This window comes from Lampris incognitus, chromosome 19, assembly GCF_029633865.1.
Source record: "Lampris incognitus isolate fLamInc1 chromosome 19, fLamInc1.hap2, whole genome shotgun sequence".
NCBI lineage: Eukaryota > Metazoa > Chordata > Actinopteri > Lampriformes > Lampridae > Lampris > Lampris incognitus.
This window is the reverse complement of record NC_079229.1, coordinates 31,352,395-31,424,483: the sequence shown is the minus strand read 5'-3', so window position 1 is coordinate 31,424,483 and position 72,089 is coordinate 31,352,395.

Below are 72,089 nucleotides of genomic sequence, written 5' to 3'. Positions count from 1 at the left end.
TTTTTAATTACGAGCAGACGGTAAAAGAGGCATGGCGGGTATGGCTGCAGAGTCTTGGACCCATGAGGAGACGAGCGATACTGACTGAAATTTGGGGGGAGGAAAATATTCAGAAACAACTGAAAGGGTGTGTGAAAAAGAAGTATATTTACAAGAAGATAGCCCGAAGTCTTGTTGCAGCTCATAGAATTAAAACACCAGTTATTGTTCCGGCATTTTAATTTCAATATCAGCCCAGACTGACGACTATAACTTCATTTTCTCACCTTGGAAATCCTGTCTTTCCTTCTAATCTTTGGTCCCAATGTGTTACAAGACATTTAAAAGTTATCTGGGGGCGTTTGGGTAGTGTGGTAGTCTATTCCCTTGTCTACCAACACGGGGATTACCGGATCGAATTCCCGTGTTACCCCCGGCTTGGTTGGGCATCCCTACAGACACAATTGGCCATCTGTGGGTGGGAAACTGGATATGTGTATGTGTCCTGGTCGCTGCAGTAGGGCCTCCTCTGGTCGGTCGGGGTGCCTGTTTGGGGGGTGGGGGGGTGGGGGAATAGTGTGCTCCGTCTACACGGACACCAAAGACGACTGGAAAAAAAATGTGAACCGGAAAAATAATCTCCTCCTCAACCTTGCCTTTTTGGAAAAGGGCCTGGTATTGGTGCCACAATGTGTACAAAGTTAACACGATGAAGTAACGTTGTGAAAGCCCTGTTAAAGACCTTTGCTTGCTTGCAGAGTGCTGATGCTGTTGGGGAATCAGAATGGTCTGTGATTGGCCAATAAATTCCAGGTTAAATTTTTTTATTTTTATTCAGACTAGCTGGATATACATCTTTGGAATGACATTTTTTTTAATTGTACCCCATACTACCTGTCACTTATATTGCTCAGTATTTTCTGTGTTTACTTACTGGGAAACAAAGGAATATATATATGTATACACGTATTTCTCAATGCTGAGCCAGACATGCACCTCTGATCAGTCATCTGAATGCACACAGATGCTGCAAGAGTGCAGCATGTTGTGGATTCCATGCAGAGTACAGACACGTCCAGTGGTGTGCTCAGAAAGTATTCTCAACTCATATAGACGAGGTTTTGTTGGGAAAACCTAGGGAAAGCAAGGCTTCATCGGGAATGGAAGGGGGGAACGTTCAATTTAAAACTGGATAAGCCTGCAGGCGGGAACGAAAATACTATTTAATGAGTATATATGCCGTGATTACACTTTTGTATGTCATCTAATTTATTTCAGCTTTTAACTTAATATTACCGTCACCCATGACAATTATTGGTAATGAACAAATACTGGGACTGAACAATTAAATCGGGCCCCTCTCATGTAGCCGGTGTTAATCCAGGCACAGTTAGAACTCCTCCAAACATGTAAATCCTTCTGAAAGCCTGTGAAAAAGTTTGGTTAAGAAGCCTTGAAGAAACCTATGCTTGTTTCGTACATGCTTCCCAAAGGCATCTTTTTGATCTTCGAGGCACCCCGGGGCTCTTTGAAGGACCCCTAAGGAACCCCCAATTTTCTCTCAGTGTTTGGGATGTTCTATGGTTAGCTGCATGATGAGTTTTGAGGTTTTATGTTACTGGCCCATTGGGAGAGGGGTGTGTGTGTGTGTGTGTGTGTGTGTGTGTGTGTGTGTGTGTGTTGGGAGGGGGGATTAAAAGTGTCTCTGCTCCTCCGGGATTAAAGCAGAGGAGCAGGGAGCAAGTGTGAGGCCATTAAGATGGCGGGGAAGGCAGGCTAGGTTATCCATCTTGGCCCTGTAATAAAGGCTCAATTGATTGGTGCCAATTAGAATGAGAGCCAGAGAACACGAGGTGCTCAGGTTTGTTTTGGTTGCCACTCCCGTAGCCATCTCAGTCCTACGCCCGGCGAGGGGAAATGGAATTTCTCACCGGTGGATGAGAATCGTTTTCAAAACCCGGACACCCCCCCCCCACGCCCTTTGTTTTTTTGTTTTGGAGAATTGCACCAATGTGGTTGGCCAACCTGTAGCATCCTTTTTACTTCTTCCCATTTATGGACGATTCTAAAACTGGTGTTGTTTGAAGTACAAGTTATTTTCTCAGTAATTTCACAAACTTGTTAAAGCTATGTTTTCCTGTGAACTGTGCACGAAGACGTGACGCCTCTTTTGAGCATAAGCACACAAACACAAAAAAAAAAAAGCATTTTGTGAGTGGAATGAACAGCCCGCGTCAGAGGAATTCATGTCAATATCAATTTCTACAAAAGGGGAGGCAAATAATTACTCATGTGATTAGATGGAGCGGTGCCAAAAGTACCGCAGTTTCCGTACATGCACTGCAGTGATCAGCGTGGCTTCACAGGCATCTATCCAAGCTATTTTCTTGAAAGCCGTGGAGAACAGAAATGTACACACGTGTCAAATGGCAGCTGGATTATGACATTATCTGGCATGAAGAACATCTCTCAGCTGAATGGTGGCGCTGTCGCAGTTTCTCTAATCTCTGGTAAGTCTTTAGAGAAAACTTGGCTGCAAGCCTTGCCTTAGAAAGAACAACAGTTGTTAAATGTAGATATTTTTTTTCATGAAACAAACTGTAGTCGATAGCAATATTCCGTCTCACTTCGATTTCCATTTGTCTGTGTATATCTGTCCTTATTTACCCTGAGTAAGAATGCCTGCAGTGGGTAATCCATAATATATTGACATAAGATCACATTTGATATGATAATGGCAGTCTCCTTTTTGGTCCACAATTTATTTTCTCTCATAACACACGCCACACTTCTAATTGAAGCCTTTTGCGGTATGAGATGTCCTGACATATTTAGAGAGGCTTACCACAGCAGGAGCTGAAGCTGTTACCCACAACCCCGGTGGAGTCACCATTTTGCTCAGCCCAAATTGCACATGAGTAGCCTCCTTGGTGTGCGGCTACTTAGAATTCATCCCTAAATATTTAAACTGAACACAATCCCTGGCAGGATGTCGCACTGTGTTAGTGATTAGTGCTGTTTTCTCACAGCAAGATGGTCAAAACTTCTGTGTGGCGTTCGTATGTCTTCCCCCATCGCCTCGTGGTTTTCCTCTTGGCACCTCTGTTCCCCCTACGGTCAAGAAGATGTACAGGCAGTCTCCGGGTTACAAACGAGTTCCGTTTTTTTTTGGGGGGGGGGGGTTTTCTCTTCCCCTCTTTTCTCCCCAATTGTATCCAGCCAATTACTCCGGCTTGGTCGGGCGTCCCTACAGACACAATTTGCCATGTCTGCGGGTAGAAAGCCGGATGTGGGTATGTGTCCTGATCGCTGCACTAGCACCTCCTCTGGTTTGTTGGGGCGCCTGTTCAGGGGGGAGGGGGAACTGGGGGGAATAGCGTGATCCTCCCATGTGCTACGCCCCCCTGGTGAAACTCCTCACTGTCAGGTGAAAAGAAGCGGCTGGCGACTCCACATGTATGGGAGGAGGCATGTGGTCGTCTGCAGCCCTCCCCGGATGGGCAGAGGGGGTGGAGCAGCGACCGGGATGGTCAGAAGCGTAGGGTAATTGGCCAGTTACAATTGGGGAGAAAAAGGGGGGGGCGGCGACAGTGTGGTGTTCCCCCTTGGGCTGACGAACCGCCTGAAACGCGCAGTGTTTTGAGCGTTGTGCAAAGTAGTCCGTCCGTTCATTAGTACGAACCATTGTGTGTAACTCGGTTTTTTTAAAATAAAAAGCTTTACGGAGGTTGGTTTGTAAGTACAGGCGTTCATAACCCTGGGACTTCCTGTACATGGGAGGTGAACTCAAGACTCTAAATGGCCTATCTGGCGTTAATGGTGTGTGAGTGATGGTGCTTGTGGGCTCTGTGATCGACTCATGATGGCCCGTTGATTGTGTCTTCCAGCCTGCTACCCGCTGGGATAGTATAGACTCCCGATCCCCTGAGAACATCAGCCGGATTAAACCGGTATACACAAACAGAAATAAAAAAGAAAACGTCGACGCCTTCTGAAGTGACGTTGTTTGACTTCTATTCCAGACATTGGCTCGGCTTTATGCAAACATTTGGTAATCATCAGCATACCAAACCCAAATATCTGAATCACAACAGTAATGCATCTTTGAAGTGCTGCGCTTCTGAGGCTGCCAAATTCCCTGCATGTGTCAAATTCTAAAGATGAGTAATGAAGCAGAAGGGAGCAGCTCTCAGTGTTGACTGTATTAAAAATAAAACCTCCGTCAGAGGGAACAATAAACTATTCTGTCTTCTCTTCTGCATTGGATCCAAGTGTCAGGGTTTGACGTAAAGCCTTGCAGCCTGTACAGCAGCGCACCCACCTGAGACTTCGGGTAGCAGTCTGCGGTTTCTAATTCTGCAGCGTCCGCCTGGGGTCAAAGCTTCCCCCGAGGAGACCTTAACTGTGGAAGGGGAGCTCTGTGAGTTGTCTTATGCTTTGGTTAGACTCAACATGCCCTCGGTGGTAAGGACACGTCTGGGAAAACTTTACCAGGTTTTCTAATCTGTTGACTGGTATGCTGTAATGTGGACCAAGCATGCCTCATCCAACAGCTTTCCTTCTACACAAGTATGTTCTTAAAGAGTGCTGCAGAGCTATTCAGGGAATCTCGTGGCATTCACCTTGTCACTCATTTTGGATTTGTCCATTGGTGACAGTAAAATTTTGCAGAGCGGCTCACAAAAGCAACAAATTCACATGTGCAAATACCCACAAAAGTCTCATCACACAACAGTTTTATAGTAGAGTGAAAATCCCCAAATCATTTGTTTTAATTGTGGAACACGTTAAAAGCTCAATTCAATTCAAATCAATGTGATTGTAGATTTTCCTTACTTAGGTAGGAGAATTTCATTATAGCATTTTGATCAATATCATTTTGATGGGCTGTAAGCTGTATTTATGGTTTTAAACTGAAGGTCAAAGAGACAAAAATGTGTGGAGGGGAGGAAATACAAACTGGATTTGTAGTTTCAGCTGCCCATTACAAGGAGGTTCCATGTCAGCATTATGACAGAGAGCAGAACATTTGGACCCAACTCATTAGCGCAGGAGAGGCATGAGGTCATTTTGCAAAGTGAACCTTTTGAAAGCGATTTCAGTGGAGAGTCCACCGGCCTCGGGTGGAGGCTGATGCTCTGGCAGGTTCTGGTTGTCCTTATGGCCAAGACCCGGTCACCTTTAGTTTTAATTGTTCATTTTACACTCAAGCAGTTGGGAATACTTGGCTCGAGGACCTAACCTGTGAACCTTCTTATATATACATGAAAGTCCGGTGATGTAGGCTAGGGCTAATTTTTGAAGCGCTTTGAATGGAAAGCAAAATGTTAAGAAAAAAAGGAAAAAGAAATCTGTATTTAACAGGAAGTCTATTTACTGCGGGGAGGTCAGGACAGGAGAGCTGTGTGAATATCTGTCTCGGTTTAAAAGCTTTGGTTTAAATGTTTTAGATGTGGATAGTTGGGTCGGACATCTTTATGAAAATTGCATTGCAATAATCCCACCCACAAGGGTTACTGTGTGTTGAGTTCCAAAGTAAATGAAAACAACTGTATCTAACAGAAAATTAACAGAAATTTAATTGGATGACTTTTTTTTAACATGTTAACATCTTAATGAATAAACATTTATTTACTCGGGCGACCGTTCTATTCCACTGCCTACCAACACAGGGATCGCCGGTTTGAATCCCCGTGTTACCTCCAGCTTGGTCGGGCGTCCCTACAGACTCAATTGGCCGTGTCTGCGGGTGGGAAGCCGGATGTGGGTATGTGTCCTGGTCGCTGCACTAGCGCCTCCTCTGGTCGGTCGGGGTGCCTGTTCAGGGGCAGAGGGGGAACAGGGGGGAATAGCATGATCCTCCCATGAGCTACGTCCCCCTGGTGAAACGCCTCACTGTCAGGTGTAAAGAAGCGGCTGGCGACTCCACATGTATGGGAGGAAGCATGTGGTAGTCTGCAACCCTCCCCGGATCAGCAGAGGGGGTGGAGCAGCAACCCGGATGGCTCAGAAGAGTCGGGTAATTGGCCGAGTACAATTGGGGTGAAAAAAATTCATTTACTCAAAATCAAAAGTATCCATTAAAGTTGTTGCAGTGGCTGTGATGATTAATTATATAAATAAATCTCCCTCTCACCCTTTTTCGGGTGGTGTGTGTCTTCCTGAAGTTCGGATCCTCTACCAGAGGCCTGGGAGTTTGAGGGTTCTGTGCAGTATCTTAGCTGCTCCTAGGACCTCACTCTTCTGGATAGAGTCCTCAGATGTTCCTGGAATCTACTTGAGCTACTCTCCCAGTTCGGGGGGGTCACAGCCCCTAGTGCTCCTATTACAACTGGGACTACTGTGGATTTCACCTTCCACATCAGATCTAGTTCTTCCTTCAGCCCTTGGTATTTCTCTAGCTTCCTGATGTTGCCGTCGCTCAGGATTGCCACCTCTATCACTACTGCTATCTTCTGTTCCTTGTCGACCACCACAATTTCTGGTTGGTTTACCAGTACCTGCTTGTCAGTTTGGAAGTTGAAGTCCCACAGGATCTTAGCGCTGCCATTCTCAACCACCTTTGACAGTGTCTGCCAATTGGACTTGGGGACTTCCTGTCTGTATTCAGTACAGATGTTCCTGTACACTATCCCATCCACTTGGTTTTATATATATATATATATATAGCCAAGTTGGGGGAAAAAGCTTACATCATTAGAACGGCGGCTTTTATTTTGCACATTTACAAGTTATGAGACTGAATGAAATCATGTTGGTGAGAAAAACAGATCTCTGAAGATAAAACCTTTTTGAAGGTGCAACGTGGACAACACTTTCAGAAGACTGCTGACTAGAGAAGCAAGCAGTTGATAGGATCATTTATTCCTGCAGTCTTCTTTAACGTGTGCAGGAACATCCATGAATAGTTGCATCTTACATTGTCATTTTACTCTATTTAGTACATATTTTTCTATAACGTAACGTGATCCTCTTGGATGCTACTGTGATTTAGAACTGCACAAATAAATTTAACTTGACATGTATTGATTGCCACAGTTGGGTTCACAGAGACGAAAACTGAACAGCACTGAGTCAGAAGTTGCTCATCAGAGACTAGATGGTGCAGGCTCTGTGCTGTTATTACATTTTCAAAAGTCTGCAATATTAAAGGTGACTAAACAAACAAACAAACATTTCATGTATTGGGCCTCCGAAGGGCTCAGCCTTGGCACAGGCATAGGTTCAGAGAGATCTTTGGAGGCTATGTCCATGAAATGTTAAATATAAAAATTTCTCCAAGGACTAAACCAAAGACATTGTTCAAAAGGTCTCGGCCTGTAGAGTAACGTTATGTCAGTGTGAAGATTGTAAATGGCTCCGGCTTCAAAATATTTACCTCTGAACCTTGACTTCAGTGCATGTTGGAACGCTTGTCATTCAGCAACAGAAGGGGCCACAGACATGGGACCAACTGTTAATAGAGACCTCTTGACTTCAACTATGTGACCAAGTGGGGGTGCTGTCAAATATGGTCAAAATTAATTTTCACCCATTTAACAGCTAAGATATTTCAAATCTGTTCACACAAATGTATTTCCTATTCTGATAAACTCATCGGTGTACTCTCAATTCAGTATTAACAGCTTACAGTTCTAGGAAATACACTACTATTTTTCAAAACTACAATTCCCTTGAGCCATGCTATGCAGCTTGATACAAATCAGTTGTAGTTCTTCAGGTTTGCAAAATGGCATTGTAAATAGGGTCATAAAAATATATCTACAGAATATATTAAATATTTACTTCAGCTGAAACATAAATTACACTGTCTCTAGGTGCTTTATTTGAAAAAAGCATACAAATTTTGATTTATTTAGGATATTTTTTCTCACTTAAGTTTTTATTAAGTTTTCAAAAAAATATAAACAGAACAGTACAACAATATCAACACAACAAAGAATACAGTAACATATACAAACAGATAGAAATAATAATAATAATAAAATAATAAATAGTTGTCTGGAAATATTTCAATATTCAAACAAATATTTTAATTAGGCTTTCATTTAGTCAGTGTCATTTCTCATATAAATGCTCAATTTTTTCCAGTTCTTTTTAAATACTATATTCTCTTGAACTCTCAAAATGCATGTCCACTTTTCCATAACAAAAATGTCTTGGACAATTTCCATCCACTGTTCCTGTTTTGGAGTGTTAACATTAAGCCAATTTTTGGTAACAGCTTTCTTACTTGCTGCAAGTGAAACTTTAATCAAGTAGAGATCTCTCATCACAACATCATCAGTGTTACCAAGATACATCACAGGGCAGGTATTTGGGATTTCATATCCCAAAATATTGTTGATACCTACATTTACGTTCTGCCAGTATAACCTTATCTTTGTGCATTTCCAGAAAATATGTGAGTGGTCAGCCTCCATGCTCTGTTGTTGTGCAGCAAGTTGCCTGCTTTTTATTTTGGGTGTTATGAAAAAGCGAGTTAAATTCTTCCAGCAGAATTCCCTCCATATTTGTGAGTTTGTGGATGTACATTGTGTCTCACACATTTGGTACCATTCTTCCTCTGTTATCTGAGTCGTTATCTCTGCTTCCCATTTTGCTTTTATGTAGAGGGTTGAGTACCCCCTGCTTCTCCCCAAAGCTTTAGCAAGTATTGTAAAAATCCATTTTGGGGTTGTGTTCAGTGTTGGAAGTGTTGCATTTTCTACAATTTTCTAGCGAGACCTGAAAAATCTTTGTAATAACTAACAAGCTAAGGTTCATATACATTCAGTGAATGAAGATTATGAAAAGAAAATCCAAATTTCTCTCTAGAAATGTTATCAAACTGGATTTTAATGGTGAAACTATCTTAAAATATTTTTGCTTCCAACATGGGGATCGCCGATTCGAATCCCCGTGTTACCTCCGGCTTGGTCGGGCGTCCCTACAGACGATTTTGTACATATTGAGGTGTTTTCTGTATGACATCTTTCTAAAATTTTGACAAATGCTTGATGGGAATCATTTTGACAAATCCCTGCCAGTTTTCATCCCTATGAGTATTTTATGGAACCCAGCATGTCTGCTACATACAGCAGAACACTCGGTAACACTTGAATTAGATATTCGGGACAATCATAGAACAGCTTGTCGTCTTGTGGGATTGACCGTCACTCGTGATGTCCCTGCACTTAAATCAGTGGAATTTGATAAACTTTTCCAAGGTGAAGCAGAAATAATGGGAGTGCCAGCATAGAATAATAAGTTTTTTTGAAATGGAAACAAAACGTGAGTTTGTTTGCCATTTGCAAGCAATTGGAGTTGATGTGTTCCTCGTCATTACACACACACACACACACACACACACATATATATATATATATATATATATATATATATATATATATATATTCATTTGTTCATCTTCAGCCATTTCTCCGGAGTCGGGTTGCGGTGGCAGCAAGCTAAGTAGGGCACTCCAGACATCCCTCTCCCCAGCAATGCCCTCCAGCTCGGGGATCCCAAGGTGTTCCCAGGCCAGATTGGACATGTAGTCCCTCCAGCGAGTTCTGGATCTACCCCGGGGTCTCCTCCCAGTTGTCCGTGCCCGGTAAACATCCAAAGGATGGCGCCCAGGAGGCATCCTATTTAGATGCCCGAACCACCTCAACTGGCTCCTTTCGACGTAAAGGAGCAGCAGCTCTACTCCGAGCTTCCTCCAGATGTCTGAGCTCCTCACCCTATCTCTAAGGCTGAGCCCAGACACCCTACAGAGGAAACTCGTTTCAGTCACTTGTATCCACGATCTCACCCTTTCGGTCACTACCCAAAGCTCAGGACCATAGGTGAGGGTTAGAATGAAGATTGACTGGTAAATTGAGAGCTTTGCCTTCCGGCTCTGCTCCCTCTTCACCACAATGGTCTGGTACAATGTCCACATTACTGCTGATGCTGCACCAATCCGCCTGTCAATCTCCTGCTCCATCCTACCCTCCCTCATGAGCTATAGCAAGACCCAGAGGTACACTGTATGTACAAAAGTTTTGGGACACCTGGCCATTACACATACAGGAGCGTTTATGACATTCCATTCTGTATCCATAGGCATACCCCCCATCTATAACAGCTTCCACTCTTCTGGGAAGGCTTTCCACAAGATTTTGGAGACAGAGAAGTGTGATTCATCACTCCACAGAACGCGTTTCCACTGCTCCAGAGTCCAGTGGCAGCGGGCTTTACACCACTCCATCCGACGCTTGACATTGCGCTTGGTGATGTAAGGTTTGCATGCAGCTGCTCGGCCATGGAAACCCATTCCATGAAGCTCCCGGCGCACAGTTTTTGTGCTGATGTTAATGCCAGAGGAAGTTTGGAACTCTACAGTTACTGAGTCAACAGAGCGTTGGCGACTTTTACGCACTATGCGCCTCAGCACTCTTTGACCCTGCTGTGTGACTTTACATGGTCTGCCACATCGTGGCTGAGTTGCTGTTATTCCTAAACGCTTCCACTTTTCAATAATACCACATACAGTTGACCGTGGAATATCTAGCAGGCAAGACATTTCATGAACTGACTTATTGCAAAGGTGGCATCCTATGACAGTACCACGCTTGAATTCACTGAGCTCTTCAGAACGACCCATTCTTTCACAAATGTGTGTAAATACAGACTGCATGGCTAGCTGCGTGATTTAATAAGCAATCATTTATTGACAGCTGATGATTGCTTATGGCATGAAACAGGCTTGTACCTTCTCGTAAAGAATTTACTTGACTCACTGGATTATTTTGCTCCATATTTGTTGAGCACTTTCCCTACTGTTGAGTATGTCTTTAAACAAAGTTTATATATATATATATATATATATATATATATATATATGTGTGTGTGTGTGTGTGTGTGTGTGTGTGTGTGTGTGTGTGTGTGTATGTATGTATGTATGTATGTATGTATGTATGTATGTATGTATGTATGTATGTATGTATGTATGTATATGTATATAGGTATTTCAAAAAGTAGCCCATTTCAAATTTGTATCTAAATTTCGTGCAGCTGGGTCTCTGTGTATGCGAAGAAGTTCTACACAATGTCACTAAGGGCTACAAATGAAATGAAATGACCGCATTTGTACTGAGCAATTCAAGTCTCCAAGGGCACAAAGTACTTTAGAGGTGTCGTGAGCCAGGTTTGCAGTCTCAAACAGGTTTTATCTGTTACTTTAATCTCTTTTTTTTCAACAGATTTCGGCCTACACTTACATACTAAGCAGCTATTATGACAAGTTTACAAGGTCATGAAACTAAAGCAAGTACTATATATAACAGGATTATGACAAATTTACAAGAGCAAGGAGCAATGGGAAAGCATCTCCACTATGCACAATACAGTATTCACACTGAGAATATTGCACCGCAGAACAATAATAAATGCAAATAGGTGTATCTAAAGGGTGTACAGTACGCAGCAATGGCAAATCCCCAGAGTTTTATTGTCAAATCTGGATGTCTGTTACAGGGTTGTGACATCATTTCCCCGCGGGGCGTTCCTACATCCTGTGTATTGCTGATGGAAATGGAAAAGTGCCCTCTCAGATGCCTTTTGAAGACTGCCCATTTGTGCCGTGTTTCCACTACAGGTGCCCTTGTTGTAGAATACATCTCTCTCTCTCTCTCTCTCTCTCTCTCTCTCTCTCTCTCTCTCTCTCTCTCTCTCTCTCTCTCTCTCTCTCTCTCTCTCTCTCTAATTACAACATTTATAAGTTAATCACTCTTATGGGATGGAGCATGGTCATCCTGGAAGAGATTAGCCTCATGAGGGTAGGAATACACCCCCATAGCATTGTGTTGATATGTATTTAAAAAAACAAAAGACATGTATTTATATATAAATATATATAAACATCCATTATCCGAACCGCTTATCCTGCCCCCAGGGTCGCAGGGATGCTGGAGCCTATCCCAGCAGTCATTGGGCGGCAGGCAGGGAGACACCCTGGACAGGCAGCCAGACCATCACACAGGGCCCACACACACACACTCATTCATACCTAGGGACAAGTTAGTGTGGCCCACCAGGTGATGTTTCGTCTTCTGCTGTGTGTGTTGATTTGCTTGCAGTCAGTATTTAATGGTGAAGACAAAACATCACCTGGTACAACCCCCCCCTACAGTGATACCGTGGCCACAAACATCGGTAAGAACTTTTTTGAACTTTTGGACAAGTTCTTTACCCCCGACCACCAACTGAGGAAGATATTCAATAAGAACACCATCAAAATTAGTTGCAGCTGCATGCCTAACATCCAACAAATAACATCGTCCCACAACCCAAGAATCATGAAAAAAATCAATGACACCTTCATCACAAACGGACACCCCCAACTGCAACTGCCGTGTGAACGACTCACGCCCCCTCGAAAGAAAATGCCAGACGAAAGGAGTTATCTACCAAGCTACGGTGACGAGAAATGACAACGGCAAAATAGAGAAATACGTTGGTGTAACAGAGGGAACATTGAAAAAGAGGTTTAATGCACACGTGTAGCTTTAGAAACAACCGTTTAAAGAATGCAACATCTTTAAGCTGTTATATTTGGTCATTGGCAGACAGAAACATTATTCAACTACCTGGAAAATCCCGTCAAAGAACAAAGCATATTCAACCAATAGTAAAATGTGCAAACTATGTCTAACTGAAAAATATTTTATCATTTGCAAACCAGAAATGTCCGCATTGAATAACAGGAATGAATTGGCCAGCAGTTGCAGACATAGATATAAGCACCTATTTTGTAATTACAAATAAATCATGCCAATAGACAAATACCATTAACCCCCCTACTGGACCATTAGTGATCACGTGTTTTTGAATGTCGCACCTCTCCCTTCCCCATTGGACGTTGTGCATATGATGTGCATGACGAGGCAGTAAATGGTATGTTCTTTCCCGAGTAGCTTTATTGACAACTGATGATTGATTATGACATGAAACAGGCTTCTACTGTCTCATAAAGAATTTACTTGACTCACTGGATTATCAAGGCTCAGCGTTTTCGGTTTTTATTTTTCAAAGCCATCCAGCATGCCGAATTTCGCCACAAGAGGACACTGTTACATAACCTCACACGAAAAGGAACAACTTTTGGATCCGTGGAAACATAAAATCCGGGTGAAAATCAGTTTAAAAATCTGGGTATTTTTCGGTGAAAATCGGTAAAAACTGAAAATGCTGAGCCTTGAGGATTTTTATATATATATAAAGCAACAGACCTATTGCTTGATTTTATTGATAATATAATAGAGTTTTTTTCCTCCTCTCTTTAGTTTTTCTTTCTCTTCTTTAGTTTTTTCAAGTTCGCTGAATTTCATGTGGGTCTGTGCCGTCGGCAACAGGTTGTCTGTTTTCGCTCTCCAGTTTTGAGCATTAGAGAGAGCTTTCAACAGACACTGACCCGCATGTTCGAGGCCAGCGGAAGGACACGTGGGCATTTCTCTTGTGAATTCTTAAACTGAATATTAGCAACAGGCGTTACCGTTACCTTTATTCCCTCCATAACATGCTAACTGGAGTGTGACTGAAACGTGTTAATCACAAATCCCAATGCTCGAGTTTCGTATTATGAAAAACAATAACTAAAGGTACTCTAGTTATAATGAACTCCTGACATATTTATATCTGTGAAATAAATGGGTCACGGCCCACCCTTGGAACACGTAACATACTTAACCCCATGTTACGATTATGGAGAAGTGTTTTTCTATGTGAGTGAATAGAGGATGAGTGGGGGTGAAATCTCTCTTCAGACTCTGTGGGTGGATGGGCATATTTGTTATGATAATCATTCATAGCACATCGCCCATCTACTAGAACTGAGAGCAGGACTCCCTAGATGCCTATATTTCCTCCATCTGGTAAATTATCCTTCTGACAAATTTACTTTGGTTTTCATATGGTAGCTTAACATCGGGCCCAGAGGGTTTTTTTTTTCTCCAGTGCACTTGTTAATATTGCATCGCCACTTGATAATTATTAGTTCAGGACAAGCATGACTTGATCTGAAATCATTAAGGTAAAAATACAAAATGGTGGCCATCCAGTCCATCCAGGCATCAGGAATAAACTCACCATACGTTCAGGGCAGAGATACCCCTTTAGGGACATGGAAGTGGGTTTGATGCTGGAGTTGGGTTGGATGGGGAAGAGGCTGCTTATTGGGCAGGTTTAAATGGACAGATTGGGGAGGGGGGGCATCCAGGTACCGTGGCAGTCTATTCCGTTGCCTACCAACACGGGGATCGCTGATTCGAATCCCCATGTTACCGCCGGCTTGGTTGGGCGTCCCTACAGAGTGTCTGTGGGAAGCTGGATGTGGGTATGTGTCCTGGTCGCTGCACTAGCGCCTCCTATAGGGTTAGGGTTAATAAAATAACTAAAATACTACCATTAATACCACGATTTAATTACAAAAAAAAATGTTTCCCCTGCTTACCTGCTTGTGGATGTCCGCGCATCAGGTGAAATGGGCGAACTGAGCCTCGCTGGTGACATCATGATCGTTCAAGGTGATGCGTGGTATTTGGATGTATCAGCTCTCCACTGAAGTTAACGGAAAGGATTGGCATATGCATTGCACGCAGTGTGAAAGTGTAATATCGTGCTATTTGTACGCAGATTGGTGAGACCGGGCTCATCATGATCCTCCCACGTGCTACGTCCCCCTGGTGAAACTCCTCACTGTCAGGTGAAAAGAAGCGGCTGGCGACTCCACATGTATCGGAGGAGGCATTTGGTAGTCTGCAGCCCTCCCCGGATCGGCAGAGGGGGTGGAGCAGCGACCGGGACAGCTCGGAAGAGTGGGGTAATTGGACGGGTACAATTGGGGAGAAAGGGGGGGGGGAACCCCCCTCAAAAAAAAAAACATGGGCAGATTGGAAGACTGGCTGATTGAATGATCATGTGGTGGAGCTGAGAAAACGTAAATCAGAGGACGGTGAAACTGAAGGGTGCTAAAGACCATGAGGAATCTGTTATGGAGTTGATTAAAACTTGCAGAAACCACCTAAAATGGTGTGAAATGTAGCAATGCAATTGAATTTTTCTGGCTGGAAACAACATGCCAGGTAATCGTTTTTTTTTTTCTACCAACCTTGCCTGGTGAGTCAAAAAATAAATTGACGATAATAACTTCAGTTATGTTTCCATTATGGAACAGCGGAACCTTGGTAACAGGTCAATGTGTGTGGCTCTAGGTGACACAATCTAAACTTGACTGAGTCGCCGTGGGCAGCAGTAGCTCAGGAGGTGGAGCAGGTCGTGTGGTAAGTGGAGGTTTACTGGTATGATCCTCCTGATCCTGGCAAAAATGTCGAGGTGTCCCTGAGCAAGACACATAACCCATAACTGCCCCCTGTGAGCTGGTTGTTACCTCGCATGGTTGACATCGCCATCGGGTGTGTGTGTGTGTGTGTGTGTGTGTGTGTGTGAGGCATTAATTTTCAGGCCCTTTGGGGAAAAAAGTGCTATATAGATATAGTGCTATAAACATTTCTGTATTCAGTATAGCACACATTTAGGGCCAAAAACGACAAACTAGCTAAACTTAAACTCATGAGGGCAAACCATACCCAATGTCGAACTTTCTATGGTGATATTCATCCCAAGGAACTGATGTGCTCCTAAATCTAAAGCTCTTAAGAGAACAGGAAGGAAGTTTGGGAGGATGACTGAAATAATTAGAAATGTTCACGTTGACTTAATATCAAGTTGCACGACTCCATCTACATACATTTGTACTGAGAGAGAGACAGAGAGAGGAAGGGGGGATAGATAGATAGAGAGAAAGAGAGGGGGAATGGATGGATGGCTAGATAGATAAAGGGGGGGTGGATGGATGGCTAGATGGAGAGAGAGAGGGGATGGATGGATGGCTAGATGGATAGAAAGCAAGAGAGAGCGAGGGGATGGATGGATAGATAGATAGATAGATAGATAGAGAAAGAGGGGAGTGGCTGGATGGCTAGATAGAAAGAGGGGGGATGGATGGTTGGCTAGATGGAGAGAGGGGAGATGGATGGATGTTAGATAGATAGAGAAAGAGAGGGGATGGATGGATGGCTAGACAGAAAGGGGGTGGATGGATGCTAGATAGAGAAAGAGGGGGGATGGATGGATGGATGGCTAGACAAAGAGAGGGGATGGATGCATGGCTAGATAGATAGAGAAAGAGAGGGGGTGGATGCATGGCTAGATAGATAGAGAAAGAGAGGGGGGTGGCTGGATGGCTAGATAGATAGAGAGGGGGGAGATGGATGGATGGTTAGATAGAGAGATAGATAAAGTTATTTTAGATGGATAGATAAATAGAGGTAGATAGATAGCTAGATAGAGAGATGGAGGGGCTGGAAAATAAAGAAGACAAAGCTGAGCTGTCATACGCCACCGTAGCTTTGGTTTAGTTGAATTCTCTGAAGATGCAGATGAACGGACTTCATTAGGATGCAGTTACAGAGTAAGTGCAGGTCCTGGATGTGAAATATATGAAGCTATGTTCAGTAATTACGGTTTGAATTACAAACCCTTGCTTAGCCGCCTCTTGTAGCACAGCACTGAATCGCAACTAGCAGCATCGACACCAGCCATCTCAAATTATGATGGGAAGCCAATCTTAAATGGCTCTATTAGTCTATATCTAATTAGCGTAGCAGCGCAGCTCTTTAAGTCATTCTAGCCATAGGCTACCTTAATCAAACACTTCACCCTCATGCTTCTGACTAATGCAAGTTATAACCCAACAACTTGGAAAATGTTAGATGTCAACAGAACAATTTTGTGCCGCCATAATACTGATTGAATGGTTAAAATTAAACATGCACTGAAACACTGTTTGAACGACGTTAATGATCCATGCCAACACAAATAACACTGCAGCAACAACAGCTGTGACATCAGCTGTGGGTTGACCTGAGTATCTGGATGTGTTTTCAGGTTTCTAATGAAGGTCGACGTCTTCAATCCAGCAACTTTTATAGTTGTTCAATATTCTTTACACGTGGCAGAGTTTGTGGATGGCCAAAGAGGCCGTAGGTGCTGCACACGTTGTCGTGGTTACGTGCATGCTCTGGTTGACAGTGTCACGATGTGACGCATAAAAACGATTGTGGAGAGGTTAAGAGTCATTGTTGGTGTGTCATTATCGGTGAGTCTGAGTCGACTCTGAAGACCATTTGTGCGCGGCGTAAGTGCCGCTTGAATATGTGACGCCAATTTCAGAGCCCATCTCTGCTCAGCGTGGACAAGAAAAGGGCCTCCTGGTTCAACCTAAAGTAGGAGTTTCATTTAGTGGGCTGTACTGTGGCTTTAGCTCTCCACGCACATCTCCGCCTGTCAAAGGGGACATCTGTGCTCCCTTTATAGTCACTCATTTCGTGTTCAGCAATCAGCTCCTCGTCGGTTTAACTGTTTTCAGCTGACAATCTGTAAAGTGCAACAAAATAAGAGACCTGTGTCATCATGTGATGAGCGTAAGCAAGCTGCAAGTTGGAGTATGAGTCACAATCTTCCTACTTGTAATGGCAACACTACTTGGGGGGGGGGGGGATTCTCTGACATTTTAATTAGTTGAAGTTATGACTTTTACAGAAGATGTAGTGATGACTACTGTGAGACTGGTTGTCTTTGGCAACTATTCTGTAGGTAGAAACAGTCCTATAGATAAAAGATAACTTCATTATATTCTGTAGGTAGAAACAGTCCTATAGATAAAAGATAGTTTCATTATATTCTGTAGGTAGAAACAGTCCTATAGATAAAGATAGTTTCATTATATAGAAACAGTCCTATAGATAAAGATAGTTTCATTATATTCTGTAGGTAGAAACAGTCCTGTAGATAAAGACAGTTTCATTATATTCTGTAGGTAGAAACAGTCCTGTAGATAAAGATAGCTTCATTATATTCTGTAGGTAGAAACAGTCCTATAGATAAAGATAGTTTCATTATATAGAAACAGTCCTATAGATAAAGATAGTTTCATTATATAGAAACAGTCCTATAGATAAAGATAGCTTCATTATATTCTGTAGGTAGAAACAGTCCTATAGATAAAGATAGCTTCATTATATTCTGTAGGTAGAAACAGTCCTATAGATAAAGATAGCTTCATTATATTCTGTAGGTAGAAACAGTCCTATAGATAAAGATAGCTTCATTATATTCTGTAGGTAGAAACAGTCCTGTAGATAAAGACAGTTTCATTATATTCTGTAGGTAGAAATAGTCCTATAGATAAAGATAGTTTCGTTATGTTCTGTAGGTAGAAACAGTCTTATAGATAAAGATAGTTTCATTATATAGAAACAGTCCTATAGATAAAGATAGCTTCATTATATTCTGTAGGTAGAAACAGTCCTATAGCTAAAGATAGCTTCATTATATTCTGTAGGTAGAAACAGTCCTGTAGATAAAGATAGCTTCATTATATTCTGTAGGTTGAAACAGTCCTGTAGATAAAGACAGCTTCATTATATTCTGTAGGTTGAAACAGTCCTGTAGATAAAGACAGCTTCATTATATTCTGTAGGTAGAAACAGTCCTGTAGGTAAAGATAGCTTCATTATATTCTGTAGGTAGAAACAGTCCTGTAGGTAAAGACAGCTTCATTATATTCAGTAGGTAGAAACAGTCCTGTAGGTAAAGATAGCTTCATTATATTCTGTAGGTAGAAACAGTCCTGTAGGTAAAGACAGCTTCATTATATTCTGTAGGTAGAAACAGTCCTATAGATAAAGATCGTTTCATTATATTCTGTAGGTAGAAACAGTCCTGTAGGTAAAGACAGTTTCATTATATTCTGTAGGTAGAAACAGTCCTATAGATAAAGATAATTTCATTATATTCTGTAGGTAGAAACAGTCCTGTAGATAAAGATACTTTCATTATATTCTGTAGGTAGAAACAGTCCTGTAGAAAAAGATAGCTTCATTATATTCTGTAGGTTGAAACAGTCCTGTAGATAAAGACAGCTTAATTATATTCTGTAGGTAGAAACAGTCCTGTAGGTAAAGACAGTTTCATTATATTCTGTAGGTAGAAACAGTCCTATAGATAAAGATAATTTCATTATATTCTGTAGGTAGAAACAGTCCTGTAGATAAAGATACTTTCATTATATTCTGTAGGTAGAAACAGTCCTGTAGATAAAGATAGTTTCATTATATTCTGTATGTAGAAACAGTCCTGTAGGTAAAGACAGTTTCATTATATTCTGTAGGTAGAAACAGTCCTGTAGGTAAAGATAGCTTCATTATATTCTGTAGGTAGAAACAGTCCTATAGATAAAGATACTTTCATTATATTCTGTAGGTAGAAACATTCCTATGGATAAAGATACTTTCATTATATTCTGTAGGTAGAAACAGTCCTGTAGATAAAGATAGTTTCATTATATTGTGAAGTGTAGCATCTGCAGCAGGTGTACAATAGCTAGAGATAGATAGATAGATAGATAGATAGATAGATAGATAGATAGATAGATAGATAGATAGATAGATAGATAGATAGATGGAGCAATTGATGGCTAGATAGATAGATAGATACTCCTTTTCAGGGAAACAATTACATCGGTGAGTCAGAGTTTTATTGATAAGTATGTGTTTTTTTCCTCCACGCTGTTCTTCCACCTGTTACTCTTTATAAGCGGTGACCTCCATAACGAGGTCAGAACAAAGAGTTCAAGGTTCTCCCTATAAGATGGTCTTCCACCTCTCAGGGACAGTAGGGACAAAAAGCTCTCATTCTAATTGAGCAAACAGATGTGTATTTTGAACTATCTTTAGATCACATATAGGTGTAAACACTGAATATTATCCACATCTAAGACTTGGGAAGGTCACAAATGCTGTAGAAATACTGACGGATCAGTAAGCACATCAATTGCACTTGTCCATGAATTCATTACAGCCAGCCCAGACTCAGCAGTTGGATATCTGGATGCCAAAAAAGATGATGGTTATTTCTAATTTCCCAGGCAAGAAAAGGAATCTGAGATATTTAATTTCTTCTACTTTCAAAATGGAAAACGGGATGTAAAATACATTAGAAACCACTAAATGTGTACAATTTTTTAAGGAATGCAACATGCAGTGAAACATTAGTAAACGGGAGGGGGGGGGCACACCCAAAAATCTATTTCTTGTATTAGTTTTCTGGCGATCCTGCCGTAGTTAATGTGATTGCATTTAAAATACAGCTAGACTCCTAGCGCTGGATCCAGCTCTCCCAGGATGCCACCAGAGGAGGTTTCTAATTTAGCTGGTCGGTCTTGTTAATCACAAATAACAGCAGTGCTGCAACTGTTCCAATTGAGAACATCCAGTCTTGTCGCTACACGGATTGGCTTCATTAATTGATGTCAAAAACAGGAAGCCTAGCCTAAATTGCTTATTGACAAGACTTTTAACAAAATGTTATAACTGTGCACAGCATGGATGCCCTCCAAGTATCTCTTGCAGCCATCTGCAGTAATAGAACTTTGCTAGTTGAAAGTAAAACATGAGCTGCCTTACTCTAATTATCATTACGTGACAATGGAAATAATGGCATCCTCTTTAAGATCATCATTACGCTCAGCTCATTTTCTTTTCTTGTCCCTTGGCTCAGGCACTAAATGTGTCATCAGCAGCATGACGGACGATTGCGAATGGACGCCGCATCACTGGTCACCAGGATGCTCAAAACTCTGAAATGATGAACAGAATCATGATACTTTCTATGATGGGTCTGGTGGACATATATGTAGTTACTGTTGTGGCCTGTATTCCTGTCTGTCGGGGTTCCATTCCTCGATAGGCGAGGCGACTGTACAGAGAAGGGCTGTCACCTGTCAAATGGGATGCATCTGTACAGGCTGGGTAGTAAAGTAGCTAAAGACTCCGCCCCACAACCAAGGAGGTCTTAGGGGGGCCTGATCTGTCACCATTTTACAGTGCTGTGATTGCAAACATTCCCAAATCCTCTGTGAATAGTACACATGGCCACCGAAACTCTAGTTAATGGTCGCCCATATTTGCATATGAAACCGGTCGTTGGTTTCGGTCGTTATGCCACTGTATTGTTTATAAAGGTGGGGATACCTGCCGTCAGTTGAGACTGAAGAGGTCCCTTAGATGAGTGATGAGACGTTTCTCCCACTAAACGCAGTGTCCAGATGAACTGATTCAGCCTTCTTTGGCTTTCTTACCTGGATTATTGAGCATGCCTAAAGACAGAGAGGTCTTGGGTTTTAATCCAGTCAAGTGTCCCTGAGCAAGATGCCGATTTACTCTATCCCAGTTCTGTGTCCTGCCGTGACACCACTTTACCTTTGACCTAACCAGGGTTCTCTCTTTCTTGCTCACTTGCTCGTTCTCTCTCTCTCCCTTCCTCGTTCTGTCTATCCATTTCTTTCATTGATTGTTCACCTTTTCATTCCACTCATACCTGTTCAGTGCAATAACTCATTATGAATTATTATGTTGTTAAAAATCAAACCGTGCTGAACCTTAATCAAACGAGGTAGAGCAAATTCTGCCAGTCCGAATGTCTTTATGTGTGCCCGGTAATCAAGGTAAGGAAATCACAGAAGGCTGAATCAGTTCCTCTGGACACAGGGTTTATTGACAGAAACGTTTCATCCCTCATCCAAATGACCTCTTCAGTCTCAGCTGACTGCAGGTATCCCCACCCTTATAAACAATACAGTGTCATGACGACTGAAACCAACAATCGGTTTCATATGCAAGTCTGCCGGTCAGAGTCGAAAAGCCTCTGTCAAAAGCACAATAATCCAAAAAAAAAATCTCCTCAGTAGACGTGACTCTTGGCTAGTGTTACATCGAGTCCAAGTTTTCATCTCATGATGGATCTAGATTATGAAGCCAGGGCTCCTAGTGACACTCCTCAAACCATTAAGGCTGGCATCGGCAGGAACGTAATCTTATCTGACAGCAGATATGCTGAGAGGAAAACCGACCATTGAGTTTCATTTTGCCTTCTCCTCAAGGAATCCATGCAACCATTTAAGTGAGTTTTATGTATGATTTCAGCAACCAAAATATTTTACAAACACGTAAATATGAGCCCTTTGTGTTTGCTGACATTTTAGGACAAGTGACATAATGCACACAGGTTGTGTGTGATGTTATAATCAAGAAGTATGTCCAGCATTTGCATTAAAAAGTTATTATTTGGCTGCTAGGAGATCCTATTTATTCCAGAGAATAGGCAGACAAGTAACATAAGCACACTGTTAGAGGAGAAGCTTTGGATGTAGAATGGCTAGCAGGAGTTAGAAATCATTTTTTGAGCCACACAGTAATCTTCGTTGTAGGCTAATTGGGGCCAATTTGTGTCAAAGCTGTATTTTGACCTTTGCTGCCCATGTGTGGGTGTAATTGGCAAGATGAGGGAAATGCCCACGGTATTTTCCACATGACACGTAGCCTTTGCAGAATCTGAATAAAAAGAATCTGAATGTATCCTAGGTATATGTCAGAATGGGAGTCAAGTTATCAGACGCCATGTCAGGGCGTACGCCAGTGTCGGTCGCAAATGATGTCCGCCACTGAGTTTAGTAAGGCGATGCTGACCCCGGGTTTATGTGACACACTGCTAACAATGAGACCAGTTGGGCTAGTCGGAGATCAGTTGTCAACAGCTTTTGATTTGTGCAATAGTCAATGTGTGTCTATTTTCAGACATATGCCGCTCAAGTTCCTGTTTATCAAGGATGTAAACCCTTAAAAGTTCACAAGCAGTATGTCATGCGGGCTTGAAGTGTTAACGTCTAACTCTAACCTGTTGTGTTAATGTAGTATTGTCTCCCAGTCCTCTGTGTGTGTCCTGTATAGTATAGTATAGTATATTAGTATGTCTACATCTGTGTCCTATATGTATAGTATAGTATAGTATAGTATGTGTACATTTGTCCTTTATAGTATAGTATAGTATAGTATATGTACACGTGTGTCCAGTATAGTATAGTATAGTATAATATAGTATAGTAAGTGTATGTGTGTCCTGTATGTATAGTATAGTATGGTATAGTACATTACAGTATATTATAGTATGTGTACATGTGTGTCCTTTATAGTATAGTATAGTATAGTATAGTGTGTATCCTGTATATAGTATAGTATAGTAAGTGTGTCCTGTATATTTGATATAGCCACATCACATACCTCGTCAGCCTACTACCAGCTAGAAAATATTGCTGGAGTCAGAGACATAATGTCCAAACAAGATCTAGAAAGGCTTACCCACGCCTTCATTTCCAGTAGATTAGATTGTTGCAACGGTCTGTTCACAGGTTTGTCAAAAAAAGCTATTCGGCAACTCCAACTTATTCAGAATGCTGCTGCTAGGGTCCTAACGAAGACTAGGAAATATGATCACATTACACCTGTCCTAAAATCCTTACACTGGTTACCAGTCACTCAGAGAATAGATTTCAGAGTATTACTGTTGGTCTATAAATCACTTTGTGGTTCTGGGCCCAAATATATCACTGACATGCTTGTGTCATATGAACCTTCTAGGACCCTTAGGTCATCTGGGGATGGCCTATTGGCTGTCCCAAGAGTTAGAACAAAACATGGTGGGGCAGCGTTTTATTATCATGCTACACAAACCTGGAATAACCTCCCAGATGATATCAGACAAGCTGCGACCCTGACCACTTTTAAATCAAAGTTAAAAAGCTTCCTTTTTCGTACTGCTTACCATGCCCTGTAACATCTTTTTAGCTAAATAGCCTTTAGCTTAACTAGTTTACTTTTAAGTCTTTTATCCTTTGTATTTTTTGTCTGTACTTTTTAAGATTTTTAATTGTAAAAATTGTATACCTTTACCTTTGTAATTTTGTCACTCTGTAAAGCCCTTTGACTTGCCCCAATGTATGAAATGTGCTGTACAAATAAAATTGCCTTGCCTTGCCTATGTATAGTTTAGTATAGTATAGTATAGTATAGTGTAGTGTAGTATGGTATAGTATAGGATGTGTACATGTGTGTCCAGTATAGTATAGTGTAGTATAGTATAGTATGTATGCATGTGTATACTGTATATGAGGCTCAGTAGAAAAGGTGAAAACACATGTCCTCCGGTAGTAAAATGAAGTAAAACACATGTCTTCCGGTAGTAAAATGAAGTATCGATGTATGTAAATAACCATGTTGAATATTCCCATTAAGAGCATTGTAGAACCTGATAATGTAATAAATCCCCGATAATGTAATGACCCTGATAATGTAATAAAAAAGAAATGCACTTGAGGCCATTGAAAATGCAATAACACCTGATAATGTAATAACTTCCTGATAATGTAATAAAGTGCATTTCCCGATAATGTAATAAACGATATATCATAGCTAACCCTAACCCTAAACCCTAACCCTAACCCTAATAACGTCCCGTTAATGTAACACATTATTACATTATTGGTAAAAAGTTTATTACATTATTGGGACATGCACTTTATTACATTATCAGGAAGTTATTACATTATCGGGTTTTATTGCATTTTCAATGGACTCGAGAGCAGATTTTTATTACATTATTGGGAATTTATTACATTATCAGGTTCTACAAGCATGTTTCCTTTCTCTCAGCGCCACTGCTGGGGTGATGGGAACCATGAAAGGAAAATAAAGGGAGTGCAGTACTGCTTGCGGATGACCCTGTGACGGTTGATTATGACGATACGAGAACAATAATGGTTATTGTCGCTTCATTTCTTACTCGAACCCCAAGTAATGAAATGTTTTGACTGTTTTGATCACGCAGTTTATCAGAGATCCAGGAAGCAACGGGTCAGAAAACGTCTCAGTTCAGACAGCGCATGTGTACACATGTGGAATAAAGCCGGCACACGCGGCACCTCCGTCCCAATGTGGGGAGTGATCTGGACGTAGATAGGCTCACCAGACGTCCACCTATGCATGCGGCGGCGTTTCTGCCCTTTCTGTGTTTGTTCTGATGAAGGTGGTGTGCCACAGTCGCAGAAATGCCCCTCGTCGGTTTACATATTTGTTGTTTTATTATTTGCTTTATTCTTATTGTTCTGTGTTGCCGTTGCTTCATCTGAGCACGGCGTTTGCTTTTAATTGATTGGTATATGAACAGAGTTAATTAAATCCCCCCCACCCCCACCCTTTTTAGGTTATTTTGTTCGTTCTTAGCAAGAAAATAATCTAATTTCAAATTTACGCCATCGCCGTGAGAAAATGGCACTCGAAAAAGAAAGTGCCGACCTTGTCTGATAATAGCATGACCAAAAAAAAAGAAAAAGCGATTTTGTAATGAAAACAATCCAAATTAAATTAAACAGCCCTGATATTTGATATAAACGTCCTTTGAAAAACACAGAAATTAATGCGGCGGATACACATGTCTATATTTCAGATGTGGGCAGTAATTTAAAAAAAAAAAAAAACTAATTTCAGCCTGGCTTTAATTCCCATAATGCCACGCTGCAGAGATCACACGCCAGCCACGGACCCCTGCCACGGGTGTGGGGGCTACTGAGGCTCTCCGTCACTGCGGGCCTTTTGAAGCCATCACAGAACATTACAGTAGGTTCCCCGATAACAATCCCCACCATTCAGCCGCAGCCCATTGTGGGAATTCTGCTTGATTACGCCCTCCGAAGAGGGACATCTGCTCTTGATCTGTTCCTTTTTACATCAGACTTATTAAAAGGTTTGTTCTACTAAGTCTAATCCTGTTAAATGGGCGATCAAACAGCCTCGTAACGCCGTCGCTTCATCGCCGTTCTATGGAGACGCTGGATCAGTGTCGAGCAGACACACACATATGGCTTACATGACATGATGTCTGTTTTAACATTTTACAAAAACACATTGTACAGCGTCTTTGTTCTCGGCAAGAAAAGTGTTTCTTTGCCCTCAGTTTCATAATTTGAATAAATCAGATGTAACACAGAGAGCAGAAGTCAAACGTGCGTCGTGGATATTACCGATGGAGATGCTGGAGAGAAAAAAAAAGAAAACACAAAAAAAGGAAACGAAATACAAACGGACAAGCAAATTTCTTTCAGATTAAGTTTGCAATTTGAACATTTTATCCCGTCGTTTACTACGTATCCTTCGCGACATGGCTGGCGGGTGTTGTTCTAATTAGAAACAGCGTGTGGCGCTCTGAAGCTCGCTTGGACTTGAGTTTCAAAACACGCTTCATGTTTGCAGCGTGTAGATTTCAGGTGGGGTGTGGTGGTTGTTGGGGTGGGGGGTAAATAGGTGAGCTGTGGATGTCATTGTAAGAATACAATGTTGAATAAAGTGGCTTTCAGGATAGCTGAGCAAACGTGTGTGTGTGTGTGTGTGTGTGTGTGTGTGTGTGTGTGTGTGTGTGTGTGTGTCCAAGGATGTGGGAATGTACTGTTCAGCATTCTAAAGGTGATTTCATCAAGATTCAACATTTAAGGCTCAGTACTTTATTGCCATGTCAGAAGAACTGACTGGAATTTGTCTTCGTGAGCTCACTTGAAAACAGACATACACACACAACCGCTCACTTGTAAAGTACATAATACAGTAATTCAAGATACATAAATGGATAAAATCTAAACCATGAAATAAAATGACCATGAAAGCATAAAACAAATGGGTAGAATAAGATAAACTCATAAGAACCCCGTGGATAAAATACTCGCACCTGTCGGGGAATTAGTAGCAACGTCTCACGATCACCAGATAAAGTGCTTCAAGTGCATCGTGCATAATAAAAACATCTGCCTTATTGCACAGTTATTTAAATCTACCAAGCGGCCTGCATTGCTAAGTTTAGAGTGTTAAGGAGGCGGACGGCTTGAAGATATGTGCTATTCTGGAATCTGGATGTTTTGGTCTTAATACTTTTAAGTCTTTTGGGAGAAGGCAGGGAATTAAAAAGGTTATTAGCTGGATGAGAGGGGTCCTTTAGAACTTTAAGGCCCTTATTTTGTCGTCTAGCCTTATAGATTTCCACTAGGGGTGGGAGATTGCATCCTATAATTCAGGATGCAGTACATACCACTTTGTCCAACTGTCTCGTGTCCTCAGCTGACTCGTTGCCAAACCACAGTTACTGTGTAGGTAAGGATGCTCTCCACTGCTGCTTTATAAAACTGCACCATATCATTCCTGGTTAAACCAAATTTTCTCACTTGTCTTAAAAAGAAAAATCTCTGGTGTGCTTTAATGAGAATCGTAGTGGTGTTATCCCCCCATTTCAAGGTGGAGGAGATTGTCACTCCCAGGAATTTGCAGCTTTCCACTTGTTGAGCTTAAGGGTTGTTAATGACCAAGGGTAGGTGGTCCCCATGGCTCCTGCAAAAGTCCACTACTAATTCCTTGGTTTTAGAAACATTTAATTCCAAGTTGTTTATGTTTCACCAGTCCACCAGAGATGAAATCTTGCTTCTGTAGGCAGTTTCATCATTCTTGGAGATCAAACCCACTACTGTGGCATCATCAGTAAATTTAAACATCCTAACTGACTGGGAGTAGGAAATGCAGTCATTTGTGTACAACAAGAATAGGAGTGGGGACAGTACACACCCCTATGGGGCCCCAAGCCTGATGGGTAAGGGTTTAGAGTTTGTCGATAAGTTTGACCACCTGCATCCTCGCCAACAAAAAAATCAAAATTCACCCATATATCAGTGAGGGAAGGAGCCTCCTTTAATAGCCCCAATGACATTCTGCACACACACATGCTCAGCCCTGTAATGGCTGGTTTAGCTAGTCCAGTTAGCGATGCCAACTGTGAGACGGTCCGCTAGGTCAGTGATGGCGTATCCCACTGTCCTCTATGGTGACCACCGACAGGGAAGTACACTGGGTTAGAACATGGATCAATACAGTGCTTTGTTGTCTGAAGTGGTTTTGCAGTGTGAGCAATTAGAGCTGGGCAATAATTCAATATAATCCTTAGTTGTCTTTACACGGTATTTTACCAGGATGAAATTTGAATATTGTCGGGTCATTCCATGCAAACTGTTCAGATTGGACCTTGGAATGTTAAGATTTTTTTTTTCATAACCAAACGATGTAGAATTTTGTTCTTCATAGTATAAAGAATATGTTAGACCTGCAATAAAACACATTTTGCAAGCACAGGCACAATTTTCTTTCTCCCATTATATCCCGATATAAAGAGAGGGTTTGTTCAACCCCATCACAAGACAATGGGTAAACCAGTTTAGTGGTAAATTCTGACATAATCGAAGAAAATCAAATGTATTCCACTTGGAAAAGAGTATTTTTTTCTTTCAAAAACGCCAATAGTTAATATTAATTTTAATTATTTTCTTCTTTTTTTTTAATTCTTAGCATTCATAAATAAATCCAATGTCACATTTTTTTTGCTAAAATTTACAGTCTAAATTCAAAGTCCAACATATAACTTATTTACTCTGTAGGTTCTTACAGTTGTAAACTATGTTTAGAATGTATTTATTCTAAATACTAAACCATTAAATCGCCTCTATTTTTTATTTGAGGAACAGCTGCTCAAAAAACAAAATGACAGTTCATGGTCATATGTGAAATATTCATGAACATGGTCACACAATTGAAACTTAAACATTTGAAATATACGTTAAATCACACCTGCCACAACTTAATTTAAAATGTGATTAAAACATCTCGCAGCCAAACAAAAACCAATCATGAACATTGCCACCAGCAAATGGAAAATAGCAGTACTATTACCGTCAAAAAGGCATGCATGTTAGGGTTCGTACTCCTTCCTGTCTGTGCCCCTGAGCAAGGCAATGGAACGGAGAACTGGAGTTGGTCCCCAGGTGCTGCAGCTACCCACTGCTCCTATAGAATGGCATGGCTTAAATGCAGAAGACAGATTCGTTGTAGGAATATAATGACAAAATAAAGTGGCTTTCTCTCTATTACTTGTACTGCAATACTGCAATCAGTAGTAACACCACTATTGATTCCGCTACAACCACTCCTTATGCAAATGCATTTGCAGTCATCGTCATCATCCTAGATGATGAAGGCTTGGCAGTGACCGAGAAGATCGGTTCCACATGTCTCTCTGAATTTCCATAGATGGCGGGGTGTCACAGGCTGTGGCTCTTGAATAAGCTCTAGTATGTCATCAGACAGGTACCACAGCGTGTCTGCTCATAGAGGCCAAAAGAACCTGTGGGTTCCAGCACGGTGCATACACTTTACTTGGACATGTGTTTCATCTGTATTTAGGATGCTCCCTGGATACAGATCGTTGCCATATTTCAGGGCACATGATTTTCCAATCATTTCATCACTTTCCCAAGCAATGTCCGTCTACACATTGGGTGCTTTCTTGTTAAAGCTGAAGTGCTGTGTGGTAATACATTGAGATTGCAGCTGTTTTTGTCTGGAACGCATGCAGCTAACTTGCCGATACAGGATTTCTCCTGGGGTGAAAGTGACCACCTGATGGATTTTCATTGTGGACGGCACTGGGGGAATCTGGCCCGGCATCCTTTCTTATCGCCTTCTTCGCTGCTTCATTTTCTACATGAAATAACCTCACAGCTGTTGAGGTTTCTTTGCGAGCCTTGTAAAGCTCTTGTGCATCAGGTATTTCATGGCCTTTGTTCACCAAGTTGTCTGCTGTTCTCTACAAAGTGCCCCCAACACCATCATGGGCCCCCTTGCCATGGCCTGCTTCAAAGTAGTTCCATGTGCCTCTTTTCACACCATGCTTTGCCTTGTACTGAAAAGCTAGCTTCTTATATTGAGTGCATGGGCCATCACTGAAAAAAAGCGAGGGTAGATATTTCTGGATGAGATGCCTGGAGATAGTCTAGGATTCATATGTTCTCATGAAGTGCGGGGTGGGGGGGGGGTGGGGAGGGGGCTTTTGTGTTTGGAGGGAGAGACTGTGCTGAAACAAACAGACTCCTCCTTGCCACCTATTCAGAAAACACCAGTGTGCAAAGCAGCTTGTTGGTGAGAGGAGCCAAAGTGAACAGCCTGGACCTTCATGCTGTGTTTGCAAGCGTCATTCTCATGTATGTCTTTTGTATGTGAAATAACTCCACCAAGTTGTGTTGTGAGTCTTCAGCGGTTTTCTTGATGGTGATATTGATGGACCCTCACCTTCGCTTCCTCTCTCTCTCTCTCTCTCTCTCTCTCTCTCTCTCTCTCTCTCTCTCTCTCTCTCTCTCTCTCTCTCTCTCTCTCTCTCTCTCTCTCCTCTCTCTCTCTCTCTCTCTCTCTCTCTCTCTCTCTCTGTCTCTCTCTCTCTGTCTCTCTCTCTCTGTCTCTCTCTCTGCTGTTACCCGCTGTGTGAAGCTACCTTAGCTGTGCCATGATAATTTCAGAGCTGAACAGTCTTGTTTTTGCACCCCACACACTCATCGTACCTACAAGTCTTTCTAGAGGTGTCTTGTGATTTTTTGTTTGTTTGTTTGTTTGTCTAGCTCTTGACACCTAAGGTTTCCGTTAGCCTCAAATTACTACAAATTTTAAGTTTTTGTGACTCTTGCAGGGTCAGGTGTTTGAAGCTGGCAGAATAGGGAGTATGACAGTTTACAGTTTTTCTCAGCAACACATTTTCTATGGAGATTTTTCATTTTATCAACGAGAAGCCTTTTTTTGCTTCTTCACTTTGTTCCTGGTGACTGTTTGCTTTCGCCCTGTTGTAGTGCGACTGACATAATCCCGTGTAAAGAAGGTTTTCACTTTTGATTTGGTTGTTGCGATAAATCTTTTTTGCAGGACGTCTGCAAATCCCCAACAGGTTTTCACTCTCAGGGAGACTATGGCGCCTGTTTGAGAATCCAAGTGCTCTTTCTGCAAATCCCTGTAGCCTGTACTTCTTCACAGTTTTCCCCTACTGTGACTTTTGATATAAGCTGTTTCTCTTTCCTTGCATTTTGGTATTTATTTTTGATGTCTCCAATCGAGGCTTCATGGTAATGTTGTTTTTTTTTTCTATCATGGAGTTTACACTGCCTGCCCCGGTCAAATTTTTCACTTTAGAACGAGGAGATGTGCTCTGAGTTATGCACTTATATCTGTTATGGTGTTTGTCAGCTTGTTTTCCTTCATTCTTCTGCAGTCTCTTGAGTTCTCTCAGTTTCTTTGTGGAGCCTGTCTTTGTTCTTTTTGGTCAATATCTTCCCTGCTTCTCATTGCCTATAACAATTAAATGAATAATTAGAACCTGAAAGAGCAGCCACATAACCCCCGATACTTTAATTTCTGTTTTAGCCACCAACGACAAGTGTGTCAGTTAGTTTTCTTTATCATTACCAATCTGACCGTGAAGACCTTGACTGCTGCTCTCTCTGTGGGACTGAATCTGGACTCTGAGGAGGGCTGAAAAAAGCTCTTTAAGGCCTTTGTGTTCTCTTTCCTCTTCCCCTTTTGTTCCCTCCACTTTTTTGCAACGCTGGCGTTGTCCTCGTTCACTTAAATCATCTATCCTCTTCTTAGTCCCTCGCTCGACATCTCTTCTCCATCCCTGTCACTCACTCTCTAAGTATTCCTGCCTCCTTTCAGGGTCAGCATCACGGTGTACACGATGTTGCCTCTGTCTCTCAGCTGCACTTAGAGGAGCCATATTCAACATTGCCCTATTAACACAAAGGCTCTGACTAATTTGATGCAGGGAGAGGGAAGTGGGGAATTGGTGGACATTTGAATGGTTTCATAATCATTTAATACTTTTATTATTTAATATTTTATATATTTAATTATGGTGGCGCAGTGGTTAGCGCGGTCGCCTCACAGCAAGAAGGTCCTGGGTTCGAGCCCCAGGATAGTCCAACCTTGGTGGGTCAACCCAGGTCATCTCCTCTGTGTGGAGTTTGCATGTTCTCCACGTGTCTGCGTGGGTTTCCTCCAGGGGCTCCGGTTTCCTCCCACAGTCCAAAGACGTGTAGATCAGGTGAATCGGCCATGCTAAATTGTCCCTAGGTGTGAATGTGTGTGTGTGTGTGTGTGTGTGTGTGTGTGTGTGTGTGTGTGTGTGTGTGTGTGTGTGTGTGTGTGTGTGTGTGTGTGTGTGTGTGTGTGTGTGTGTGTGTTGGCCCTGTGTGATAGTCTGGCAGTCTGTCCAGGCTGTCTCCCCGCCTGCCACCCAATGACTGCTGGGATAGACTCCAGCATCCCCACGACCCTTAGAGCATGATAAGCGGTTTGGGTAATGGATAGATTTATTTAATTACTAATTACTAATTCATTATTTAATATTTGTATTATTAACGATGCCTAGCAACATCAGGCAGAGGGGCTGCCGATGGAAACTATCCTCTTAGCTAACTCGGGTACATTTACATTTGTTTCCAATGTTGATTAAGGTACACTGTCCCTTCCCAAATAAACCTTAAAAAAAATAATAAATACGAAAAACACTGCCACTCATCACACTGATCCCACCCTGTCACACTAAAGCCTATGACGGGGTGAATTGTGACGGGGTAGAGAGATTCAAAATCATATGGACGAAATTCTCTCTGTGGTCAAAGCTAACACCACACTTGGCATGCAGCTAAAAAGAAATTACAGTTTATTCAAATAAAGTTTGAAGATTTCATTAAAACCTTGTTTGCCCCATATTCATTTATTTATTTATTGTGTGACGGGGTGGATGTGTTTTGTTTGACAGAGAAGGTTTTGAAAGAAAAATGTACCAAAAAATGTTCTAAAAGAAAATCCAAAACCACCAGCATTTGAATAGGTCTTCTTCAAACTCTTAAATGATGTCATTTCCTCTTTGTGATGTCACTTAAAGGAACAGTACAGTATTTTGGTGCAGAAATACATTGGTGTGGTGGGATGGAACATGAAATTTATTGACACACATAAATCACACCATTTTAACCAAAACATGTTATTTTTTACAACTTATTAACACATTTCCCATGAAAAGGAGGGCATTTATGCTCCTAAAAACAACAAAAAAAGTCAGAGATTTATGCAATATGTGAGTGTTACCTCACATAAATGTGACAAATGGTCAGAATGGACATGAGAAAATTACTATAGTTAACAGAAAATATCAAAATTGTAATTTTATTATTCATTTTACTTCATGCTAATAAGTACACTTGAAAATTAAAATGAGAATGAGAATCTATTGTCCGAAATTTCACACAAAATTGTGTCTGAAGTATTTGTGGGAGTTTTACTTGAAAAATTGTTTTGTTTGATATCATACTTTGCTGTACATTATCAGTTCATTACATTACTAATCACATCAGTCATTACGTTCTTTACCATCTGTTCAATGTGGTGAACGTCTGTTGGATTCTTAAACATGGTGTTTTCCTATATGTCAATATTGTGTGACATTCCATATGATTATCATAACAGTAATATTTTACATGTCGTCCAGCACTGTGAGCATGTTGACTATGGCACAGGAAGTTCATCATAATATCCTGTATACTGGTAATTGCCACCTATTCATGCCTTCACCCCATTTACGCCTGTTATAAACTTGTGATCTGAATCTGGACACCTTATCTTGGCAAGGAAAACAAATTAATGTGAGGACATGTTGCGGTCAGAGGTTGCTTTTTTGGGGGGGGGGGGTGTAGATTTTTTCCACCTTTTTTCTCCCCAATTGTACTTGGCCAATTACCCCACTCTTCCGAGCCGTCCCGGTCGCTGGTCCACCCCCTCTGCCGATCCGGGGAGGGCTGCAGACTACCACGTCTCCTCCTATACATGTGGAGTCACCTGCCGCTTCTTTTCACCTGACGGTGAGTAGTTCACCAGGCGGACGTAGCGCGTGGAAGGATCATGCTATTCACCCCCAGTTCCCCCTCCTCCCTGCACAGGCGCCCCGACCGACCAGAGGAGGCGCTAGTGCAGCGACCAGGACACACACCTATATCCGGCTTCCCACCTGCAGACAGGGACAATTGTGTCTGAACCGGAGGTAACACGGGGAGTCGAACCGGCGAGCCCCGTGTTGGTAGGCAGCAGAATAGACTGCCACGCCACCTGACGCCCTGAGCATGGAAATCTTCTGAACAATACAATAAAGAGGTGATACAAGATCACTTGCGTTTGTAAGAAGTTTAGGAACACATTAGAATTCAGTGTCGGCTGTCAATGACGTAGTGATGTCTTGATTCGAACGTTTTTCACAGAAGAACAGGCAGTCCTCATCAAAAATTTTAATAGATTTTGTATTTCAGGTCTGTTATCAAAGGTGATAGAGGAGACGCGGTTTCTGACAGAATGTCTATGTGCCGCGTTCAAGGTGTTTTCTTCCCACTTATACTTCGTCTCTCAGTATGTACAGGCAGGTGTGAACCAAAAGAAGAAAAAGTCAATTTATTAGCCTTTATTCCCTCTCTATTCACAAACTACAGAGAATGAAGAGAGATGTACATAGTTTGGCTTTACACTATGTCTTTATATGTTCTTTTCTCCAATGCAGACTCAATAAAACTGTCATTCCAACAGGAACTGCTCAAATTATTATTTTTCATTTAGGACCAAAAAAAAAAAAAAACCCCAAAAGAAAAGCAAACATTTCTAATACTCCACAGTGAAAGGTGTCTCTGCATACTGGATGATTGTGTATGGATGAAAAAGAAGGAGACAGGCAGGGCCCGGGGCATGGGTTTCTGATCAGTGAAAATAATTGCACCGTCTAAAGGAGAGAGTAATTGTTTCTGGGAGAAGAAAGCGCAGAGGAGATGCTTTGGTGACGCTGGGCCGCGTGCGTCGGCTCTGTTGGAGACGGTCACGAAGTGCCCGAGGTCTGAAGGGGGGAAGGAGATGGAGTCATGAAGGGTTTGCTATGACCGTTCCAAGTCACAACAAAGTGAAGGAGACGACGCTGTGCAACAAAAGTCCGGAAAACTGGAAGTGTGAAAGTCCTCAGCGTAAATGGCCCAGTGCTGTGTGGATGTGATGATGAGAGTATGACCACGGTGCAGACCGAACCATGACTAAAATTGAAAATAACAATGCTCAGGGTGTCCAGGTGGCGTAGCGGTCTATTCCGTTGCCTACCAACTCCAGGATCACTGGTTTGATTCCCCGTGTTACCTCTGGCTTGGTCGGGCGTCCCTACAGACACAATTGGCTGTGTCCGCGGGTGGGAAGCCGGATGTGGGTGTGTGTCCTGGTCGTTGCACTAGCGCCTCCTCTGGTCGGTTGGGGCGCCTGTTCGGGGGAGAGGGAGAACTGAGGGGAATAGCGCGATCCTCCCACGCGCTACGTCCCCCTGGTGAAACTCCTCACTGTCAGGTGAAAAGAAGCAGCTGGTGACTCCACACGTATGGGCGGAGGCATGTGGTGGTCTGCAGCCCTCCCCGGATCGGCAGAGGGGGTGAAGCAGCGACTGGGACAACTCGGAAGAGTGGGGTAATTGGGGAGAAAAGGGGGGGGGGTCCAAAAAAAATTGAAAATAGTGTTCTGGTAACCGCATAACTCAGCCAAAGCTGCCTCCATACGCTGACTAGTAGAGACAGACCCATTTTACAATGGCGAAGGTGGTGCGAGATGGCTCCAGCGAGAGGGACACACACACACACATACAGCACCTCGGGCCAAAAGTGTCCTTGAAGGAGCTTAAGTGGGCTTTTGAGCGTTGCCTTGAAAACAGTCTTTCCAAGCTACCAACTTCAACACCCCGGCCCTTTTTTTATTTATTTATTTAGTTCTGAACTCTTGTCAGCTAGCAATGCTGAATTCACATTGAATTTAAGCTCTTCGGGTGTCATTTGTTGTTGTTGGGTCTGTGTACAGTAGGTCAATATTCCAGTGTTGACTGAGCTGATGAAGTCAGCTGTCATGGTAGCCCTGACGGGAGGGGTGTCAGTTTACCCAAAATAACTAGAAGGTGTGAAAAGCCCAGTTTAGAAGTGTTCAGTTCGAGCGTTGGCGTGCCGTCGCTGCTATGTGACGCTGGAGAGCCCATGCTAACCGTGAAGCTTGTGTTTGATAACAGTGCATCTGCATCTTTTGTGTGTAAAAGCAGACACAGGAATGTGCAGCAGTCCAGAATCAGACGATGCTGTTTGTGTATTCTGAACTAAAAAAAAAGGTTCAATTTTGGGGAGCTTACCAAGGGGGGGGGGGGGCTTTAACCCCGACTCTCTGGCTGTATTGAAAGACAGACTGAAAAACATGCAGACAAACACGAGAAACAACAATGGCAAAAACGTCAACGGAAGATAAAAAGCTGCATATGTTTGGAGTCAGGGGCGTGCTCAGTCCTCTCTGTAGTTCAGTAACATATTTGTTGGGTGCTCGTTGGTCCAAGGTTAGTAGTTTCAGAGTGTCTTGTCTCACTATGCCCTGAAGAAGGCCCAAGCCGCTACACGTGGGCATTTTTAGGTCCTTTTTGGATATGTCTAAGTTTCAATAAAGACATTTTTAATTCCACGGAGTGCCTTGGTCAGAGAGATTTGTTCTCTGTTTCTCATCTGAAGATAAAAAGCGACGGAAAACAGAGCAGTAGTTGCCTTTAAGAGTACAGGCAAATCTGGCATGACCAGCCTGGAAAGGAAAGGTCATAGGTCAACCCACACCTCAGCCAAGGAGTCTCTCTCTCTCTCTCTCTCTCTCTCTCTCTCTCTCTCTCTCTCTCTCTCTCTCTCTCTCTCTCTCTCTCTCTCTCTCTATATATATATATATACATACATATATCTTCTTCGGCTTGTTCCCTGTTTCCCAGGGGTGGGTCACCTGATAGTTTCCATCGGTACCCTGTGAGGGCACAGCAGCGATGGCGGTCTTGTCAATCTGCATAATGGTTTATATATATATATATATATATAGCGTCCTTGTTTTTTTGGAAACTGTCAATGGTGTTGATAAAAGGGGTCAACAAATGAGGAGCGTAATATCAAGATAGATGTAGGAAAAAAAACCTTTAATACACAGTAGCAGTACAAGCTGGCATCATTGGCAGCTGATGAGTGCGCGACGCACAAAAAAAGCTTGTACTGCTATGTATTAAAGGTTTTTTCCTACATCTGTCTTTATATATATATATATAATACAATTAATAATATATAATATATATACACAATACAATTAATAATAATATATATAATATATATAATACACAATATATATTTATATAATATACTAATATATATATTTACATTTATGGTTTTTTATTCTCTTTCTCTCTCTCTCTCTCTCTCTCTCTATATATATATATATATATATATATATACATAAAATCCTTTATTTGACAGGACAATGAAAATGGAGGCATGCAGCAAGGATCCTGGGTTACCCTGGGAGCCCAAGGCACTGAGACCAGTCTGCATTTAAAGTGGTATGCCCTCATCTGGTCCAGCTACAAGGACGACCTGCTGATGTTTTTCCATTTACCCCAAGTGTCCCTGATGAAGTGTCCCTCAGCCAGACCCCGAGCCAGTACCTGCCTGCCGCTTGCCTGATTTGAACACCTGCATGTGAAGGTACGGTACAGGACAGGACAGTACACTGCAGTATATAGTGCACCACAAGGACGCAGTCACTGATGATAATCCCTACACCCACAAACAGCACTACAACAAATAAAGCGTGCTATGGTGCAGCACCTGTTGTGTCATCCTGCAGGGGCTAGGTGGAACTACAAGACATTGTGCTGAACGCTCTAACAGAGAGTGGGGGGCAAGCTAAGTAGAACATGTGAGCTCACCCTGGAAGCAAATGCAGTGTAGGGGTTTAATTGCAGATGTGAAACAGATTTATCTGATAATAGATTAGAAAGTACTGCCCTCAGGTGGAAGAATCAATTACTACAAATCAGATTGAATCATCTCGTCGCTGCTTTGCTCTGCGTATAATTAGTTGGATGCTGTGTGGGTGTGGGTGTGGGTGGGGGGGCGGGGGTGTGAGGCTGCACACAGACACTCATACAAACAGAAACCCCAATAAACAGCACGACAGAGAGGCACCGTCTCTAACGGTAATATATATATATATATATATATATATATATATATATACACACAGTATGTTCACAGGCATGAGTGCACACACACACAGACACACACACACACACACACACACAGACACACACACATGCTTATTTGAATGTGTGTATTTTTTCCACGGTTAAGGTTTCTGTGGGTGTCTTCTCTAATACTTTTAATATTTAAGATAAACCTTTATTAATCCCCGGAGGGAAACTCAGGTGTCATGCAGCAGCTGCATTGAGAATGAAACACAGGAGCGCTACAGGTAAGAAGAGTAAGAGTCCAGAACCCAACCAAGTTAATAAGAATATAAATATAAATAAAGATAAAATAAAACACTGAGCTGCTGACTCTAGATATCTGCACTGGATCTTTGAATGAGTGAATGACTGAGCATATTATGTACAGTCTGTCAATAAATAGTCTCAGTCTATATATATATATATATATATATAATATATATAAATAAATATATAAATATAACTTTGTTAAAAGAAACACTCAACGGTAGGGATAGTGCTAAACAAACACTTGTAGCGTTGTGTGCCGGCGACAAACGGAGACGGAGATGAAGACGAAGATTTCAGTTTGGCAGCAAAAAAACTGCAACTTTATTTTTCTACTGACATCTCTCTCTCTCTCTCTCTCTGCCCAACCCACCCTTCAAAAAATATAAATATATAAATGTACATATATGAATATGTGAGTCCATGTGCAAGTGCGCTGGAGTCCAGGCAGGATTCAGAAGTTAAAAGTCAAAAGTAAGCAATAGACAGTGCAGGTCTTAAAGTTCCCCTATGGGGGTCAAGCCTTGGTTGTGGAGCCTGATGGCCACTGGCACAATGGACTTGCCAAGGCACTTTGTGGTGTGCTGAGGAAGAGGATGAAAGGGGTTCTCCAGGATAGCGTCCAGCTTCCTCCTCATCCTCCCTACCGCAACCACCTCTGGATTGTCCAGTTCAGCTCCGACTATGGAGCTAGCCTTCCTCGCCAGCTTGTTCAGCTTGTTGGCATCCCTTGTGTTGATGTTACCGCCCAACATAACCCAGCAAAGAAGAGGGCATTGGCCACTTCAGACCGGTAAAACATCAGCAGCAGCAGCCTATTGCACACATTGAATCATCCGAGCCTCCTCCGGAAGAACAGTTTGCTCTGGCCCTTCCTGTAGAGGACCTCGGTGTCATCAGTCCAGTCTGGCTTTCTGTTCATGTGTACTCCCCGAAACTTGTAGGTGTCCACCACCTCCAGCTCCTCCCCTCGGACGGTGATGGGAGTACACCGTCTGTCCTCCTCCTCGTTGTCATCGTGATGCAGGATGGAGGAATCATTGGAGAACTTCTGCAGGTGACACGTACTTGGTAACTAAGTTATTTACGATAACATTAAGACAGACAAGACTCTCTTTAAAGTAAAAAAAAAAGACTTGTCGCACTGTTAAAATCCACAAAATAACGGATAAATAAATAGGTGAAACGATAAAAAATAGATGTGTTGCTATCACATAGTGGTTTTATTCTGGAATATTCTAACCAAAAGAAACTCTGATGTCAAGAGGTGGTGTTTGTGCAGTGGGACTGCTTGTGACTGATGCCACTTTCTTGCCCCGTGTCTTTCCAGTTTTGTCCATTGATTTTGAGTAAACAGAATTTGTGCGCCTTCAAAAGGAACTCAGTGTTTTACATGCCTATTATCTGTTGTAAAAGCAGAAAATTATGTATGCTACGCTTGTATCCTGAGACACTGGTGTGTTTATACCTACCTCAGGAGGTGGGATGAGAGCCATCGGGGCCCTTTTTTCAGACTCTAGGTGCAGTTTGAAATGACAACGTACTACAATGCAGATAAATGACACGTCTGTGTTACGCAAGTAAGGACAGACAGATCCTTAAAAACTAAATTCAAATATCACTAACACTGAGGAGAATTCAAACTGTGCTACCTTATGACTGTGAGCAAATGCGGGGATGTAATAAACTCCCAGGCTTCGGTTTAATTTCGAAGCACACACTTTCAAGCGGTTATTCGGAGTCAGAAGATAATGATTATGTAAATGATGGAAGGCCAATGCACCAGCTGACCTTTTGTTTCAGCTGACAAACGTATTTTCCTGGGGATGTCCGTAATGAATTGACAATGCTGAATTCATTTTCGATATGAGGACGCTGGATCAGATGTGCACCACTGAACAGCCTGCAGTGCGTAATGCCTGTTTCATTTCATAGGAGTAAGATGCACTCGTCTTTAGTTATGTTTCATTTCATAGGAGTAAGATGCACTCGTCTTTAGTTATCTTTAGTTATTTATTTTATACAGTTCCAATCCATAATGCCGGTGCCTCTGCGATGGATACTGAAAGGCAGACTAAAAGTGACTGTATGGTTGGAGTGAAGGTAATCTGCCTTCAAAATGTGCTAATGACTGAAAATGATGCCGGCAGTCTTTCAACAGGGTTGCCATGGCGACCGTGGTGCAGTGTTGGGAGTCATGACCACACAAGCCGAGAGCTGATACCCCTCAGACGTCGGTCGAGATGCTGCATGTCAAAGACACAACCCCCCCACTCCCACCCCCATCCCATCATGATTATCATCATCATCATCAGTGTAGTCACAACACTCCCCATCCCCCTCCGCCCTGCCTCCCTGGTCAACCAGGTAACAGCACTCCTGTGGAGGGCAGAGGGCTGGGTGCAGGTGGACTAGCATTGTGAAGGCAACGTGCAGCTCTGTAAATGGGTTGGGGGGGGGCTGTCAAAACACATCTGACAGCCTGTAATGCCAACCTCGGAGGCAGCTTTGATGAAAGCATTAGTCTCGCTCCCCGTCATCCCACTAACCTAGCCTGACTCTATTCTCCTAACCTGCACAGGTACATACAGTACATTAGGCGCTAACAGCATGACCGGGGTGCACGTTTGGGGCCCAGGTGGCCATTTTATTTAGTTTTATCCAAGCTGCGGGGTTCAGGAGTCCTGCACAGCGGCCGACAGTGTGGCAAAGGTCGCCGATAAGTATTGCATATCTTGAATGAGGACCACACTGATGATGTGTTGGTGCACCATTTCCTGCTCCTTATTAGATTCCTCCGGAGGCCTGCTGGGAATAGTCAAAAGAGAGATGAAATGTTGGCCTGGACCGAGTTAGCGCCCCATTGTGAGAGCCATTTTCAGTTGAAAGTGAATGAAAAGGGTCAATTTTAGATGGGTCAACATTGATTAGAGTAAGGCGCATAAATTGTGTACAGCCTCGGAGCTGATAACCTCCACCCGAGAGACCTAATTTTGCTGCCTAGGATGGGGCCACATCAAATTCCCTTTGTTTTAAAGACGCTATATGCATGCGACTGTCGATAAGTGCTGTCCCAACAAAACGGGGCATCGTGGTGCATTAAGAGCATTCTCACAGTAAAGAGAGAGAAGGGAAGAAAAAAAAGCTGATGTATTCACAGGTACTGTATATAGGGGGCATGCTAAAACAAGAAGCCCATCTTGGAAGCTGCCCAGCGACGCAGCTTCCACTCACCCCAGGGGAAACCAATATTTTTTAAGCAATGAATATTTCATTCCAATCTCAAAGTCTGGACAATAAGATTCGCCGGATACACTAACAGCCACATAAATTCTGCCTTGCTTTTGCTCTGTCACCGGTGAGACCTAGTAAGTGCTCAATTTCATGGTTGGTCAGGTATTGTACTTGCTTAAATCTGATGTCAGGAAGTGTGAAACCTGCAATGTTTTGCTCTTTTTCGCACGGACTGGAAATGTTAATGAGGCCTAAAGTGTGTCCGTTGAAAAGGTTAATGGCAACGTGAACTCTTCAAGGGTGACATTTTGGTAATATGGATACTAAAACCAGTATAGAACATATTTGCTGACCTGTGCATTTGCGATGTGCGAGACATGATCTGGAGTAATTTCTCACATTATGAGGATGCTAAGACACTTTTTTTTTTTTTGGGATTTTCCCAGATGTTAAAAAAACAACCCAGACGACACCGAGTTACAGGATCACGGAGTTTAGGGAGATCATCGGAAATCTGTCACTTATGAATTCCGTTCAGGATTTCCTCAGTGTGACGACACGATAAATTGAAAATAGGTATAACGGGGTCAGGGTGTGTGCGCTAAGTGGTTTTATCTTACAGATATACATTATCCGCTTCCTTTTAGCTTGAAGTTAAGGGCCTATTACTCTCCCTTAACTGCCTTCGAGTTAATAGGTACTGTTCAATGGCGGCATGAATCTTCCATCTGAATGTATCTGCTCAACATTACGCAACACTTGTTAACGTGATACAGGAGAGAGGCGGCGGCTCGGACGGTTTTAATTTTAAAGCAGATTAAACCAATATCATCCAAATGAACACAGAGCACACGCAATATATATACCCGGAGGGTTGCAGATGTTCAGAATGCAGTAAAAGGGCCCCTGTCAGACCAGAAGAGTCCCCAGGCTCAGTGGGTTAAGGTCTTTGCAGGACTAATGTAATGGATTTGAATCTGGTTCAAGACTCGTACGTATCCGTGGTTCAGAACTCGTATGTCGCTTTCAAAATCCTCTGTGTGGAGTTTGCATGTTCTCCCCGTGTCAGCGTGGGTTTCCTCCGGGCGCTCCGGTTTCCTCCCACAGTCCGAAGACATGCAGGTCAGGTGAATTGGCCGTACTAACTTGTCCTTAGATGTGAATGTGTGTGTGTGTGTGTCTGTCTGTGTGTGTCAGCCCTGTGATGGACTGGCGGCCTGTCCAGGGTGTCTCCCCGCCTGCTGCCCAGTGGCTGCTGGGATAGGCTCCAGCATCCCGTGACCCTAATTAGGATAAGCGGATTGTAAAACCATCCATATAAAACCCATTAGACGTCATCCAACATCTACCTAAAACAGGTGTTTTAGGTAGATGTTGGATGTCTCCATGTTTGCAATGTTTGGGCCTCCAAACTTGAAATATCGAATTCAGAAAAATGGTGGTGACATGTGATAAATGTCACACCTGCAGACAGTCGTCCAATCTGTCTTGATATTTTGATATTGACCTCGTTCAAATTTTAGGGAACAAATGAAAGGAAATTTTCTCTCGGCTATTCATTTATAAAACTTAGTTTAGACTATTTTTTTCTGTCAAGAGAAACCTTTACACATTTCCATTTCATCACCTATTGACTTTTTGTGCTCCGTTCTTAAATGATGCGATCATTGTAAGATTTATTCTTTATTTCATTGTATTTTATCTTAAGTGTTGTGACTGCAGAAGGTGTAGACTCGTACCTGTACTTCAGAACAGATAACTTTTACCTGTAAGTAATGGTGAGTGGATGGATGCATGGATGTATGGAAGGATGCATGGATGGATGCATGGAAGGATGGAGGGATGGATGCATGGATGTATGGAAGGATGCATGGATGGAGGGTTGGATTCATGGATGGATGGATTCATGGTTGGATGGATGCATGGATGGATTCATGGGAGGATGGATGGATGGATGGATGGATGGATGGATGGATGGATGGATGGATGGATGGATGGATGGAGTCTATGATCTCAGTGGTCCCTGCAAACTGTTTGCAACAAAACACATGGAAGGAATTTCTTGACTCATTTGATGACATGAATTGTTATTTTAGTCTCAAGTGTTTGAAGAGTGAAAAAATAAAGTTAAATATTCACAATAGCAAAAATTTTCTTTAAAAAAACAAAATTCATATACCCCTCCTCCTCTCCCACTGCCTCTGGACATGCCTCTCCTCCTCCTTCGCCCAACAGTAGCACAGTTTCCACCAGCACCCTGGTGGCTAGCGGTACCGGTGGCGGTCGTTGGTGACCCGGGCCTCGACTGATCCGGTATTGAAATCTGTTTTATGATCCACATATTTGATTTGGCAAAGATTTTATGCCGGATGCTCTTCCTGACACAACCCTCCCCATTTATCCGGGCTCAGGACCGGCACTAAGAGCGCACTGGTTGTGCATCCTCAGTGGCTGGGTTTTATTTATGTGTGTGTGTGTGTGTATATATATATATATATATATATATAGCATTATTTTATTCGGTCGATGGAATGATGCTGGTCTCCAAGACGTTATGGATAAAGAACCTGAACATTGAAGACCAGCAGATGCTTGTGATAAACAAGGCACTGCGGCAGTAGCACAATGGTAAAAATACACACCACTCAACCTGCCTGTATGCGGTCCGCAGAGGATTAATAACACGGTAATTTTCTCTGTTGTGTTGAGACAACACAAGGCTATGCCATTATCACAGTGAAAGAGTGATAATGGCATAGTCATTTAATAGTCATAACAACTTATATTGCCACAAAATAAACCCGTCCATCCACCTGCTTCGCTGCACTCCTGCTGTCTGATGCTGCATTTGAGCAATGACGAGGACTTAATGAGTACATAAGTCAACTGGATATCATAATACTCCATAGCTACACACTAGAATAGATATTAAATATCCTATGTAGCTTCAAAGCAACGAATTATAAATAATTAATCTTTCAAATTGTTTTGTTCTCAAGGAACAGGGAAATAAAGGTCTTATGACAAGCCTTTTGTCACGATGATGATTCATTATCTTGACATATCAACAGAGAAAATTGTTGTTTGCGATTTATCTTCTCTGAACTGTCGCCAGCCTCATTTCACTGACTTCTGCTTGGACCCGAGGATGATATTATCTTTCCAATAGTACACAATGAACTAAAGAATGAGTCCTCAAAGTATTTCACTCAGTTATTTATATACATAAAACTATATACAGTATAAGACGATTTTCATTACCCAAAGTTGAAAATATACAGGTGATGATACTCTATGTAAGGCTGTTTTTGTGAGCAATGACAAAAGATATATCTAAAGATATATAGAGCTCCCCGCGACCCTGAAAGCAGGATAAGCGGTTTGGATAATGGATGGATGGCTATATAGAGCTACACTGATGAGCCAAAACATTATGACCACCTGCCTAATATGCTGTTGGTCCTCTGTGTACCCACCGAGGCATGGACTCTACAAGACCCCTGAAGATGTCCTCTAGTATCTGGCACCAAAACATTAGCAGCAGATCCTTCAAGACCTGTAAGTAGCGAGGTGGAGCCACCGTGGATCGGACTTGTCGGTCCAGCACAGCCCACAGATGCTCAGTTGGATTGAGATCTGGAGAATTTTAAGGCCAGAGCAACACCTTGAACACTTCGTGTTCCTCAGACCATTCCTGAACCATGTGTGCAGTGTGGCAGGGTGCATTATCCTGCTGAAAGAGCCCACTGCCATCAGGGAATACCATTGCCATGAGGGGTGTACCCGCTCTGCAATGATGTTTAGGTAGGTGGTACGTGTCAAATTGGCGTCCACATGAATGGCCGGACCCAGGGTTTCCCCCAGCAGAACATTGCTCAGAGCGTCACACCCCCTCCACCAGCTTGTCATCTTCCCACAGTGCATCCTGGTGCCATCACTTCCCCGGGTAAACGGCACACATGTACACGGCCATCCACGGACCAGGCCACCTTCTTCCACTGCTCCATGGTCCAGGTGTAACGCTCGTGCCAATTGTAGGTGCTTTCGGCAGTGGACAGGGGTCATCATGGGCACTCTGACCAGTCTGCAGCTACACAACCTCATATACAGCAGGGTGCAATGCACTGTGTGTTGTCTCACATTCATCCAGTAACCATCATTAACATTTTCTGTGACTTGTGCAACCGTAGAACTTATGTTGGTTTGGACCAGATGGGATAGCCTTCATTGCCATCTTGCATCGATCAGCCTTGGGCGCCGGTTTTGTGGTTTGTAGGTACTTACCGCTGCTAACCGGGAGCACCCCACAAGCCTTGCCGTTTCAGAGATGCTCTGACCCAGTCATCTGGCCATAACAATGTGGCCCTCGCCAGAGTCGCTCAGGTCTTTACTCCTGCCCATTTCTCCTGCGTCCAACACGTTGACTATGAGAACTGATTGTTTGCTTATCATCTAATCTACCCAGACCTTGACATGTGCCCTTGTTTGGAGTTTATCGACATTATTCAGGTCACCCGTGAATGGTCATAATGTTTTGGCTCATCAGTGTACACTAACATAAATTAATTCAATTTTAAAGGGAAACTTTGACCCTTTTTTGACTTTATCTCCATATATCAGTCTTTATATTGCTCACTATAGGATATCACCATGTCTGTCATCAGTGGGGAAATAAAATGGAGTGACAGGAATGAGGCGGGGGGGGGGGGGTGTTGGAGGGGATCTAGTCAGAGCTTGACTGTAAGCAGAAAAAAAGGCCTATTTAAAGGCGTAATAGCATCAAAATCTCCTTTACATCTTCAGTTGACGCCAGCAGTCGTCCTACGTCCAGTCTATGGGGGAAGTATGGCAGTTATTTTGAAGGAAAATACTTCAGTTGCTGCCACAGTCCAATAACGGGGAGGCTCTGAATGATAACGAAGTTGGGGTGTTTGGTGGTAGAGCTTCGGGAGACTGCTGCATGAGCCATTGGCTGCAGATGTAGAGGAACACCAGGGCCGATAGACAGACAGAGGTTTCCAATTACCCAGCAGTGGAGGCAGAGGGACTGGAGGAACAGGTGGCACCTTTAATTGCTTTTTGCAACCCCAGAAGTACTGTACGAATAGGGGCCAGCAGGCGCGGGGCTGTGGGAGGTCCACTGGGACACAAGACATTCACCAATCCGGCCCCGTAATTGGTTTTAGAAAAACCTAATATTAATGGCATTGAGGGTTGGTAAAAGAGCCCATATGTATTTTTCTTTCTTTCTTTTTTTTCCTTCTTAAACTTCAGCATATGAATAACGGCACTGGGAGAGAGGATGTTGGATGTGTCTGGTATGGACAGTGCGAGCTTCCCTTGGCGCATGAGAATTAATTAATTTTCAGGGTGGGAACCGGGGTTATTACCTTTAATGCGACTCAGACAGGTTAACAAGAGCAGAGGAAGTAAAGTTAAATTTATGACCGGATATATATACTTTCATCTTTTCACACGGCTCCGTCTCCACTTTAACTTGCCCGACCGAAGTGCTCTGTTCCAGAGGGGATTTGATCAGCAAACACCGGCTCCGCGCGCCGCCGCGGTCCGAGGCTGGAACCGCCGCCTTTGCTTACGTCGCAGCAAGGATGAGTCCTTAAGCAGGTCCTTGTTTGGAAATTGTCTTTTTCGGTTTTTTTTTTGAAATTTATTTTCATTTTCAAGGCTGGCCCAGACGTGTGGGACTCCAGCAGCCATTTTCAATATCAAGTACATATGATTTATGGGGATATGCTGATTTCCAAGGTTGGAACGGATGCATATTCATATGCTGAGTGTACAGAAACAAAGTTGGCAAAACAGCATTTTACATATGCTTTAGAGTTCCTCATCAACAGAGGTATAAACATCTCCCGCATTACAATAAGACCGCGGTTGTTTTCATACTGGGTTTCCATGAGTCGGGGAGGGCTTGGCTTGCGTGTGTGTTTGTGTTTGTGTGTGTCCGCATTTCTCTGATGCAGGTCTGCTGGCAGCGATTGCCCCGTTTTCCAATTTCCCCTCTGGCTAATCACGAAGAGTCCCCGTAAATCCTCTGTATCACCACAGGATCAAGAGAGCCCAACCGCCCTCCAGCCTGCCAACCCCCAGGGAGGCCATTTCCTCCGAGAGCGGAGCAGACACTGGAACCGTCCCTCTCTGCACGTTCGCCGGCACCGGCCGGCGGCGGAGGGTGAAAACCGGAGGGGTCGCCATATGCGGTGTGACACCACCCAGCCGTTCGGCGAGGCTCCCTGGGTACACAACCACCCCGAGGTCACAGAGGAAGTGGAAACTCAATCAGATGTAAGAACTCTGACTGCAGCCGCAGAGGAAGGAGATAGGTATGAAAAAGGGGCCGAGACATATTGGAAGTCATTTACATGAGCTTTGCACAGAGGGGAGCTAAAGGAGGAGGAGGAGAAAGTCAGCGATAGGAATCTCGTAGTAATGTTTCAGTAGAACGGGCGGTTTCTGAGCTGCGGTGGCTGTTTCCCAACTGCTGTGGTAACCCAGAATAATTAGTTTGGTTGCAACACCACCTCGGGGGCTGGATTAGCTTCTTTTTTTTTTTTTTGGAGGGCAGTTTTCTCTGGCAACTCCAGTGCTGTGATGAGAGACGAGATAGACTGTCATGCAGCCAGCTCGGAGAAGCGCTTGATGGTGTTGGAAAGCCTTGAGCAAGTGACAATTATACCCTGAATGGCGAGAAGGGTCAAAGGGAATGTAGCGCGCTGGGTTCCCATGCTGGAGGTCACCAGGGAGATGGAGGCGGCGTAGAAATGTGCATTGTGATGCCTGATGATGGATGACATCCAGATAGCAATGGCAAACAGGCTCATTGGAATAGAGAGCCGGTCACATATTCCCCGTGTTTAAAATGAAAAGCTTCATTTTAATGGAAAATAGAAAGCATAGTGAGATGCTTCTTAGCAGTGACAAAGGAAAATGGGAAAGAAGAAAAGGACAAAGGGCTCAGTAGTTCAGTGCATCAAACCGCGGTAGAGTGCGAATAGCTAAATGATGTTCTATTGGGGATGCTGAAAGAGGCGCGCTGTTTATGTTGCAAAGTTTTCATGTCAAAGTTTTCTTCACAAAAACACGTGTCTTTTTATTGCTCTTTCATCACAGGAGTCAACAAGGGTCAGGTAATATAAGAGAAAATGCCGCGCGGGATTCACAAGTCTGAGAAATCATTATTTTTCACCACGTCGCTTTCAATAATTCACAAAGAAAACCTTGATCTGTTTGTTGTAGCGGGTTAAGCGGGGTGTTTTGAACCGACGTGCCAGGCCTGTGCCGATCCATTCGCTTCATCCAGACATCCCCCCCCCCTCCCCAGCTGATTTCGCCTCTCGGTGAAGAACTCGCTGACTTCCGGTTTCTACTGCAGCGGTCATAGCAGTTTCCTGTTTGTTGGCATGTGCTATTGCCGATGGCGTATTTTTCGCCATGCCTGCAAGATTTACCATGGATAAATTTACGTCCACAGTTATGAGGATGAGGATACTCGTCCTCCTAACTGTGGACGTAACTTGATATTGTAGCGAATTCGCTACACCTGCACCTACCTGCAGGTGAAAGTGTCGACAGTTCTGTGCATGTCATTGACATTTATCCATGGTAAATCTTGCAGGCATCACAAAAAAAAAACGCCATTGTCAGTAGCAGGTGCCAACAAACAGGAAGCTGGTATGACCGCTGCAGTAGAAACCGGAAGTCAGTGGACTGCGGTTATGCACAGAGCCGACTGCAACAAAACACAGCGCTGCATTACTGGTCGGGTATTGTGCATATCAGCTGACGTAAATATTTCACGTTTTCCTTCCCCGGTCACAGTCTGTTCTGCACAACCTCTCTAAGTGATGGATCTCGGCTTGTGAGATAGATAATTCACGCTGTACTCCACTCAGCCGTTCTTTCTTCTTCTTCTCCCAGCAAAAGCCATTACAGAAAGAAGCAATATGAACCCCTAGAGATCAATTCATGATATCAGAGATCAAACAGTTTTTTCTCCCTCAAATAAGAATTACGTGTTCAATTCTCTGCCTCTCCTGGAGCAGCACATATGTTCACCTCCTCCGTGCAGGATGTGTCAGGCTCTTGCTAATGGAAAAGCTCGGCATAGCAGAAAGCGATAGAGAGAGAGAGAGAGAGAGAGAGAGAGAGAGAGAGAGAGAGAGAGAGAGAGCTTCAGCCCAACTCCCAACCATTAAGAGCCTCTCCTGCCGTGTGGCAAAATTCACAACTCAACATGAGATGCTTCATAGATGCAGGGCGCGCGGGAAGATCTAGAAGTAGGGGGGCTGGGGCTGCCAACTAAAACGGAAAGTGTTGTGGCGAGCCGGCGTGGGAGAATGAGTCGAGAGGCGGAGATCTCTTTTCAGTCGCAACTCGCGTGCCCCCATACACCGCACGACCCCGGGAGTGCTGTTTTATTCACACCGGCCAGAACGGACCAGAACTGACAACAACGTAATGACCCCCCCCCCCCCATATCCCAAGTGATGACATCAGTCCCAGTCACGGTCCTACAGTCAGTTAGTCAGTAAATGGTCTCCTGAGTCTGAGTCGAACCCCCCCCCCAAACAACAACACGAGAATAACCACAACATGAACACCACATCATTAAAACACAATTTTAAATCTACTATTAACAGTCCCATCAGCCAATGCACTCCCCAAACGCCAGGACCGCCGACAGTCAGGGCACTACAATATGACGTCATTGTTGTGTTTGTAAGGCAACATGTGTGTGTGGCACATTTGGAACGGAGTGTTTACTCACTTTGTATATCCCACGCAGCCCAAGCCCACTCTTTAAAATAACGGGATGTTTTATTTTTGCACTTGTACGTCAGGAAAAGTTAGGCATACTGTTGGGTCTAAGATATTACATAGCCACCTGCCACTACGGGGGGGGGGGGGGCTGCAGCCCCCCCACCTTCCCGTGCTAATGCGTAGATGCCCCCAGACCGTGTGAGTGTGAGGAACGACAGACTCATGGGGTTCTGTGTCTTGATACTCATGGGAAGAAGAAAAAAAAGACATGTACATGTGATCAAACCCGAGTTTTTAATCCTCGGTGTCGAGACACAGAAGCGCAGCGGAGATCATGCGCCTCTGATTTGCATAATGAACAGCATATAGGCCTATGCCATGATCACAGGATATGGAAGGAAAAAAAAAAAACGACGTTGCTCCAATAAAGTGAATAAATAAAACCGCCCCGGCATGTCCGCCCATTTTACGGCTCCAGCAGTCGTCCCGTTGACGACGCACAGCCGAGTCAAAGCGGCCGTATCGTGGAATCCCTTTGAGCGTTCAGACAACACGTCACTAAAAATGCCCTACGAAAAGTCAGAGCCGCTAATAAAGATCTTAACATGAAAACAATTTACTAATCCATGATCAACGACCAAAATCCCACGGCTGTGACCTCGGGGCCGAATCCTCAATCAGACTGTGTGTGTGTGTGTGTGTGTGTGTGTGTGTGTGTGTGTGTGTGTGTGTGTGTGTGTGTGTGTGTGTCTTCTCCTGGATCTCCACCTTTCCATGGTGGAGAAGCTTGCGTGTACCGATAATACCAAGAGCTATGCCATCCGGAGCTTGGCTCCTGGTAGGGTCACCCAAGGCGGACAGGTTAACGGGGAGGTTCCAGATGAAGAACGATCCAACAAAGACCTCAATGGCGGAACTGGCGGAAGATGTCTCCAGGTCACAGCGGCAGTGAAGGCGGATGAAGGCTGCAACAGAGGGTGGTCCCCAATCGTCTTGGTTCTCCGTGCCATTGGACTCTGGCCACCCCCTGCCAAGGACCGTGTGGCGGCTGCAGGTGCATCAGCCACTCCATGTAAAAAGCTGTCACACTCAGGCGTCCTGCCATTATGTAGCTCCAGAATCGGCCTCTACACCCACCTGAAGACCCAGAAGGAGGATGATCATACTCGACCCCAGGTGACCACCGATGATGATGATGACGTGTGTGTGTGTGTGTGTGTATGATAATGCATCTAGTTGTGTATAGAAGCAAATCATTGCCTGCATTACAAACACAAACTCAGCATGTTAGAGCAGCCATAAAACAGCAACCTATACTACTAAGTACTTATTCCGCTCCCCGGCGTGAACAGAGACAGGCGATGACCAGCTTCACGGTACCGGTATCCAGGATCGGCAACCAGAGAAGCTCGAGTCGGCTCATCTGGACACAACGTTTACTGATGGGTACGTTTCATCACTCAACTAAGTGACCTGTCCAGGATGGACCACATTAGTGTTAGTGAGGCAGGTAACCCAAAGAGAGACAAAGAGAGACAGAGACCTCAGGACAACAGCTAGCGATGTGGAGGTTGGCTGCTAGCCACGTTCTACAACCCTTTTTTTGCCCCGCCTTCAGACAAACTCTGAAGTGATGAACTTCAAGACAACACGCGACATGCTGCCAACAGTGTTGTTATGCAAGTGTTGTTTGAGTAATACAAAATCTTGGTGCTCAACCTCGAACTCGCGGCCTATCAGTCCACTCTCTGTCTGCCTCTTTTTACCAGAAGGTGTGCACGCACGCACACACATGGATTATCTTCTTTTGTGGTATGTTACTAGCGAGTAGCTACACTTAAGACTCCGGAAAGTGAATGAGTAGTGCAGTTTCATCAGCTCGAACCTGTGTCAATGGATGACAATTTCTTTTGTTTTGTTTTTTGTTTTTTTTGGGGGGGTGTCAAATTTCCCTCTTTTGTACATTTGGGGTGGAGTGTCCCCTGATCCCCCGTGTCAATTACACGCTTGTGTGACCTCAAAGCGTCGACGCCTGAAGTTGTGTTTTATCAGTATCCATAGGCCTAGTTCCAGTAAGTGTTTGACAAATATTCTCCCTTAAATAGTCTTGCCAGTGACAGATACTTCTGACAGTTGCGGCACAAAGAGCACTACATCACCCCTGCACCACGCGGCCCGCATGGAAATCCAGCCTAAATGATGGCTGTGCTCAGCTGACTGATGCGGCGAATGATTCCGCCGACAAATGAATGGAACGCTTTAGAACAAAGAAGTAACTTGGATAAAACCAACCCAGGGGGTCGAACGAGACACAGGGTTGATCCCGCGCATACGGCGTACAGAGGTCAGATGGTCCTGATTGTAAAAAAAAGGAAAAGCTGACAAAGGACACATGATTTCTGAAAAGTGATGGCATGCACACGGTGTCTTTAAGAAGAATGGACTGCCCGGCCTAACAGACAAAACGTCCATTTTCAACTTGTTCACAAGTCCCAAAGGACCGTGTTTTCCAACGGATCAATAAATGAGGACCTGATTGCGGATGTCCACCGAGATCTACCTTTAATCCCAACGTACACTCAAAGTGGATTACAAGCTCCTTACCCTGGCCCTGAGCGGATGTTCTCATCTCTGTCCTCCTCCATCGATATGTTGAGCCACAGTGCCCCAGTGGTTAGCACTGCTGCCTCACAGCAAGAAGGTCCTGGGTTCGAACCCAAGGCCGTCCCAGGTCCTTTCTGTGTGGAGTTAGCATGTTCTCCCTGTGTCTGTGTGGGTTTGCTCCGGGTGCTCCGGTTTCCTGCCACCATCCAAAAGACATGCATGTTAGGGTTAATACTCCTGCCTGTGCCCCTGAGCAAGGCATCGGAAAGAAGAACTGGAGTTGGTCCCTGGGTGCTGCAGCTGCCCACTGGTCCTATACAATAGGATGGGTTAAATGCAGACAACACTTTCATTGTAACCCGTACAATGACAAAACAAAGTGGCTTGTTTGGTAAATGCGCCGTATTTGCCTACCAGCATGAGGATTGGCGGTTTGAATCCCCGTGTTTCCTCCGGCTTGGTCGGGCGTCCCTACAGACACAATTGGCCATGTTTGCGGGTGGGAAGCCGCATGTGGGCATGTGTCCTGGTCACTGCACTAGCGCCTCCTCTGGTCAGTCGGGGTGCCTGTTCAGAGGGGGGGGTGGAACTGGGGGAATAGTGTGATCCTCCCACATGCGACATCTCCCCAGTGAAACTCATTTTCAGGTGGCTGGTGACGTCACATGTATCTGAGGAGGCATGTGGTGTATATATACAGTGCATCCGGAAAGTATTCACACCCCATCACTTTCCCCACATTTTGTTATGTTACAGCCTTATTCCAAAATGGATTAAATTACTTTTTTTCTCATCAATCTACACACAATACCCCATAATGACAAAGTGAAAAGGGTTTTGTAGAAATTTTTGCAAATTTATTAAAAATAAAAAACTGACATATTGCATGTACATAAGTATTCACACCCTTTGCTATGACACTCAAACTTGAGCTCAGGTTCATCCTGTTTCCACTGATCATCCTTGAGATGTTTCTACATCTTGATTGGAGTCCACCTGTAGTAAATTCAATTGATTGGACATGATTTGGAAAGGCACACACCTGTCTATATAAGGTCCCACTGTTGACAGTACATGTCAGAGCAGAAACCAAGCCATGAAGTCAAAGGAATTGTCTGTGGACCTCCGAGACAGGATTGTATCGAGGCACAGATCTGGGGAAGGGTACAAAAAAATGTCTACAGCTTTGAAGGTCCCAAAGAGCACAGTGGTCTCCATCATTTGTAAATGGAAGAAATTTGGATCCACCAGGACTCATCCTAGAGCTGGCTGCCCAGCCAAACTGAGCAATCGGGGGAGAAGGGCCTTGGTCAGGGAGGTGACCAAGAACCCGATGGTCACTCTGACAGAGCTCCAGCGTTCCTCTGTGGAGATGGGAGAACCTTCCAGAAGGACAACCATCTCTGCAGCACTCCACCAATCAGGCGTTTATGGTAGAGTGGTCAGACAGAAGCCTCTGCTCAGTAAAAGGCACATGACAGCCCACTTGGAGTTTGCCAGAAAGCACCTAAAGGACCCTCAGACCATGAGAAACAAGATTCTCTGGTCTGATGAAACCAGGATTGAACTCTTTGGCCTGAATGCCAAACGTCACGTCTGGAGGAAACCAGGCACCTCTCATCACCTTGCTAATACCATCCCTACAGTGAAGCATGGTGGTGGCAGCATCACGCTGTGGGGATGTTCTTCAGCGGCAGGAACTGGGAGACTAGTCAGGATAGAGGGAAAGATGAATGGAGCAAAGTACAGAGAGGTCCTTGATGAAAACCTGCTCCAGAGCGCTCAGGACCTCAGACTGGGGTGAAGGTTTACCTTTCAACACGACAATGACCCTAAGCACACAGCCAAGACAACGAAGGAGTGGCTTTGGGACAAGTCTGTGAATGTCCTTGGGTGGCCCAGCCAGAGCCCAGACTTGAAACCCATTGAACATCTCTGGAAAGACCTGAAAATAGCCGTGCAGCGACGCTCTCCATCTAACCTTACAGAGCTCGAGAGGATCTGCAGAGAAGAATGGGAGAAATACCCCAAATATAGGTGTGCCAAGCTTGTAGCTTCATACCCAAGAAGACTTGAGGCTGTAATCGCTGCCAAGGGTGCCTCAACCAAGTACTGAGTAAAGGGTGTGAATACTGACGTACATGCAATATTTCAGTTTTTTTTCAGCTAATAAATTTGCAAAAATTTCTACAAAACCTTTTTCACTTTGTCATTATGGGGTATTGTGTGTAGATTGATGAGAAAAAAAAGGAATTTAATCAATTTTGGAATAAGGCTGTACCATAACAAAATGTCGGGAAAGTGAAGGGGCGTGAATAATTTATATATATATAGATAGTGATATATGTGCATCCTGGTCTGGCTCCAGCAGACTAGTTGACATGGATCATCTTCATGTGACGCTGGTATTCAGTGTATTTTGGGAACTGCAAATAAGTTGTTTATGAACATTTTGTTTCTCCATCTGAACCATATTTGTAATCTCACATCAAACCATATCTTTTTCTCTCTCTCTCTCTCTTCAAGACGAGTGAAAAAAAATACAACAGGATGAGATAAGCTTCTTTTTTTTTTGCACGACACAGCTTATTTTTGAGGTCTTTGAAGGGGGCCTGTTCTTCCTCCCTTATTCGAAGGAGCAGAAAATGAAACTGAAAAAGGGAGCGTTTACATTATCTCGACCCTTTTTGGTGTTTTTATGGGAATCAGGGACGTCTGTAGCGGTGAATCAAACACGGCGCCGTCTCCCCTGGGTAAACCCCGAGACAACCGCCGTGACTCCATCGCAGATACGAAACAAGGCTCGAATTAGACCTGGAACAGCAGCATCCTGGGTGGTCTAATGCAGCGTTTCCTCCCGCTCTGCGATGCTTCAGCCTTGTACCCACTTTTTTTCTTCTTTCTTTCTTTTTTAGGCCAGGGAGAAAAAAGTTGCAAATGCTAAACTTTGACTCATTAACAACTTATTTAAAGGAGATTAATGAACACATACCCTGACCCAAAATACAGGCTGCAGAGTTGCACCTTATTTTGTACTGACGCAAATACAATCAATGCTTCTTCACATTATCAGGTGTTTTGATGATTTCATTAAGCTCTTTCCACAGGGGTGTCTGGGTAGTGCAGTAGTCTATTCCGTTGCTTACCAACACGGGGATCACTGGTTCGAGTCCCCGTGTTACCTGCGGCTTGGTCGGGCGTCCCTACCGACACAGTTGGCCGTGTCTTCGGGTGGGAAACTGGATGTGGGTATGTGTCCTGATCGCTGCACTAGTGCCTCCTCTAGTCAGTCAGGGCGCCTGTTTTGGGGGGTGGGGGGACTGGGAGGAATAGCGTGATCCTCTCACGTGCTACGTCCCCCTGGTGAAACTCCTCACTGTCAGGTGAAAAGAAGCGGCTGGCGACTCCGCATGTATCGGAGGACGCATGTAGACAGGTAGTCTGCAGCCCTCCCCGGATCGGCAGAGGGGGTGGAGCAGCGACCGGGACGGCTCGGAAGACTGGGGTAAATGCCCAAGTACAATTGGGAAGAAAGGGGGGGGGGCCCCACAAAAAATAAATAAATAAACAAGATCTCTCCAGATGAGGATTTACGATCATGTTGTCAATGTGCACTGTCCCTTATTGATGATTATGTGATGCAGGCTCCAGATGTGGTGATTTGGGCTTCATTCATTTACTTATTCTGATGCGTAAGACCCATACAAAACTACGACCCTGGAACATGCGTTTCTACACACCTTCTATGATTGCACAGTAATGTTAAAATAAATAAAAACTCCGCAACCAACACAGAAAAGGTGTATAATCGATTCTCAATGTCAAGCCGGAGAATATACATCTCTGCTTCATGTATTATGTATGTACCCTATACCTGTCAGGTCCTGATCGGCCTGACATACATCGAACAGGAAAAAATATATATATTTCCAGCTAAAAGGAGATGATCAACCTGCCATCCACACTGGAGGTCGACTATGATCAATAGTTCTACTGGAAACCGCAGTATACATAGGTCAATCAATAAACCAGTGAGCACATGTGTACACATGTTCACATCTTCAGTATACCCCGGCGTTTTATTAACTTCAAGTGCTGCACTTTGTAAGATGCAGATACCTGCAGTTTCCCTCCCCATAAAGGCCCTAGCAACTCTCTCTCTCTCACTCTCACTCGCAGTCTCTCGCTCACTCTCTCACTGTCTCACTCTTTCTCTCTCTCACTGTCTCACTCTTTCTCTCTCACTCTCTCACTCGCTCTCTCTCTCTCTCTCTCTCACTCTATGTATGATCTATCTCTCTCCCTCAAATAACCTCCCGCTCTTCTGGTCTGGGGACCAGTGCAGGGGAAGAGTGCTGATCTTATCCAAAAATGTGTGGAGGTAAGCAGAGCCGTGTGAGAAAAGCTATACGTTCAGGCAAGTTGTGTGAATTTTATTGCTTGGTGGTTGCAGTGGAGTCCAAGGACTTCCTCATTGTCATAACCTCTAATCCTCAGCGCGGATAAGCCTTGCCTGCCTTGATAGGTATTGTATAAGCGATAACTGCCTATTATCACCTGCTGTTAAGAGCTTATTGTATACACTATATAGCCGCCGCATTATTTTGTTTTATTCTTCAATTTTTTTTCTCTTTTCCAATACATTCCAATTCTCATTTCCATACACGGTTTATTTAATCTGGCCCAAACTGTTCATGAAAACAGTGATTTGTGTAAGCTGGTGGATGGCGAATAACTTAGATTATATTTTATAATAAGCTTTACATCTATAACTGTGAACAATATTGTTTTCATTCAATGCTGAGTTGTTATTTCGCTATTTTTAATTTTGCATCAGTGTATTCGGCCAAAAGTAGTAGTAGTAGTAGTAGTAGTGGGCGGCACGGTGGCCCAGTGGTTAGCGCTGTTGCCTCACCGCAAGAAGGTCCTGGGTTCGAACCCCAGGCCGTCCCAGTTCCTTTCTGTGTGGAGTTTGCAGGTTCTCCCCGTGTATGCGGTGGGGTTTATTTTTCTGAGTGCTCCGGTTTCCTCCCACCATCAAAAAGACATGCTTGTTAGGGTTAATACCCTTGTCTGTGCCCCTGACCACGGCGATGGCAAGAAGAACTGGAGTTGGTCCCCGGGTGCTGCAGGGCGGCTGCCCACTGCTGCTAGCTACACAGCTAGGATGGGTTAAATGCAGAGAGTAAATTTCATTTGTATGTATGTACAAAATGAGTAATAAAGAGTATTCTGTTCTATTCTATCATAGTAGTAGTAGTAGTAAAAATGACTTATAACGAGTATTCTGTTCTATTCTATAGTACTAGTAGTAGTAGTATTCATCAGTAATGGTGACGTTAGATGCTAACATGCTATGGCTAGCTAGCAGATGCTCCACGTGTGGAGGAAGGATGTGTTGTATTCCACTGCGCGTTTTTCCAGAATTTCCAAAATCTAGGTCGCTGAGCCATCAGGACACCCTTGGTTGTTTCTAATCACGTTTTGTTTGCTTGTTTTTAATTTAGTTGCCTGCTTGTTTGTTTATGCAGAGTAGTTTTAATTTCAGGGCACACTTGACCTTTGGATATGAATCCAGCAAACACACACAAGCAGGTAGGTGAAGGTAAAGCAGATCTGCAGCCTGACACTCACCCAGCCGCCCTGCCTACCTTTCCCTATCTCCCTCTGCATTCTCTCATCATTAGCATATCTTATCACCGCGGCCTTCAAGAAAAGACAAAAAACGCCAGCTGTGGGATTACTTCAGAACCCTGATACTTCATTTGTACCTTTTCTTCTGCTCGCTGGTTTTGTTACATCTATCCATCTGTCCGTTTATCCAACTCTCTCTCTCTCTGTACAGTGGCTTTCATTCTGTACATTTTTCATAAATGTCAGGAGTCCTGTATCACTGGGCCTTGAATATTTTTTTTCCGCGCCTTGCAAAGTCTGGATTTAAAACATTTGGTTTGCTTTGCCAACCTGAAAGGCAGGAATCAATTTCCGACCGCGGCGCTTTGCTGTGCACACAAACCTGAGCACACACGCCTGGCTCACTTGGCAGGGCTGAAATGGCTGAGTGCAGTGAAGTCTAACCCAAATGAACTTAAACTCCTGGATTTCCTCCTCTAGCCTGGGATTTACGATCATGATTAGGTTGAGATAAATCATGCATATTTTCAGCATATATTCTGCAAATTAATACTATATACACGTACTGGCTTCCCCGTTGGAGCTCAACTTCAGTTGGGTTAGGTCTCTAAGGGGTTAGCTGTAGCGGTACGGTAGCATTAGAACAGATAGTGGGGTGCAACAGGCATCAACACACCGGTGCAACAGTCAACACAGAACTGATCACCAGGACAATGTCTCAAGACTAACAACAGTACCGAGGAAAGGATGGTGCATTCAAGTAACGGATTTGTAGATCACAGTAAACAACCAAGTATTAAGTTCAGTTACAGTTTTAGTGCAGGCTGCACAGAAATAGTAATTGGATCTAATTATGATTTAAAAATTCTCACAACTTGGGCGTCCGGGTGGCATGGCGGTCTGTTCTGTTGCCTACCAACACAGGGATCGCCGGATCGAATCCCCGTGTTACCTCCGGCTTGGTCGGACGTCCCTACAGACACAATTGGCCCTGTCTGCGGGTGGGTAGCCGGATGTGGGGTATGTGTCCTGGTCGCTGTGCTATCGCCTCCTCTGGTCGGTCGGGGCGCCTGTTCGGGGACTGGGGGGAGTAGCGTGATCCTCCCACGCGCTACATCCCCCTGGCGAAACTCCTCACTGTCAGGTGAAAAGAAGCAGATGGCGACTCCACATGTATCGGAGGAGGCACGTGGTAGTCTGCAGCCCTCCCCGGATTGGTAGTCTGCAGCCCTTCCTGATTGGCAGGGGGGGTGGAGAAGCGACTGAGACGGCTCGGAAGAGTGGAGTAATTGACCGGATACAATTGGGGGGAAAAAAGGCAGGGAAAAAAATCTCACATCTTGAGGTGGGGTACCTTTCTGTTTTCCCAACATGTCCAAGCTAACTCTGACAGGATGCAACTGTCAACATCCAACACATGTTCAGATGGTTGTATCGATCCATGACAAAAAAAAAAGAATTGACAGGAGTGCATGCCACAGCATGCAGAGCGGTGATGAATTGATTAAAGAAAAATACTGCCGCCTAAAATAGAAAGTGAGGGGAAAAAATCTGTCAAACAAATGATCCAGATATTCAATATGGTCAATAAACTGTGTTCTTACCAGCACATGTCTCTTTCCTCTCACCGCTAACCTCCCAACATAAAAAAATAATATGGCTGTTATGATGAATAATATGGCCTCATAATAAATCGAAAATAAAATATGACCTCAAAATATACCAAAGTTGCATTCCTGAATTTAGAGAAAAATGGCTGACGTGAGGGGGTAGCGTATTTTTTCCCCACCTGTTTGTGTTGGACCTAACAGAAATCATACAGTCTTTCCATGTCCTTTGGTACCGCACGCTTTCATTTATCGATGCCTGCATGCTGGATGGTGTTGGTGCTGGAGGAAAGGAGGAAAAGGAAAACATCAGCTGGAGTGCTGTTGAGCCACACTTGCAGCCTTTCTGCAGCTCTCTAATGTGCTGTGGATGAAAGTGTCAGCCCGATGTAAATAGGTAAATGTAACACGAGAATTGGGGGCAGGGTGGGTGAGATGTGCCCTTCCTTTGAGCTGCACACCTTCCTTTTCATAGCTCATGCATGTCCCCAGCTATATTGTCGATAGTATTATGGCTTATTCTGCATCATTACCCGCGACAGGCCATTTGTTAGAATGGGGAAAACAGTTCAAACCAGTGCCTCTGTGTCTTGTGCAACTACATAATGACTTCTATTAGAGCTGCTGCAGCAGCCAAAAAGTATTCCCTAGTTCATTCTGGTTTGGGTATGTGTGGAAAGGCCTCTGCATTCTGAATTCTAGTGGCATTTTACAGCACGCCGTAATACCACGGTGATATTTTCTTTTCTTTTCGGAATGAATGCATTGACAGAGGCGGGCTATTGTGAATAAACTCAAGACGAGTAGGTAAATACTGCTTATTGTACCATGACATCAGCCCGAGCTGTATCAACAAATGCAACCCGTCTGGTTCTCAACCATATAGTCAAGCCATGTGTTTTCATTGTCCTCTATATTTGCATGTTTCTCTGAACTTGAGCTTGTCAGACAGCATATACCTGTTCACCTCTCCTGTGTCGTTTTGACATCTACGTATATGCTACTTCCCTGCAGCGTTTCCGTTAGCTGCAGGGATGCAGCAACCTCGCTAAGCTCTAATTCAGCCTCTGCAGACTTGTGAAAGGTGAGTTTCTATGTAGGAAGAAACCACGAAAAAGCTTTTGAGAAGGTGGAATCAGTTCCTCTGGATACAGCGTTTACTGACAGACATGTTTCATCACTCAACTGATGCCCCTTCTCCACACTGCATGGTACCGGCTCGACTCAGCTCAACTCTACTCCGCTTTTTTTTTATTTTCTATTGGGCAAAGTTAGGGATAGTACCTGGTACCAGGTACTTTTTTTGGTACCACCTCCGTCGAGGTTCCAAGTGAGCTGAGCTGATACTAAAAGGTGACATGAAAATACTGCTATATCTAAATAAATAAAATATAAATACAAATAAATATAAATATATTTATTAAGCATATTTAATTGTATTTAATTAAATATTGTAAAATGAATAAAAATATTTAAATTTAAATATAAATAAATAAAATATAAACAAAAATGCAAATAAAATGTATTTATATTTATTTAAATATAAATAAAATCTGACCACCGATTGCTCAGAGAGAAATTGAACAGCTGTGTTTATAACCAGGAAATGCCAAAGCGAGTCTTATGAAACTTGTATTATAGTTGATTATCTATGTAAAAATGTATTTGTTGTCAGCGAATCTCTTAGTTACATTTATATTGTTCATGTGAAGCACACTTTTAGAGTTGGTCTTGTTGATTTTTTGGGAAAATAAAGCACTCGTGTGGGGCGCTGGTAGACAAGGCAGGAAAAATTAGTCAACATGCCCACAAATGACCAGCGGGGCCTCGCTGTGAGGAGGCGCTATCTGCAGTGGAAAACCAAATCCTAAGATGTAAAGCGAGTAGAGTCGAATAGAGTTGAGTTGAGCAGGTACCATGCAGTTGAAAAGGGGCAGAAGGGACCTCTTCAGTCTAAACTGACTGCAGTCCCCCCCCCACCCCCACCCTTATACACGATACAGTGCCTAACGACTGAAACCAATGACCAGTTTCATTTGCAAATATGGGTGTGATCTTTAACTAGAGTTTCAAAGGCCATGTGTACTATTCACAGAGGGTTGGGGAATAGTTGCAATCCCAGCATTGTAAAACGGTGACAGATGTATTCTTAGAGCCCCCCCCCCCCCTCCCCCAGTTCAGGGATGGTCGTTCCCTGTTAACATAGATGGTCTCTTTGACTGTATGTTGTATTGTGTAAATTGTGTAAACACAACACCCATTGCACAGCACCCATTGTTGTCCATGTTGGGAGGGAGATCCCTCCTCTGTTGCTCTCCCTGAGGTTTCTTCCTATTTTTTTCTCTCTGTTAAAGGGTTTTATCTTTTAGGGAGTTGTTCCTTAGCCGATGAGATGGTCTAAGGACAGGATGTTGTGTTGCTGTAAAGCCCACTGAAGCAAATTTGTAATTTGTGATATTGGGCTATACAAATGAAATTAACTTGACTCCCCCCGTTCAAACCAGCGTTCCTCCCCATCAAGGATGGTCACATCCTCATCCTTGAAAGAGTGGCTGCTGGCCTGTAGGTGGGTGTAGACTGTGGAGTCCTGGCCTGACGTGTTGGCTCTCCTGATGGGTTTAAGAGCCCTTGCTCAACAAGTCATTTCTCCCTCAAATGAATTATGATTTCTTAGAATTTAATTGGACAATATGTTTTACCTGTTAAAAAGAGCAAGTTGCAGCAAGACGACCCTGTAATAACTTCCGGTTGCCAGCAGAATGCAGTTTGTACAGGTCGACATTTGAAGTGAAAAATGAATAAAACCAACGGGCAAATCCTTCTGTCGTCAGCTGAGCCCAGTATTTGACATAAAAAAGACGTCTCTGATGGAACACCACACAGACACACGATGACATTACTCGCAGTGTAATGTCATCGTTTGGCTGAAGGTTGTGTTGGCCGTGTCCAAGCCAGGCGTGGCGGCCTGGTTGTTTTGTGGGATACAGCGGCTTTGTGTCGGGATTTGGTCAGGATTGAGCAGTAATGGGTGGGCAGTGTTGGAGAGCGCTCACATATCCCGGAGGATTCATCTGATGAGGCGGGATTGGATTCCTCTGCTCCCGTCTTATCGATTTGTTTTTGCCACCCGGACACCTCGCCCCGGTTTTGATCGTGACTTTTTTTTTTTTTTTCATTTTTAACCGGTTCTGAAAAACGCAATTCTGTTGAACACTGTCTCATCCCATCTGCGCTGGCTTTGGACATTGGTTCCTCTTTTTTTTTGATCAGACTTGTAAGGTGGAATTGCGCTCGTGTCCAACTAGGAGGGAGAGGAAATGAAGAATTAATGTGGAGATAAAAAAAAAATCATTTTCTATTTTCTTTCATGGGTTTATCAATGATTTAAGGCTGCTGTTGTTTCGTGCCTTTCCTGCATGAGATGGAAATGAGCATCTTTTCCATGACCGCCAGGAAGGAGTGGACGAGTGAAATTGTCCCACAGTTTGAGACCATGAGGGGGTTGTCGAGTCTTTCTGGAGATGGAAATACGGACACATTCTTTTTTGACAAAACTGTGTAGTGGGTCTTGGTGAGAAAGGGGAGCCTTACCTATATTTCCTATATCATTTACTGTGCTGTTTGAAGACTTCAAAGAAACATCGGTCAACTTCCAAATACACAAATATTATTATTTAATAATCCGCGCTATTTTAGAGAGATGAAATGATTGTCGAAAATCTAAAATCTTTTGTGCATTTTTGCGGGCCTGTCGTGATTTTCACATTATTACGCCAAGCTGTCACTGCTGTGGATGGATCGCCTTCATTGATATTTGTTTGAAAAAGAAAACTTTGCAGTGCTATCCAATATAATGAAATATTTAGTTTAAAACGACCGGGATTTTACTCCTACCTCAAACGACCACGGGCAGTCAAAATGACCACCCACGGTTTTTACTGACACCAAAATTAACATTTTAACAACTTTAATACTGTTTTTCAAACAATTTAAAATGGCCGCTGTCCCACGCCTGTAAATACTGCAACGCCTCGGTGGTAGTCATGGTGCGTCTGAAACAGCATCTGTACCCAGACATGTTGGAAATAATCAAAAATCCAGTTTAGACTATTACTCTCCACTGGAGGACGCTAGTGAGCTTCTAGGACAGAGCAGTGAACTTCACGAAGGAAATGATGTGACCAACACACGCCATAAATAGTGACATGACGCACACAATCACACGCAAATTACACGCGGTCATTTTGACCACCCATGGTCGTTTTGGGTAGATCTTACCATAACTTTTATGTGCAGTTGATGTAAAACTCATTTTAGTGCAAATATATGCAATTTTAGGAGCATTCATGGCGCGGCAGGTCTGTATCTTTTTCTTTTTTTTTCCCCCCACAAATTTATTAAACTTTGAAAATCCAAAACAGTCAAAATGATCGCCTTGGTTTCAGCTGTATCCCAAAAGTACTCATAGATGGCGCTATGCATCATCAAACTCAAAGCACTGTACTCGGGCATCACCACTCATCATAATATGTACATTCATATCCTCAGATTGATGCGTGGCTTGGTTTCCCGACGGGACATGCATTCATTTATCTGCAAATGTAAAACAGAATGTGACATTAGGACCTCACTGATCAAATGGATTTTTTCTTGATCAACACGCAGGTTTCTTTCTTGCCACTCCTAGAGACGAACACTTCAGAGCTTATTGTGGAAGGCGAATCTTTCAAGTTCAAACTTTCTGACATGTTGGACAAGTGCTCATCAGTGTATTGCACATCCATCCTCTGGCATTTCTCCAGGGAAGACTCAAACTGGAGCAGAGGCATGCAGTGTGCCGGACTGTACTCAACAAAGACGGATTTCTCTCATGTTCGCCAGTGCTGGAAGATTTGAGAGGCGGACTAATGACAGAGGGTTTGTTCTCAGAGCATAGCAGTGAGGAATTTATCAAAGGCCGTGTTGACTTCAAGGCCTGCCGGCTTCCAGGTTCCTTGAGCAAATGCAGCGAGAGGGGAAGAGGGGCATTCGAGGGCCCTGGCAAACAGAGTGCCGTGTCGAATCGAAAGGGGCTGCCGTCTATGGCAGGAGTTTTTCACGTGATAAAAGAAAGGCTCGGTGGGATCCATCTGAAGACAAGTGCCCCGTTTTAGCAAGCGTTTTCACTCAGGGGTGTATCATAATTATGGAAGGTTTAGCACCGTGACTTAGGGCTGTTGAAGAGAAATGAGCTCGGGCCGCTTTTCTCATATTAAAATAATGCACACCTCTTTATTAATGGTTACCAGCCGGGAGAGTTTGTGCTGCACAGTATTTATTACTGAAAGAATTTACAACATAACGCTGAACTTCCCTCCAAAGCACCCACTTTAAGTACTCTGCTTTAGATCGCAGGTAGTTTGCAAATTAGCTGCTGTATCGGTGATAAAGATAGGTCAAAACATCTTCACATCCAGTTCTAATGGCTGAAGTAGTGAACCGTGACTTTTAAAACGTGGCCCTCTGATCCCCTCTTCCTTGGTTGGGGGAAAAAATAAACTACCAGCCGAGCTTACTGTGTCCTCTCCTACCGTACTGCAAAAGTTACCTAGATGATTCCAGCTCTTAACACTAGAACAACCGGGATTTCTCTCCTACCTAAAACGACCATGAGTGGTCAAAATGACCGCCGGTTTTTAAACTATATTCTGTCAAGATGAATATGCAAAATGCAAATCCTCCTTATAAATAATCTCGTCATGACACAAGCTGTGTGTGCACTTCAGCGGAATATGGTGACAACTGGCCGCAGTGCAAAACTATGTACAAAATGCATGACAGCCACACACACCCTACCACACAAAACCAACAAAATATCTTATAAGCCTACATATCATGACAGCACACACACAGCCAAGCACCCATGAGCAACAGACACTTCAGAACCACAGACAGTGAACAGCGATCATGGCATTTTGGGAACCCACCACCACAAACATGCAATATAGTTAATATCACAGTTCCTCCTAAACTCCTCATTATGAGCGATGACATCCCGGCATGATCCAGCTGGAGGTCTAGCCTTGTCCGCCCAAATGTTTTAAGGCGAGCAGTAGCTTTCAGATGACTTGAAGCGTTCCGATGGCGATGGGCTGTCTTGAATAAACTTCCTAAATTGGAAAATCCAACTTTGGCCCAGGACTGACTCTCCATGCGAAACGGCAGACAATCCCAGCAGTAAAGCTTCTGCTCACTGGTTGATGCTCTCATCCAGGGGTATTGCGTGTGATTGCTGGAGTTGAAATACCTCTCAAAAGCCTTGGTTTTCTGCACCAAATTAAGCTCTGGTGTAGGTCTTCCTTTGCCGATTGACTCCCAACTTTTCATGAAAAGTTAACGATGAAAACGGCGTGGATAAGAAATTAGCAACAATGTCCTCCTCACTAGCTGTAATGTTATTGCTTCCGTCGTGAACCAGCAGGCTAGCTAGCTAGTTCATCTGCTTTTTATTTTTTTGGCTAGCTTGTGATTTGTGTACCCCCGCATCGGGCGGAAGTTGTCATAAAGGTAGCGATGACAAAGCCCACCTATTTAGAAGGAAGATATGATTGATCGATTTTACTGTGATTTGAAATTACTCTCTCATTATTGTTTGGCCTTCTGTAGAATTATAGCTGGAGCACCGATCACAGAGTCGGAAGCATAGCGTTTTTTTCCCCCCCAATTGTATCTGGCCAATTACCCCACTCTTCCGAGCCAGCCCTATCTCTGCTCCACCCCGTCTGCCGATCCGGGGGAGGGCTGCAGACTTACCACGTGCCTCCTCCGATACATGTGGAGTCGCCAGCCACTTCTTTTCACCTGACAGTGAGAAGTTTTGCCAGGGGGATGTAGCACATGGGCGGATCACGTCCAGTTCCCCCTCCACCCTGAACAGGCGCCCCGACTGACCAGAGAAGGCGCTAGTGCAGTGACCAGGACACATACCCACATCCAGCTTCCCACGCGCAAACACGGCCAATTGTGCATGTATGGACGCCCGACCAAGCCGGAGGTAACACTGGGATTTGAACCACTGATCCCCGTGTTGGTAGGCAACGGAATAGACCGCACGCCACCCAGATGCCCTAAACATAGCATTTTCTTACCAGCAATTGCAGAGGCCGCAAAATTCTGATAGGTATACAAAGGGGCTTCTTTCAGTTCACCGTTCGCGTTCCAACACAAACTGAATCAGTAGGTTTGAAGGGTTTGTTTCCTCAGAAACATTTTGCTTAGATGTTGATTTTCAAATTGTAAATTGATCAAATAAAATGAGAACTGATGACTTTTTAAATGTTACTTTTTAGAATATCTTAGGTGCTCTCTGAGGGCCCCCCCTGACGGTCCCCCTCTGCACAAGTTTGTGTCTATGCAGACCATAGACTTTGAGAAGAGTGAGGCAACTGTCAGTCATTTTTTAATGTGGCCAATTAGAGGACTACAATCCCCTGTCAAAAGCTAATTCAGGGTGGTTAAGGTCAGGGTTAAGGGTTGGGATGGGTGTTGACATGCCCACACTCCAGCGCCATGTTTCTCTGCTGCTACCCATTACTCAAAGTCTCCAGTCTGCAGAGACACCCTACTCCCCCCTGCACGCTGTGCGTAAGCAAAGCGGTTGCCCCACAATCAGCATTGTTCAAAAACTCGTCTGCGTACTTTTGTCTCACTGGAGGTTTAAAAGGTATATCCACTAGGGGGCAGGGTAGCTGGGGAGAAGCTCTGTCGGCTTCTCTTGTTAACGTCGACCATCTGTCACCTATGTAATTGTGTCACTAGGCATAAACTCGTGGTTACTGCCTGTATACTGCCCCCACAGTGTATGTGGATATTGCACCTTGCAAATGAGTAGCATCAATGATGGAGGACTTGCATAAACAAAAATGTGAGAGGCCACAGGCTGCAGGTGGCAGCCATCTTGTGTATTTGTAAACCTAATCATCTCCGCCAGGCGGTAGCCTGGAGGGGATTATGTGTTTGGTTGTGTGTGTGTGTGTGTGTCAAGTCAATTTTATTTGTATAGCCCGATATCACAAATTACAAATTTGCCTCAGGGGGCTTTACAGCAACACAACATTGTGTCCCTAGACCCTCACTTCGGATAAGGAACAACTCCCTAAAGTCCTTTAACAGGGAGAAAAAATAGGAAGACACCTTGGGGAGAACAACAGGAGAGATCTCTCTCCCAAGACGGACAACAAGCAATGGATGTTGTGTTTACACAATTTGTGTGTGTGTCTGTCCGCAGCTAATCTTGCAAACTACTGGATGTATCAGCCTAAAATCTTTCGTGCGCAGTTATGAGTGTATGATGAAGACCCTCTCGTGGTTGTGGTGATTCGAAACCTTCTTAAAACGTTTGTTCTCGCTATCGCCGCTCCCTCTCTTCATTCACTCTCTAGCTTGCTCGACCAACGCTGCTCTGTCGCTGCCCGATCTGAGTCAGCCGTGCATGACTCACATCTACAGTTGAGTCAGATCGGGCGGCGATAGTGTCAAAACCAAAACATGTAGTCGGGTATGAATCTTGAAATTAAATGAGAAGTCAGTCATATTTCACAAGTTAGCAAATCATTCGCTGCTGATCTCAGCACAGGAGAACTTGGAGGAACACTGGATGGGCCAAAATAATTCACCGTATTCCCCTCGCCGCCATGCGGAAGTGCCATAGTCTCCAGTGCTAAAACTGCACTGTAAAAACACAGTTTCAAGAGTAGGATTAATCACAGTCACAGCTGGAAATCATCTCAGTAGCTACAATAACACATTCTCCGTGGCTGAGCTATGTTTTCTTACTGTTGTTTTATGAATGAAAGTCAATCAGCAGAGCAGCCATCCACCTTGTGTCATTTTAGATCATGAAGCCGTGACGATTAAACACATTTGAAGTCTCTTGATTAATGTGGGCTCTGAAATTATGATAGTCTGATCTCTGTGTTTTCATGTCAGACTTGAAAAAAACTTGACTTGGAAAAAAAAACAGAAAAGAAATAGTAGTGTGGAGGTACTAAATTTTAAGACTTTAAATAATACTTTTAAAGTGAAGTGGTTGACTAGTTTGATTAAAGAAAAAGACATATTTTGAGCACCTTCCCTGAATATGTATTTAATTTAATGGGCGGACTTAAATTTCTTCCTAAATGTGATTGTAAAATTGACAAGTTACCTGTAAGGTTATCAAATTTTCATAAAAAAGCTCTGCTGGCCTGGAAACTAGACTTAGACTGCTTTTATTTGTCATTGCCTTATATGCATGTCTCATACATACAAGGGAACGAAATTACATTTCACAAGGACTTCAGTGCCACATAAAAACCAATAACACAATAAATATTAAAAACAAAAAGTGCATTAAAAACAAGAATTACCTCACAGACCTAAACATCACAAGCACACCTGACATGGACAGTGAGCAAGAGTCATTTTATGGAGGTCCAGGTGTTCAGGCTGTTGAGGAACCTCACAGCCTGAGGAATGAAAGTGTTGCATAGTCTGGTGGAGGCAGCACGGATGCTCCGGTACCTCCTGCGAGAGGGTAGGAGGGTGAAGTGACGTGGGAAGGGCGGTTGGGGTCCTTCAAAATGCTAATTTACAAACATAATTTTTCACCAACTAATTACTACATCTGGAATAACAAGAATATTCAATATGAAAATAAATCACTCTGTTGTAACAAATGGTCTCTAAATTCAGACTACCAGTTACACCAAAAGAGTATGCAGTAGTTCTTGATGCTGTGCCAAGGGGTGTTGCTGCAGCTTGTTAGGGGTTCAGTAACCGAGAGCTCAATGACTGATCCGTTCAAGAGTGGTATATTTCTTAGAGAGGTTGATATTACTAAGAATGAATGCTCGAATAAATACATCAGGCGTAGCTCTACCCCCAGGAAGATTCCTGTGGGCCTCCCTTTATGGAGAAATTAATTTGAGAAGATTTGGCTAGTTGGGGATGAATTTTGTCTTAATAATAAAGTTAAGGAGGTCTCCTTTAAAATTAAGCATGGTATATATCCCGCAAAGAAGACATTAGTGAGATTTAAAACTGATATTGAATATTCTTGTAATTTTTGTGAACCAGAAGAAGAAACCTCTGTCATTTATTTTATCACTGTATGTATACCAGAATATTTCGGGTGGATGTTCAGCATTATGTAAGAAGGAAAACTGGACAAACGATCCACTTTCAGGATGAAGACATTTTTATTTGTCTTGAAGACAATGAGATGGAAAAAGATATTGTTTTATTTACACAGTTCATTTTATTATTGGGAAAATTCCACATTCATAACAAGAGATGGACGGACTCCAAACCAAATTTTGGACATTTTTATCGAGAACTGCGCCAAAATGGCACCACGGTAGCAGAACTTAAACACAAGGAGGCAATTAGAACTAATTGTGTTTTTGATACATTTCTTAAAGACTGACAACACTTTATTTTAAGGGGAAGAAAAGTATTTTCTCATATTTGCTTTTAATTCTTATCCTTTTGTGTATGTACCCCTGGCATGGACAGTTTTTGTTTGTTCATAATGTAATGTACATGTGTTTTGTACAATAAAGGGGACAAAATACCAGACTTGGTCGCATTCGTGCGAGGGTCCGCCTCGAGGCTGTGCATCCACAGACTGACAGGCAAATTGTTTTTATTAGCTAGATTTTGTTAGCTTGAGCGCTGCATATTAAAAGCTTTTTTTCTATACTTCCCATTCAATCAACTGAGGCGCTATGCAAAAGTCTTATAATGGCAGGAAAAACACTAATTTTTCGGTCCGCATGTGCGTGTAAAAGGGGTGGTTTGTCGCCGAGGTTGAACGCTGGGGGAAGGGGAAATACGTACACCTGGCGGAGATCTGCCCTCTACTGAGTACACTCCTCTAGTTAAAGTAAAGTATGTTTACGCCATAAGGAGGCGCACACCGGGGATATTCTCTACTAATATTACCACTGTGCTGTGTGGTACAATGACTCTGGGACAGTGGTTCGTGAAACACCCCTATTGAAGGAATACTCAGTGTACGATGACTATTGGGATGCCTGCTCTGAGTGAACTGATTACACATGAAATGAATGTTGCACTTTAGATGCATAATAACCATACGGGTGTTTGTGGTTGGAGCTTATGAGCCTACATGGATTATGACGTTAGATGATTAACCGAGTGACTGCTGGATCACACTCCCTCTTTCGCAGGGCTGTACAAAGAAACCTGACATGCTTCTGACGTTCAATTTGTACTTGTACTTTGTTGGGGGAAAAAAAAAGAGAGAGAAAGGTATCCGGCCCGAGGAATGTAAATGGGACAGTCTAAATCGATTTGAGACAAAGGGAAAACACCAATTGAGTCCAATTTGTTTTGAGGGAGATGAGGTAATTTCCTTTTCTTTTGGGACAACACATTAAGGAGCCAATTTTGCAGCGATGGAGCAGGGATGAACCGGTGCGTTGCGTTTCACACACACACAGCAATATGTAAGAAGGCACTCAGCAGAAGGCACACAGAAGACGTCCTATCGAGCCATCGCGACTCATGGGGGAATACCGGGGATCAATTAATGAACTGGGCTGGTCCACTGTTGGCTTGAGTATGCAAGGCATGTCTGCTGGACGGAGGAAGCTTGACAGCTCGCAAGCCCAGTGGGCTGCTGGAGTGACGAGTGTGTTGCATGTTTGGGTTCGGTGATTTGTGTTCTGATTCATTTGACCCAGGTAAGAGCATGTACAGTGTGAATTACAGGACATATTTACAAGACCGAAATGGGCGCGGGGGCTCACAAAATGTCATCTTCTCAAGGAGAATCACACAGGGGATGACGCTCAATTGATTATATTCATCATTTGCTTTTGACACGGGCATTTGAATGCGTTACCCTCCCAGGGAAGAGCGGGGTTGTTATTCGGTTAACCTTGAATCCTGCTGATTTCATTGGTCGGCAGCTGTGGAAAACTGGCCACCAATGAATTTTCTTATTTAAAAAAAAAAAACTTTATAAATGGACCCTGGAGA